This window comes from Helianthus annuus, chromosome 3 (assembly GCF_002127325.2).
Source record: "Helianthus annuus cultivar XRQ/B chromosome 3, HanXRQr2.0-SUNRISE, whole genome shotgun sequence".
NCBI classification, from domain to species: domain Eukaryota; kingdom Viridiplantae; phylum Streptophyta; class Magnoliopsida; order Asterales; family Asteraceae; genus Helianthus; species Helianthus annuus.
Genome location: NC_035435.2, coordinates 20,601,558 through 20,673,646, shown reverse-complemented (window position 1 = coordinate 20,673,646; position 72,089 = coordinate 20,601,558). Strand labels below are relative to the sequence as shown.

The window sequence follows — 72,089 nt, the reverse complement described above, 5'->3', positions numbered from 1 at the left end:
TGGCACCCTCACACCGTACCGGGGAGGACGGGCGTGAACTAATTTCCTTAAAGCATGACCAATGTTTTGATAGAGACATTGGGGTTGGGCAAACACATCTTGTAGCCATTTCGGTAATCGAGTTAATAACAACATCAAATCAAATTGTTTAACTGTTTTATACATGTAACTGGCAACTCAACTCGTTAACAAAACTTTGAACTCACCAGCTTTGTCTGACACACTTGTTTGCATGCTTGTAGGTCGTTAGATGTCTTGCATTGGAACTTGCTGTCTGGAGTAGCTGGAGTGGTCATGGGTCGACTGGAGGGATTCATGTTATTGATTTCTTGATATTATACATTGGTTTTGAAACTGTTTCACTTTGCTTCCGCTGAGCACTTGGGTTTTCACTTAAACTTGTTGATGGTATTTTTATTAATAGTTGAGGACTTTATTTTGAAACATGTATGGGTTCAATGTTCAATGTAATTAGTGGCTCGTTGTTGGTACGTCACACGCCTAACAGGGACATTCCCTAGGTGGTATTTTAGGGGTGTGACAGTTTGGTATCAGAGCCACTGGTTATAGTGAACTTGGTTTTAAAACGTTTTTATAAAACCAGACTATAACCGAACAGTTCTGAATACGTAAATACGACCATGACACTCAGCTCGAGATTGCAAGGTTCATCTTACTCACTTGTTGCATACATTACATGACTAGTACACATTTGTTTATGATGTAACATACAAACTGTCACACCCCCAAAATCCACACGCGGAGTATCACCGCTTGGGAGCGTGACTGACCAGGATCAAGCCATCAATCATATTGAACATAATAACATAAATAAAGTAGTTCGTAAAACCTCATTCAATACAATTGATGTTTCAAAACAATCATAGTATCAGTAGCGGAAGCATAAGTAAATAACCCAAGTAAACCATAAGTTCAATTATTCGTAATGTTTAAACATAGCGTTCATAATCCACTGCCCACAACGTCCCGCTCCTCCAGTGCAAGCTCCATAAGTACCTAAGGTCCTGCAAGGCATGCAGCAGATAATCAACAAACTAGTTGAGCGAGTTCACAGTTTAAAGTTCAATATCGTATAGTGTGAGTAATGGTTTAATCGTTACGTTCCATATGATTAGTTCCATCGCGGCCTCCCAGGCAGGTGTGCGAAGATTGGGTTCGTATAGTTCGCGACCATAGTCTTTACCGACCAGGGTGTGTGCGAAGGCGGTTAATCAATTCGCGACCATAGTCTTTACCGACCAGGGTGTGTGCGAAGGCAGTTGAGTAGTTCGTTCGCGACCATAGTCTTTACCGACCAGGGTGTGTGCGAAGGCAGTTCGTAAGCATCAACAGTTTAATCGTTCGTTATAATATCAAAGTATGCACAAATAATCATCCAACCCATTCCCACCCTGGGAACCCATGCCTTGGCTGTGTGAACTCACCTTGGTTTGCTCGGTATGCTAGGTTATGCACTCACAAGTAATTAATCACGTCCTATTGTATGCACGTATAACGAATCAGTTCATGTTCACAATGATACGCATGCAATTCGGGTGTCACACAAATACAAATGTAAACATTCATCATCTAGCATGGCATGTCAAATAAATCAAGCATATAATTCCATCTTTCAAAGTAGGTTCATAAGTCCCTAGTATCTTTCGAATCCAGCTATTATCTTTCGACAACAGTTATCACAATTATCCTTCAGACCGAATGTTATGTTCCGGACCAATGTCATCTTTCGGTCAAAGCTATCTTTCGGTCAAAGCTATGGTTCGGTCAAAGCTATCCTTCGGTCAAAGCTATCCTTCGAAGGACATATATCTTTCGGTCTCAACTATGTTTCGACTAACAAGTATCTTTCGACAATCAACTATGTTTCGAGTAGCAAGTATCTTTCGATACACATCAGTTACGTTTGATCACAATCAGTTACGGATATCACGCAGTCAATTACAGAAACAGAAACCCTAATCATCTACAGCCGTCATCATCATTAACAAGCACATTTCATCAGTTACATTTCACAGAAGGCACAAGATCATCTACGACAGTTACTATCATTCCCAGAAATCATTTAACGGTAACAGAATCAATCATCAACCAATCCGAATCGTCATCTATGTGTCATGTAAACATAATCATCATTCGGTTCAACTATCTAACATACATATCCGGTTCTCATAACCGATCCATAAAATATTATCATTGAACATCCTCAAAACAAACCCGATAATCATACATATCCGATTAACATACAACAATATATTGCAAGACAATAGATTAGTCATGAAATCAAAACATCGTGAAATCAAAGCATCGTAAACAACATCACACACTAACCGGAAATCTGGATTACGGAATGAAATCCTTCGAACAGAGGATGGGTCTGCTTTGCCGTCACACACACACAATAGAACTAGGTTTTCCGAAAACTAACTGTTGACTTACATGCATCACGTATTTAAACGTATTACAGAAATGGGCCAAGCCCATTAGAAAGGCTGGGCCGAAAGATGTCGAAGGATGGAGTCTTTGGTCGAAGGATATGTTTCGAGATCCTTCGAACCGGAAGCTGATCCTTCGAGTCGAAGGATATGTTTCGAGATCCTTCGAACTGTGTGCCATGCTTCGTGATCTAGACTAAGTGTATTAAATAATAATTCTAATATTATCTTTTACAACTACAATGCACAATGACAACACGTTTCATTAAAACACAACGCGTACAATTACAAGTCCAACAAGTCAACTACTAAACAGTCAAAGTCAACGCGCATTTAATGCGAAAGCAAAAGTCAGAAACTCGAGTTGTCACATTATCCCCAACTTAAAAGAAATTTCGTCCCGAAATTTGGTACGCACTCACTGAGGAAGCTAGGTAAGTTACATCGTTCACTGGTTTTCCTGGGGTGTCACATCATCCCCCCGTTGATTTGGAATTTCGTCCCGAAATTCAGTAGTAGTAGCTTCAGCCTCAGAAGTGGATGCATTGGTTTCGAATAACTGGGGATACTTTTCTTTCATCTGATCTTCGCGTTCCCAGGTATACTCTGGGCCACGCTGGGAGTTCCAACGAACTCGAACAAGAGGGATTCTCTTGTGTTTGAGGACCTTAACATCCCGGTCCGTGATTTCAACTGGTTCCTCGACGAACTGCAACCGCTCGTCGATAGTGAGTTCCTTAAAAGGAACTATAAGGGTCTCATCTGATAGGCATTTCTTCAGATTCGACACGTGAAATACATTGTGAACTGCACCGAGTTCAGCTGGTAGTTTTAATCTGTAGGCTACTTTACCAATCTTTTCTAAGATTTCGAATGGTCCGACGTACCGCGGATTCAGTTTGCCTCGTTTACCAAATCGAACCACACCCTTCCAGGGTGAAACTTTCAATAAAACCCGGTCCCCGACCTCAAATTCCAATGGCTTTCTACGCTTGTCCGCGTAGGCTTTCTGACGGTCGCGTGCTGCCGCCATGCGTTGCCGTATCTGTGCTATCTTTTCTGTGGCGTCCACTACAATGTCTGGACCCGTAATCTGACTATCCCCCACCTCTGCCCAACAGAGAGGTGACCGGCATTTACGTCCGTACAATGCCTCGAATGGAGCGGCTTGAATGCTGGTATGATAGCTGTTATTGTACGAGAACTCCACCAAAGGGAGGTGCTTTTCCCAGCCGTTGCCGAAATCGATAACACACGCTCGAAGCATGTCTTCTAGAGTTTGAATAGTTCGCTCAGACTGCCCATCCGTCTGAGGATGATATGCTGTGCTCATGTCTAATCGTGAGCCGAAGGATTTGTGCATCGCTTGCCAAAGCTCTGACGTGAATCGTGCATCGCGATCCGAAATAATAGAGGTGGGCACTCCGTGCCTCGAAACAACTTCTTTCAAGTAAATGTCTGCTAGGGTAGAAAACTTATCCGTTTCTTTGATCGGCAGGAAGTGTGCAGACTTGGTGAGTCGATCAACTATGACCCATATTGTATCGTTTCCACGCTGAGATCTAGGTAGGCCTGTAACAAAATCCATGGAAATTTCTTCCCATTTCCATTGAGGTATCTTGGGCTGTTGAAGTAGGCCTGATGGTTTCTGATATTCAACCTTGACTCTCGCACAGGTCAAGCATTTGCCAACATAGGTGGCGATGTGGGCCTTCATACTAGCCCACCAATAAGTAGTACTGATGTCGTGGTACATTTTATCCGACCCTGGGTGTACCGAATAGCGAGACTTGTGAGCTTCATCCATTACAAGTTCGCGTAAACCGCCATAAAGTGGGACCCAAATACGCCCCGTTACATAGTAGGCGCCGTCTTCCCTTTGTTCCATGCGTTGCCTTGAGCCGCGTAAGGCTTCAGCTTTGACGTTTTCGGGTTTCAGTGCTTCTAACTGAGCAGCTCGTATCTGTGCAGGAAGACTGGACTGAATAGTAAGCTGTAGCGCTCGCACGCGCTTAGGTAGAGTGTCTTTCCGACTGAGGGCATCAGCCACAACATTGGCCTTGCCTGGATGATACTTGATGGCGCATTCGTAGTCGTTCAGAAGTTCAACCCATCTCCGTTGACGCATATTCAAATCCTTTTGCTTAAGAATATGCTCGAGACTCCTGTGATCGGTGTAAATCGTGCACCTGGTACCGTACAGGTAGTGTCGCCATATCTTAAGCGCGAAAACAACAGCTCCCAGCTCTAAATCGTGCGTCGTATAATTCCGTTCATGAACCTTGAGTTGCCGCGAAGCGTAGGCAATAACTTTATCCCGCTGCATCAATACACAACCAAGCCCCTGTATCGATGCGTCACAGTAAACAACGAAGTCATCCGTGCCCTCTGGCAATGAGAGAATAGGTGCGCTGCAAAGCCTATCCTTTAAGTACTGAAAAGCGGTCTCTTGCGTATTACCCCATCTGTAAACGACACCTTTCTGTGTTAGCATAGTAAGTGGTTGCGCGATCTTGGAGAAGTCTTTAATAAATCGCCTGTAGTAACCCGCCAAACCCAGGAATTGGCGTATTTCAGTCGGTGTACGTGGTGCTGGCCAGTTTCTGATCGAATCAACCTTGGATGGATCGACATGAATCCCATCCTTGTTCACCACATGGCCTAAGAAGTGGACTTCACGAAGCCAGAAGTCGCATTTTGAAAACTTTGCGTACAGTTGCTCCTTGCGAAGAAGTTCCAAAATAAGACGTAAGTGCTGCTCGTGCTCCTCCTGACTCTTGGAGTAGATCAGAATGTCGTCGATGAAAACGATAACAAACTTGTCGAGATAGGGTTTGCACACCCTGTTCATAAGATCCATGAAGACTGCAGGCGCGTTCGTAAGCCCGAATGGCATGACAAGAAACTCGTAGTGTCCGTAACGAGTTCTGAAAGCGGTTTTGGAGACGTCCTCATCCCGGACTCTCAGCTGATGATACCCTGACCTTAAATCAATCTTGGAATAGTAACACGACCCTTGCAACTGGTCGAATAGGTCATCTATGCGCGGAAGAGGATAACGGTTCTTCACCGTCACCTTATTGAGTTCACGGTAGTCGATGCACATCCTGAACGTACCGTCTTTCTTCTTTACAAATAACACTGGAGCTCCCCAAGGCGAAGAGCTTGGACGAATAAAGCCCTTTTCCAAGAGCTCTTGCAGTTGCTTCGACAGTTCTTCCAGTTCGGTTGGAGCTAAACGATACGGTGCGCGGGCTATTGGTGCTGCTCCAGGAGCTAACTCAATCTGAAACTCGACTTGACGATGAGGAGGTAAACCAGGTAAATCTTCAGGAAACACTTGAGGAAAATCACGCACAACTGGTATATCCTCCAGCTTCCTTTCCTTTGCTGATGCATTAGTGACAAGTGCCAAAATGGCAGTATGTCCCTTTCGTAAACATTTCTGCGCCTTTAAGTAAGAGATGATGCCAACCACAGCACCACTCTTGTCACCTTGTACTTCGAGAGGTTCCTGACTGGAGCGAGGAATACGAATAACTTTTTCTTTGCATAAGATCTCCGCATGATGTTGGGATAACCAATCCATACCAATGACGACGTCGAAACTACCCAAAACTATGGGTATGAGATCAATCGAGAAAGTCTGACCCGCTAGAACAATACTACAACCCTTGACTACCTGTGTGGCTTCTACACTTTTACCATTGGCTAGTTCTACAACGTGTTTGGTGTCTAGAGGTGTTGGTGTACGTTTTAATAATTTACCCATTTTCAATGACATATAGCTTGTATCAGCACCCGAATCAAATAAGACAGTAACATAAATATCGTCAAGAAGAAACTTACCCATAACCACATTGGGATCATTCACTGCATCTCCTCGACCCAACACAAAAGCACGACCACGAGCTTCATTGCCGTTGTTGTTGTTGTTTCCCCCGTTGTTGTTGTTACCATTACCCTGATTGTTGTTATTTCCGTTGCCCTGGTTGTTGTTGTTATTGCGATTCTGGTTCAACTGAGGACAATCGCGTTTGTAGTGACCTTCAGCCCCACACTGGAAACACCCCCGGTTTCCTCGCTGTGGCTGCTGCTGCTGATTCTGTGGAGCTGGCGGTGGAAGTTGCTGGTGCTGGTTTGCTGGACGCGAGCTTCTACAATCTTTAGCCTCATGACCCGGCTTGTGACATCTTTGACATTGACTCCTGCGACATCTTCCACTGTGGTGTTTGTTGCACCTGTTACACCACGGGTGATTTCCCTTATAACCACTATGTCCCTGACTGCCCGATGATTGCTGACTCGGACTCTGGTAATCGTTGGTGCGACGTTGCTGAGTTTGGGACTGAACAGACGCTGATCCCCTGCTGGAATCCCCGTCCCACTTTCTTTTATTCTCGCTGGGTGTGGCAGAAGTAGCAGCAGTTGGAGTGACTGAAGTAGCAGCTGTAGCAGTAGCGCCGACACGCTTTGGCAGTTTATTCTGATCCACTGCCTGATCAGTGATGCGATGAGCGAGACGCTGTATTTCCTGGATATTGTTGAGGTTAGCCGAGGTAACGTGGCTCTGTATTTCTGGCACCAAACCCTTGAGATACAACTCAATACGCTTGTATGGAGGGTCCACCATAGTTGGACATAACACAGCCAACTCATTCGATCTCTTGGTGTAAGCTTCGATTTCCGAACCAACCATCTTCAAGTTATACAACTCGTCCTCCAACTTGTGGATGTCTTCTCTAGTGCAGTATTCCCTCTTGATCAATTCCTTGAATTCATTCCAGGGTGTGGCGTTAGCTGCTGCCAACCCTAAGATCTGCACTTGTGCGTTCCACCAAGTGAGCGCAATCCCTTCAAGTGTGCCAGTGGCGAACTTCACCCTGCGAGCCTCAGGGCATTCACACATTTCGAAAACCGACTCGAGCTTTTCAAACCAGTGGAGGAGTCCAACTGCTCCCTCCGTGCCACTGAACGAGCTAGGACGACAGTCCATGAAATTCTTGAAGGTGCACCCAGGTTGTTGCTGAGCGGGTTGACCTATTGTGTACGAATAGGGCAAAGTTAAGTACGAGAATTAATGTAGGATCTAAAGATCCCAGTGTCTATACTGCAGGGTATACTACCTGCTTGGGCGGCTGCAACTGCCGCAGCAACGAGAGCCTCTAGCTGGGCTTGAGTCATGGTAATTCGTGCGGCCATTGATCTTCACATCAAAGGCAACATAAGTGAGAAAGGTTCGCGAATAGTGCGATGACAGAAGAGTGTAAGCACATAAGTATTCTCATGCAGTGACAAGTTGTGAGCAAGGTAATGTAAGCATACTACGAGCAAAGTTCTATGCAAATTCTAGCATGTAGGCAATAAACATAAACCTTATTACCTAAGAAGTTGAGTCTTGCACGTGGAGCGAAGCGTCGTTGTGGATCGTTGAGAGCACTGTTCTGGTTATAGTCTGGTTTTAATAAAAACGTTTTTCCATATTAAAACCAAGTTCTCTATAACCAATGGCTCTGATACCAATCTGTCACACCCACAAAATCCACACGCGGAGTATCACCGCTTGGGAGCGTGACTGACCAGGATCAAGCCATCAATCATATTGAACATAATAACATAAATAAAGTAGTTCGTAAAACCTCATTCAATACAATTGATGTTTCAAAACAATCATAGTATCAGTAGCGGAAGCATAAGTAAATAACCCAAGTAAACCATAAGTTCAATTATTCGTAATGTTTAAACATAGCGTTCATAATCCACTGCCCACAACGTCCCGCTCCTCCAGTGCAAGCTCCATAAGTACCTAAGGTCCTGCAAGGCATGCAGCAGATAATCAACAAACTAGTTGAGCGAGTTCACAGTTTAAAGTTCAATATCGTATAGTGTGAGTAATGGTTTAATCGTTACGTTCCATATGATTAGTTCCATCGCGGCCTCCCAGGCAGGTGTGCGAAGATTGGGTTCGTATAGTTCGCGACCATAGTCTTTACCGACCAGGGTGTGTGCGAAGGCGGTTAATCAATTCGCGACCATAGTCTTTACCGACCAGGGTGTGTGCGAAGGCAGTTGAGTAGTTCGTTCGCGACCATAGTCTTTACCGACCAGGGTGTGTGCGAAGGCAGTTCGTAAGCATCAACAGTTTAATCGTTCGTTATAATATCAAAGTATGCACAAATAATCATCCAACCCATTCCCACCCTGGGAACCCATGCCTTGGCTGTGTGAACTCACCTTGGTTTGCTCGGTATGCTAGGTTATGCACTCACAAGTAATTAATCACGTCCTATTGTATGCACGTATAACGAATCAGTTCATGTTCACAATGATACGCATGCAATTCGGGTGTCACACAAATACAAATGTAAACATTCATCATCTAGCATGGCATGTCAAATAAATCAAGCATATAATTCCATCTTTCAAAGTAGGTTCATAAGTCCCTAGTATCTTTCGAATCCAGCTATTATCTTTCGACAACAGTTATCACAATTATCCTTCGGACCGAATGTTATGTTCCGGACCAATGTCATCTTTCGGTCAAAGCTATCTTTCGGTCAAAGCTATGGTTCGGTCAAAGCTATCCTTCGGTCAAAGCTATCCTTCGAAGGACATATATCTTTCGGTCTCAACTATGTTTCGACTAACAAGTATCTTTCGACAATCAACTATGTTTCGAGTAGCAAGTATCTTTCGATACACATCAGTTACGTTTGATCACAATCAGTTACGGATATCACGCAGTCAATTACAGAAACAGAAACCCTAATCATCTACAGCCGTCATCATCATTAACAAGCACATTTCATCAGTTACATTTCACAGAAGGCACAAGATCATCTACGACAGTTACTATCATTCCCAGAAATCATTTAACGGTAACAGAATCAATCATCAACCAATCCGAATCGTCATCTATGTGTCATGTAAACATAATCATCATTCGGTTCAACTATCTAACATACATATCCGGTTCTCATAACCGATCCATAAAATATTATCATTGAACATCCTCAAAACAAACCCGATAATCATACATATCCGATTAACATACAACAATATATTGCAAGACAATAGATTAGTCATGAAATCAAAACATCGTGAAATCAAAGCATCGTAAACAACATCACACACTAACCGGAAATCTGGATTACGGAATGAAATCCTTCGAACAGAGGATGGGTCTGCTTTGCCGTCACACACACACAATAGAACTAGGTTTTCCGAAAACTAACTGTTGACTTACATGCATCACGTATTTAAACGTATTACAGAAATGGGCCAAGCCCATTAGAAAGGCTGGGCCGAAAGATGTCGAAGGATGGAGTCTTTGGTCGAAGGATATGTTTCGAGATCCTTCGAACCGGAAGCTGATCCTTCGAGTCGAAGGATATGTTTCGAGATCCTTCGAACTGTGTGCCATGCTTCGTGATCTAGACTAAGTGTATTAAATAATAATTCTAATATTATCTTTTACAACTACAATGCACAATGACAACACGTTTCATTAAAACACAACGCGTACAATTACAAGTCCAACAAGTCAACTACTAAACAGTCAAAGTCAACGCGCATTTAATGCGAAAGCAAAAGTCAGAAACTCGAGTTGTCACACAAACACACACTCGTCGCTATAGCATGATTACCTGAACTACTTGCTTACATTATGATGCATTGATAGTTTGTCATTGTCCTTGGATTTCTATGTTTTTATCGTTTTGATAACCTCTGATTGGCATTCGAGTTTGAGGAACCATTTGACATGAGTTAAGAGGAACTGAGATAAGCATGCAAATCGCAATATTATTATGGGTGCACACACAATAATAAAGTGGGGTGCATGTGAGTCCCAGTGAGGCTTAACATGTGGAAAAGGGGTTCTACTCTGTTATTCGGTTAATGTGAAACGTAACAAATCTATAGGAGTCATAGCAGTAATTGTCTCCTACTCGAACGTGATCTTTCACCCCTCTCTGAGCCCTTTCGAATCTCGATGCTATTGAGTATTACCTGGGCACCCATCTGAATGCCTAGCGAACTGTGTAGAATGCTAGGTGCTAGTACGAATGTCCCTGAGTTGGATGTCTCAGTGTCGAACGACTGGTCGATACCTTTTTTCACTACTCTTCGTTTGCTGGAACTTAATGTATTGACGTCTTAGATCCCGAAGTATGATCCCTTCTGCAACACTCTGGAAACATACTGTGTATTACTCAGTCAACTTGCAACATCGATGGACAAGAGGATGAGCGCAGTACTTTACCGACCTCAGTATTTGGACGACACTGTCTACCGGCAGCAATCACCAGCAAATTGACTTCGATCGAATCCTTAACCCTAGTCAGCAACTTATGGGAGTCAACTCTTTCGAATCAATCAGGACATAAGCGATGACAACTGATCATAGTGTGCAATGTGTAACTGTCAGCAGAATGAGTAGCGCCTTAGGACATGGCACGGAAGGTGAAAGGATGGACCCTGTTGGTGAAAGATCGTAGGGCTCCGTTTCAAGCAACAACTTTAGAGGCAATGGTCAGGGAGACATCAAGGTACTTGTAAGTGTAGCCAGCAGTATGGAAGCGAAGGTGACATCGGCAAAGGTTGACCGTGTTAAATCAACAACCAAGGGAACAATGACAGTATTGGGAAATCCACGTGACTGTAACAACAACAGTAGGAATGATGCTCATGGAAGGGCATTTAGGATTGGCATGGACGACGCCAGGCATTATAGCAACATGGTAGCTTGTATGGTAGCTAATCGCTTCGTCTCTGTTCTGCTTGACACTGATGCTTCTTGAAACCAAACCTGTTGTGGAACCGACCGATGGGAAGCCAAAGGAAACCTCCTGTGTTCATTGGGATGCAAACTCGACCTTGTGGGATAAGTGATCGACATCGACCTTCCTTCTTCTATTCTTGATAGTTTCGATGCAGTAGATAGTATGGATTGGTTATCCAGGTATTGTGCAGATATACCTTGTGAGGAGAAGATTTTGCGTATCCCTCTCCTTAGTGGAGAATCATTATCTGTTCTAAAGCATCAGTGGGGTGTAAAGGATAGTATCATTTCAGCAATGAAAGCCAGGAGCGTCTACGGAGGGACTACTCCGCTATGTTAACAACCGTTACCAATGTTAAGGCTAGGAAAAAGGAGGATCGAGGATCCGCCAAATTGTTCGTGATTCCTCTCGGTGTGCTACAAGAGGAACTTTCAGGTTTACTTCCACAACTGTTAGGCAGAATCTCAGTTTGATCTCACGACAGGGGCAGCCCTGATTACTCGTGCTACATACCGTCTTTCACAAGGAGGGTTGCAAGGACTATCTACAGGAACTGTTGGACATGAGTTTTATTGGACATAGTTTTTGTTCGCTTTGGGGAGTCCCAGCTATATTCGGGAAGATAAAGCCTCTTCGTGTGTGTACTGATTATCCAGAACTCAGCAAGGTGACAATCAAGAACTGTTTGCCTCGGCCATGTATTGATGGAAGACCAAGAGGAGAATGTTCCTGAAACGGCATATCGAACGCAATACGGCCATTGCGACTTTGTACACCATGACCACTGAGTTAACCAACACACCAGCAACTTTATGGACCACATGAATCGACCGTGTTTAGTGATAACGTTTCCAATCATTTCCAGGAGAAAGGAACATCATGGACAGCGTGTGTAACTTATCTTAGGGCTTCTAGGGGAGGAGCAACTCTACACGAAGTCTACCAAGTTGTGACCTCGGGAGTACACTTTCTTGGTCACATAGTCAACGAATTGGGAATACACGTGGATCTCGCTAAGGATCCATTTTATTAGATATTGATCAGCACCAAAGAATCCATCAAGGATACGATAACTTCTTGGTCTAGTTAGATACTATCGTAGATACATCGTGGAATTTTCGAAGATTGTGCAACTTTAACCTCTTTAGCACAGCAGGGTGTTGTGTACTTGTGAGTGATAGAACAGACGGGCATCTTTTCCACTTTTGGAAACCTAACTCTGCAATGCATTGAATATCGCTTCTACCCGAGAGTACTAATGATCTAGTGGTGTACCATTATGGTATGAATCAGAGTTCCAGTTACCCGCCGACGCAACATGAAATGGTGATGGCTTACATAGTGAAGTCACAAGAAAAATGGCATGAGTCACAACCTGCGACGAAAACCGTAGTCTTTCGATTTAAATTGGAGGCATTACTTGGACGGTACCGAATGCACCACTTAGACCGATCACAAGGGCCTCCCGTGTACCCTTGTTCAAAAGAGCTAAACATGTGATGGCAACGCTGGGTGGAACTTTTGAATTAATACGATCGTGAAACCTGGACGTGCACGAGCTTTGCAGCTCGCTATCGATTTTAACATACCTGATCAGACTCGCCTTGTTCAAATTGAAGAATTGAAGGAAGAGAGTTCTCAAGATTGACCCATGCGGGGCATGGGGAAGCAACCTTTGGCAGGTCGGACGATATTTGCTACTTCATGGAACGAATATGGACCTCACTATACAGCAACCTTAGGGAACTGGTGCAGGCGAAGCACACGAGCCTCGATATTGGAAACCAGAAACACATATATGGAAATGAGAACAGACTGCCGTGGTTTTGTCACTGGTCTACTTACAACTCGAAACGGAAACATTATCACTTGGGTAATCGTTGATGGACTCACGTTACCAGCACACTTTCTTGCAATCAAGAAAACTGACGAGTTTTCACAGTTGTGAATGTTCCTCTGGGAGAGGCGGTTTTTAGGCATGAGGTGCCAACTCCTGTTACCTCTGAGTTTGATCTACGCATGGCTCACGTCAGGACCAGAACGTTGCTTATCGCCGTGGGGCAAACGATCAGAGAAAACAAACTCTCCTTACATTCGAAGACATGCTGCGAGCATGTGTGGGATTAACTTAGTGTAAATTGGAAGGACGTATACTTTTGGCTGAATTCTACCGTAGTTGTTACCTTTCTAATATTCAGACAACTCTGTGTGGGGCATCGCATGGATGATAAGGCCAACCTCTTCGTGGATTGAGGTGGATGACCACCTAAGCACGGGTCCAGGACTTATACTTGAAACTCTTGGGAAGATTGCTGGGATCGGAAATTGTTTGGCGGCATCGAGTGACCGTTAGGAAAGATGATAAGCTTAGCAAACACTGGGAGTAAGTGTAGATGGTCGTATCATGTTAAAAATCTCACCCTGGGAGGGTGTGGTACGCTTGGGAAGCGTGGCAAGCTTAATTTACGTTACGTTGGGTTATTCGGAATTCTGGAAAGAATTGGTCACGTCGCCTAAAACTCGAGTTACCCGACAAATTGGGTAACGTTCATGATGTCATATATGTCGCGAGTCTAAAGCAGTGTTTGTCCGACAAAACGCTTGTGATACCTTCTTAGAGTCTGAGTCTAACGTCTAGTTGCAGTTGTCAAGGTGCCTATTGAAATCATGCCCCCAGGAGGTTAAGGTTTGCAAGCACTGTCAAATTCCAATTATGAGAGTTTGTTGGAACTCGAGACTAAGTATCCGCAATCGTACGAATCTGCTGAAACAATTCCGATGCAACTGGTGAATTTCGGGGGACGAAATTCCATTTCAAGTTGGGGATGATGTGGCGCCTGAGGAAAATCCACAACAATCTTGATTTCTCACTTCATTTCTCTGTGCTTACTTGTCAAATTTCGGGACGAAATATCTTTCAAGTTGGGGATGATGTGACAACCCTAACTTTCAAGGTCAATATCTCTTCATCACGTGATCTTGTTTCTAGTTATTTCTCTTTCGTATTTTCCCTGGGACGATAAAATTTGTAAACGCTTGTGACTGCAATATAATTGCTAAATATATTATGTGTTTGAGTAAATGTGTGTAAGTGTGTAAATTGGGCCGAATCCTGTGTGGTGTATATAATTGGGCTACGTCCTCGTGTTTTCATTTAAAATGGTGATTTTAATTGGGCCGCATCCCAAATCTTTGAAGCACAAAGAAAACCCAACTAGATTAGAGCCCAACCCATCACTTTTACCTTTGGTTGCGGAAGCCCAAGTGTGTGGGCTTAGGCCCAATTAACTTTCATGCAATCAATTAGGGAGGCAGGCTATTTTTATTTCGAACAGTAGGCAACAAGCAACGAATTATATTTAAAGGGAGGCTGGGTCGATCAGAAGCATATTGGACGAAGTTTGAGAGCATCTTTCACAAAGTTTCTAAGGGCTTAGGCCCAGTTCGGTCCAAAGGAACAACCGCCCCAAGTTGTTGATATTTATGGGCACGTAACATGTTATTATTGATATCAAAAACACAAATTAAAAACCCTACTGCTTCCAACGTATGTGCGACAGGAGACCCCTTTCCCTTTGTCGAAGCCTCTTTCCTTAGAGATCAATCTTGTGTCTAGCAAATATTAATATTCTGGTTAGTTCAGTTATGCTCATTCAATCCTTGATTATTGTGTTCCATTAACTGGATAAGCATATGGTTATTACATGTTAATATTCTTAAAAATCGAAGATAAGGGTTGTTAATTTGGATGATTGAAGTATCACTGCATGCATGATGTTGTTATCATTGTATGATTAATGTTGCTTGGTTGTTTCTGTTTACGTCCAATGTGTGGCTAATCGGTACAATAATTGATGGTATGCTTAATGATTAATAATGATCATAATATTCCATGAACATGTGTTTCTTGTCACAATAGGATAGAACTGTTAAACGAGTTAGGGTTCGTGTGCACGAAAGTGATCCGTTATGAATGTGTAGTGAGTAGCTAAATTGCTGTTTTGAGATCCATGTTAATAAATGGTGTTGTGTGAATGTTGGGCCATTACACTTATCGATTTATTAAATCAGTAATGTATAGGATAGGATTTAGTTCAACTTAACTCGGTTTGCATTCGTAATTTCGGTATGATTAATATATAAGAAAAACACTAAGGTTACATGATGTTTGGGTTATGCGTGTTAGTTGTGGAAGGAAAACGGCCTAAGGATTGGGCCTCATATCAGAGTTCGGGCCTTGGGGTAATCTTGAAAACTGGGCCACGTTTGAACATTGGGCCAGCCAGTGGCTGTATGCGGACCATATAGCTTATCGAGTGGGCTCAATTTTATTCCTTGGGTTGCACCCAACTGATCACCCTATGCGTTAGGTCTGAATCAAACGGGACAACATATCGCTATGAATGCTGGGTTGGGTTGTGAGTCCATTAGGCTGATACAAGTCCAAAAAGGAAGCTAGGAATTAATATTGAATTATGAAGCTGGGCCGGTTATGTAATTCAAGTAAACATCAGAAGTTCACATTTAAATCGGCCAGTACTTGTTATATTTTACATGTTTGAATTTAAGAAGTATTAAACTTAAAGCATCCGAATTTAGTAGTGAACCGAAAATTGATTTATAGAAGAATGTGTTGTTCTGGCATATATATTAAGTTATTGCATGAATGTTATAATTGTAGTCCTTTCAGAAGGCTATATTTAATATGTGGTTCTTGTGCATTATTTTGACAGTTTGCATATATTGAATTATTTGGGTGTCCACACTTAGGGTATTGCATAACCCAACTCGATACGTACTTACATTCATTATACCTTAGGTCGCGTGTAACGGACCTAGCATTTATTAAACACTAGAAGTACATTAACATACCGAGCACTCTAAGGTGAGTTCACTGCTCTTTTTCCAAGAATGCATCCCGGGGAGGGATATCGGGTAACGTTCCGGGGAGGAACGCTTGTTTATTGGGATGTTTGTTATTATACTCAGTTTCTATCACATAAGACCCCTTACATCTACCGACTGTTGCCGGGGAGGCAACGAGGTTATTAGTTCATAGCGCTATTAGGTTTGGCACCCTCACACCGTACCGTGGAGGACGGGCGTGAACTAATTTCCTTAAAGCATGACCAATGTTTTGATAGAGACATTTGGGTTGGGCAAACACATCTTGTAGCCATTTCGGTAATCGAGTTAATAACGACATCAAATCAAATTGTTAAACTGTTTTATACATGTAACTGGCAACTCAGCTCGTTAACAAAACTTTGAACTCACTAGCGTTGTCTGACACACTTGTTTACATGCTTGTAGGTCGTTAGATGTCTTGCATTGGAACTTGCTGTCTGGAGTAGCTGGAGTGGTCATGGGTCGACTGGAGGGATTCATGTTATTGATTTCTTGATATTATGCATTGGTTTTGAAACTGTTTCACTTTGCTTCCGCTGAGCACTTGGGTTTTCACTTAAACTTGTTCATGGTATTTTTATTAATAATTGAGAACTTTATTTTGAAACATGTATGGGTTCAATGTTCAATGTAATTAGTGGCTCGTTGTTGGTACGTCACACGCCTAACAGGGACATTCCCTAGGTGGTATTTTAGGGGTGTGACAATGTTACCCTCAACCTAGTTGTTTGAATCAACGAGGATACAATCGCACTAGCTCGGAATATTGAAAGATAATTAAGTAAGTTATTAATGCAAAATGTGGCGGCCCCCCTTCTAGGCAGCGGTCACCCTCAACCCGTTGGTCTGAGTCAGCTGGGATACAGTCCTCGCAGGGTTGGTTTAAAGTTTTAATAGTTGTTTATGAATAAGGGGTTCAAGCGGTTTCTTACTCTCAGTCGGGCCAGTCATTCCCGGCCAATCCATGGAGTAGTACTAACCCCCTTCCAAGTAGTTAACGAGACATGGAATTACCCAACCACCCTTCTAACCCACTTCCAAGTAGTTAACATGCTTTATGTAGACCGTAAAGACATTAATATGTGAATAAACGACATATGAAGAATGGTTGAATACATTCGCCTTCAATATAAAAAACTAATTATTAAAGTCATTAATAATACATACCCAATTAAAAAGTTTCCAAAGATTGGAAATCCTAAAAGAAATACATAAGTGATATGTCTTCACCAAGTGATGTAAGGATTTAGCCGAGCATAGCCTTTGTTTGACAAAGATTCTTACTATCAATGGTGGTGGATGATGGTGTTGTAGTGGTGGTGGAGTGGTGGCAAGTGAGAGAGAAGTGGTTTGCCAAGGGATGGTTTGAAGTGGAACCAAACACTTCTATTTATACCTAAAATCAGAAGCTCCACCACAGCCCGTGCCCGCCTGGCACGGGCCCATGGTCCTCTCTCTTTCTTCCTCGTTAACTGCTTGTCAGTTCTTGTACTAACACGGCCCCATGTGTCAACGGCACGACCCGTGGCCAAAGTACTTGTTGTACTATCGTAGATTCTAAAAATCTTTGAGTTGATCACGCCCCGTGTTGGCTTACCACGGCCCCGTGTTGGCTTACCACGGCCCCGTGTTGGCTGCTAGTTTTGTCTTTTGTAGTTGTCTTTTCCTCTTCACAGCATCCATCTTCGGAAACGGCCTGTGTCTGGTGGACACGGCTCCATGTCAAGTCTTCTGTTCTTGCTATTTTTTGGTTTGGATGTAAATCGGGGCTTGGCGAGTTGCGGCAATTCCCTCTTCTTTGTATTTATGTTCGTTTTTGTTGTCTTTTTGCTCCTTTTGCACATTTAAGCCCTTTTAACCCTCAAAATTAAAAAGGAACGAAAACACAAGTTTTTCCAACATCAGTACTAAAAAAGGTTCTTTTTACGCCGTATTTCATATAATTTATACGTTTTAATCACATCAACTATCGCAGATTCTAAAAATCTTTAAGTTGACCACGCCCCGTGTTGGCTTAGAACGGCCCCGTGTTGGCTGCCAGTTTTGTCCTTTGTTGTTGTCATTTATTCTGCATAGCATCCACCTTTGGACACGGCCCGTGTCTGGTGGACATGGCCCCGTGTCAAGTCTTCTGATCTTGCTTTTTTTTATTTGGATGTGATTTGGGGCTCGTCAAGTTGTGTCAATTCCTACTTCTTTGCATTTATGTTGGTTTTTGCTGTCTTTTTACTCCTTTTGCACATTTAAGCCCTTTTGACCCTGAAAATTTAAAAGGAACAGAAACACAAGCTTTTTCCAACATCAGAACAGAACTGAAAAAGGGTTGATTTTACGTCGTATTTGATATAATTTATATGTTGTATTTTAAGCGCATCAACAATAAAAGAGAAAATACGGACCAAACACTTACATAAGTTCGGACAATACCTTTTTCAGATCAAACCTCAGATCTGAAACACCTTGGAAAACAAGAAAACATCTCAGTCGACGACGAACAACTTCAAATTCTTCAAGTTTTCTGTAGAATCTTCACATCTCCATGATGTTTGGCGGAAACAAACATTAAATCAAGAGCAATGGTGATTTGGAAGGCGGTAAGACCATTCCGCATTGGTAACCATGCCCTGATACCACAATGAAAGCACCTCGAACACACGAACCTGGACCGCTCGACACACACGCGATGTGCGAAAACCACCCCGTGACTCGTACCGCTCCATAGATCTCGTACAGAACGAGTAGAAGATGAGAGAACCGATCAATCTGTGAATACATTGAGTATTCACGGATCACAATCACATATAGTGCATAACACACACAAAGTTAGGGTTTGTTTCTCTATCTAGAACAAGTCTTGCACAAAAAGTTTTCTCACATAGATGAATATCCCATTCTAACCTATACACCCATATATATAGGCTAGGGCAAATCCACAAGTCCTGACACCTTATCCTAGTCTGAATATGCATAAGTTCGGACCACTCAAACTGTAAGTACTGACAAGCTTAAATCACAAATTCGGACAAGCTATGAACATATTATAATGTCCGAATTTGTCACTCATAAGTACTGACAAATCAAACTCATAAATTAAGAAATTTGAAGTGAGAACTGAATTTCAGTGCAAGAAATGCACCGAACCTTGCAGTTTTGTGCTGAAAAAGAGGAATTTTTAAAACAAAAATGCACAGAACTTATTGAAAATGAAGAATTTTTAAAACAAAAATTCACAGTGATAGCTGAAAAAGATGAAGTTTTAAAATGAAAGTGCATGGAAAAATGCACTTCATGTATTGAAAAAGATAAAGAGCTTAAAGAATTGAAAAAACAAAATGATTATTTGGTATATGATTACAATCAAATGAAAGAAGCATATGATAAAATGAGCAAATTAACTAAACAATTTGTTGATCTTAGTCCAGAAAATGTACTACAATAATGTTGCTTAAAGCTATTATGATAGATAAGAAAAGAGCAATTAACGTTCATATTAACAAAATTATAGAGCTTAAGCAAGAATTATAAAAATCAAGCATTGAAACAGAACGAGTTAACAAGAAATTGATCAGTAATTAAACTTCTTCATATGTGTTAGATCATATCTTTCCAAAACAGACAGAATAGAATGAATCTGGGGAAGAAAGTGACGGGAATGGGAACAAAGGGTCAGGTTATCATCGTGTTCCACCTACTATGAGGGAAGGTTACTACCGGAAAAAAACTAGAGGGGTGGAAAAGGCGCTGAATATTAAGCTAAAATCTGTTCAAAACCAATCTGATTAGCTGCCTGATGATATAAACGTGACCTATATTAACTCTGTCGAGGATTGTGAGTCAGAGTTAGTTAAAAATTTGGTTGAAAAAGTTTATGAAGAAGAGATTCAAAGTGATTCCACCAAGTACGAAAGTTCAAAGTCACATTTGGAAGATGAAGAAAGTTTCTACAAAAATTATAATCCAAAATCTGAATCTAAGTTGAATGATGATCCGAATATGATTATGTACAAAATGAACGGATCTGACAAATTATATTTAGATGAGGAATCCGTTTCAAAATGTGAATTTGTAAAAGCTCAAAAAAGTTTTTAAGTTGGTGGAAATTGAAAATCTTGCAACAACTGCAAGATGTTTGAATTTCAAGAAAGATAAATCTTACTATACCAAGCCGAAAAACTCATATTATTAAAAGAAAAATTACAGCAATGAAAGAGTTGGTTTGGGATATAATAAGAAAAATCATAAAAAGAATTTTCAAAAAACCAAGTTTTGTGAAGAAGATGAACTTTGTTTGTGGAAGTTCAGAAAGTGACAAAGAATCCCAATTTAGTAGACAGACTAATGAGGGATTCTTTGCACAAAAGAAACAACGTGAACAGGCTGAAGGTTCCACTGTTGAAAAAGACAGTCGGATATGTTTTATATGCAATCAAGTTGGACACATCATTAGACGATGTCCACAACAAAATCCTAAGCATGTTCATGTTGAGACAAAGAACAAATCAGAAGATTTTAAACGGAAATGACCAATGTTTGCACCGAAACAGAGTTCAAAAAGAAACAATGAATCTTTAAAAAGAAATGATCAAAAAGATTCAAAATTTTATGTAAAGGTGGTGAAAAAGAAAGAAACTTCTGATGTTGAGAAACAAGCTTGTTTAATTGATAAATTTGAAAAACAAGATGTTTTGTTTGAGAAAGTTGAAAAAGATTTTCCAAGTTTGTATGAACCAATACATGTAACTCTACCCAAGACCAAGAAGGCTTAGGTTTCTCTATTCAAGTGATGGAGCTTGTGCATGTGTAGGTGTTTCCGAGATCAATCAAAGTAAATCATGGACAACGGAGTAGCCTGGCACATGAAGAGAAAGTAGCTTGTGTTCAGAAAAAGGCTATGATTAGTTTGACTGAACAATTTATCATAATTTTGAAAATATTTTTTGAAAAAGATTGAAAAATCATCACAAAACCCTCACTGTTGAACAGACATAACAAATTGATAAAATAGATTTGAAAATGTTTTTAAAATCAATAGTATCAATGTTCTTGTCATCATGAGGGGTAAAGGATAAACAAAGAATGTGAAGCAGAAATGGATGACGAGATAAAGTTGTCCACATCAGTTTGTCAAATTTTCTTTAAAATGTTTTGAATTTTAGGTGGAGAAAAATGTGATGAAAAATTCAAAAACATTTAAAATTTTGAAAAGGTACAAAAACATGAAAAAAGACAAAAGAGTTTTCATGTAAAAAAGAGGAAATGATAGTACATAAGTAGACTATCACAACATGGTAGAGAAATGCAAAGCTAAAAAGTTGTTAAACGGTCTCACTGATGATGTGCCAGTAGGTTTCGCACATTTAGTAAATTGTTTTCGAGATATAAATATAACAAAACTCCTTAATTAGTGCGTTAACATCTCTCGGATATATGGACTTAGTACTCCGAAATTTCGTTTCAGAGGTTGCCTGATTTTGAGATATTAGGTCTTTATAACTGGTTGATATCTGGGGTATTATACAAGTTCTTCTAATTTTGCGTCAGCAATGGCCTAGAACTTGTAGAATACTTTTGCTTTAAATTCGAAAAACTGCACAAAAATTGAAAGTATCAAAAGATATTACAATTGAAGTCAAAAGATTCCAAAATGGAACACCACTTTAAGTCGAGCCTTCATCTCTTTGTCTGTACGGGTGTACTAACATGAGCTCTCAAGGCCTCGCACTAACCCAGAGACAGATATGGATTAGGTATATTCACCTATAAGACTGAATCTAGGGAATCTTGATACAGGAGTATATTCTGAGGTGGGAAACACTATTAAGTAAGTTCTAAGACACTTAATCTCGTATCTTGAAACAATTGAAGTTTGTGTAGAAATTTAAGTGGACAAACATACTGACAATCTAGGTGAACTTGTTTAAAGCTTATAGTTTAAATAGAACAATGGTGTTAGTGATGTGTTTCAAAAACTGATATGGTCCTCTTACACACTCACAAAAATATGTCTGTAAATAGGTTTGTACAGATTTATTTCATTTCATGATAAAACCAAAAAGATTTTAGGTGTGTTTTAGCATAAAGTTTGAAAAGCCAAAAAAATTGTTTCTATCTTATGTTATGTTTTGATGAAATGCTGAATTTCAAAATCTGAATATGCTGAACATAATTTGAAATAATCACAAGTTCATTAAATTGAAACTTGAAATTGATAGAAAATTTTCAATTTGTTCACAAAATGGTCAACCAAGGTCATTAACTTGGACTTGGTAGACAAATCAGGTGACCAAGGTTATTAACTTGGACTTAGTTATCTGAGAGGGTTATTAATTTGAAATTATAAAATATTGATAAAGAGTTTGATTTGAATATTTCAAAGTTTGAATCTAATACATTTATTTGAATGATAATGAGATTGAACAGGAAGTTGCTAGATAGGGGGAGCAGAACAAGAAGCTAAATGAAAGGGGGAGCTTGATAAACTGTTGAAAAGAGAAAAGGAAGCTCAAGTTAAAGGGAAGACTGTTGAGCTGAATTGTCAAGATTTAAGAAGAATTTCTTCAAGCAAAGCGGAGATTGTTGATACACGGAAATGTTAAAGTTATTAAAGTGTTGAAAAGAATGAAGACCGATCATGACTCCAGCAACATCCAAGAGGGAGATTGTTGATGCACGATGTCTATTGCCTACGTTAGCGTATCGTGTCATGTTTGTATGTATAGATTAGAGTATCAGAGAATTAGAAATAACATGTAAAAGTCCCTTCATGCGAAGGAGTGCTTCGCACGAAGGGAGCCAAGTCACTCGCACAAAGGGAGTTAGGCCCACACGCACGAGTCATCTCAGTCGTCCAGACCCACTTCGCCCGAAGGTGATTGCCTATAAATAGGTGAGTGGGTGTTGGCATTTGAGAACTTTTGGAAACTTGTTGCAAAGCTCTGCCAAATTGATTTCAGACTTTGCAACTTCAATCTTTTAATGAAATCAGTGATTATAAGTGATATCTTGTGTATGTCATCTTTCCAATTGTATTCCGCACAATACGGAGAGCTAATTTAAGTCAGTCAGAGCATTTACATGATCAAAACGGTCCTCACATCTGGTATCAGAGCTACGGTACTAATTCAATCGATCTAACAATTAATTGAATCACCTACGCTCATGAATTATGTGTTTTAGGGGGTTTTAGATATAAAACATCAAATTGAAGGTCAATTCACAGATGGAATTGGAAATTGAAGACAATATTACATTCATAATTGATTTTCGAACATATCTATGCAAGAATCATCATGAAATTCGTAGAAATAAATATTTTGAATCGAAAAATGTGATCAATAGTGTGCGAATGAGCCCTACGCACGAAGAGAATGAGCCCTTCGCACGAAGAGGATCAGTCCAGTCGCACGAAGGAATCATATTCAGTCACGTGAAGACACCTTACTCGTTCTAAAATTATCTCATTCGCACGAATTGACGTACTTCTTTCGCACGAACGAGTCAAATTCCTAAAAAAGAAAAAAAAAACATTCTTTGATCTTAGTGATGAGAGTGTCTAGAAAAAATTTGGTGATTGAAAATTTTTTCAAGTTTTTACCCACAAATACGGGTTGTTTGGGGACACCGTCGGGGGCTTTAGAGAACAGATATGATGATACGATCACAGAAAGTTGAAGATAGTGGGGTAGTCATGATACCTATGTAGAATGATTATCATCTGGGTTAAGTGACTATTAATGGGCCAAATCGAAAAATCAACAATGAAGAAAAACTGACTTTTGTGGACCATTGAAAATGAGGGGGAATAAAAATTCCATTGAAATTCCGGCATATTTGAAATTCGTGACATGCAATAGCATTCTAGTGGTTTCAACTTTAGGTTGTCCAGAGATGCATAAGATCTGGTTTTGTTAGTTGGTGATCATAGGAAGTTTAGATTCTACAGATCATGGTCAGATTGATGTCTTAGGGTTTGAGTCTCGGGTCTTCGTCAAGCCGTTTAGCAGGATTAGCGTCAGGAGATGCAATAGTATTGTCGATACTTATAAGATATCACAACTTTGTGATAGTCTAAAGTGTCAGAATGGTTAATCTTTGAGCAGGTGAATTTTTTTCAGACAAACCACCGGGGAATGATGTTTTGTTTGTTGATTAATTTGCTGCCAGAACTAACGGAGAAGACTATACATCTGTTATGGTGACTGAAGAGGAAGAATGTGAATCTGATCGTGGAAGAATGTTTCTAAGATCTGAATGTGTTAGCAGATGATTTGCTATCTGATGAAGATTTGCTGAGTGTGGAAATTACCGTTTACACTAATCAATCATTCAGAAGTGTGAAGATGATTACGGAAAACGGAATTTCAGATTTTCATGAGTATTCATAGACTTGAAGTTTACCGGTGTGGGTATTCGAAGTTTCTATCAATTGTCGGTTGGGTTCTTGAAGATCAAGAAGGGGAATGCGCTAAAACCGAACGCCGATGTGGTTAAAGTTGAAATGGAGAAGTCACATTGTGTTATTTCTAGTTGATGATTATTCGTGAAGATTACGATATAGCAAATCAAAAGAGGTTGGAAACCATGCAAACAAAGACCTGAAGATTCATCTCAGGGGGAACACAAGCCCGAATCATCAATCAAGGGGGAATTATCTGAAGATATCAAATGCTTTATTGAAGTTGCAGAATATTCAAACACGGCTTTATTTTTCAAAGATCAAGCTTCGACAATATGTATATAAGGGGGAATTTGTTGGTGCATATTCCGTGTGTCCGTCACTGTGCGAATAGACTAGATAGAGCGTGTGTTGAATATCGTATAGGTGTTATATATATATATAGCTTTGTCTGCACCGCGAAAGCCTCAACATGCTTTGGGCTCGAAAGCAATATATTAAATTCATGGCCATATTATTCTAAGATCACTCTCTTTTGGATTTTTGATATTAGCCAGATAACCAACAACAAAGCGGAAGAGCTTGATTTGACCCATGAGGATAGCGGTTTTGTCAAACGTTGACCCAACCCAACCTTGTTTCAACCAGCATAGGTTTGGGCCCAGGACCCGATTCGTGCACCACTAACTAAAATGCACTTAGTCTTGCTAACATTATTTACAAACAAAGAGAAAATGCTCAGAGTTTGCAGCCCACAGCTTCGCTTATGGATATTGATATCCTTTTATGGCAGTACGATTGCTACTTTATGTCGTCTTCAGGACGTCTATGACATGGAGCTCTATGAGACACTTTGGTCTGGGCACATGTAATGTCTGCATGACGATTACCCCATCAATAACTTTTCAGGTCCAGTTGTGTAACTATGTAACAAGTTTCCATCCTAAAAAAACTATGTAGCAAGTTAACACTATCTATAACCATTTATCAACTCTATATATCGTACAATCATCCAAATTAATTTGCATTGTTTTATTTTATACCGAAAAAAGAGACTCAACCCTTGTGGCAGAGCTACAGTATAAGGAGGAGTATCACGGGCTACAGCTCAATACCGTCTTCATAGTGTTTATTATATATATAAAGGATACCTCTGAAAAGATATAGGGATACCCTGAATAAAATAGGATTCTTTAATTTATTAAAATTCCAAATTTTTTTTTATTTATTTATTTATTTATTTTTTTTTTTGACCAGCAATTGCAAACTTTTATAAGCCAAACCTTTTACAACGCTAAAGTTATATAATAATTAAGATCAAATTAAGTATGATATAATCGAAAGAGGCACAATTGACTAGCCCCAAAACAAATTTTGTTTATTATCATTTTTTTATTGTATAATTGCACTCTAAAAAAATTGGGATACTCTTAAATTAATGGGCTAGCTCCGCCACTACTCAAACCTAAAACCTACTATTGAAAGAAGGCACTACTTTTCTAAAAAGGTGGAGAAAAATAGAGTAATTTTTTTTTTTTTTTTTGTAATTAAACAATCAAAATTGAAAAATATATTTTCAAACATCTATTATTAAAAACCTATTGTCATGCGTTGATAAAAACCAGAAATGTATTTGGAAAACAGCTAGCTGTACGGGATTTCAATTTAGAGGAATCTTCGATTGTATAAATAAGTTGACGATTTCTATGTAACTTCACTATAAAATCTTATATTTCTCAAACAAGAAAGGAGATAACTTTATGCTTATTTATATTTCTTGTCAACATGTTTCCATTGTGTTCTCCGGCTATACTGATGAAATGTTTGATACGATTGTTTATTCTCCGGCAATATAGTGGAAATGACAATGACTTTTTATGCTTTATATACTCCACTCTACATTCATATCAAATCAAACCACGGTCTCATTAATTTTAATGGCTTCTCCTTCGACCTCTACAAGCATGGGTCCTTCCGACCGAAATCGTGCCAGGTTTAAAGTTTTCTTAAGCTTTAGAGGTGAAGATACTCGTCATTCTTTTACCGATCATCTCTATGCAGCATTAACACGAACAGCAATCCATACGTTTAGGGATGATGATGAAATCAAAACGGGTCAGTATTTGGAGCCCAAAATTGTTGAAGCAATAGAAAGTTCAAGAGCCTCTATCGTTGTATTGTCAGAAACTTATGCCAAATCTAGATGGTGCCTTGAGGAGCTTTCCTTGATCCTCGAACAAAAGAGGAAGGGCAATCATTTCGTGTTGCCAGTCTTTTATAAGGTTGATCCCTCACATGTGAGGCACCAGCGACACAGTTTTGCTATTGAAGAGACAAAGTGGACAGAAGTCGATGTAAATAGGTGGAAGTCAGCCCTAACGGAGGTTGCTAATTTGAAAGGAATGGTTGCTTCGGGGTATGTATTTTAATAATGCAACTAGGATCGCATGCTATTTAACTTTGATGACAAGTGTTGAATTTTTATATTGAAAAGGAATTTGTGCTTATAATTTGTTTCAATTTCTGCTTCATTTGATCTAGGTCCGAAACGAAATTCATTGCAAATATTGTTGATACCATTAGCTATGAATTAGATATGAAACTTATTAGTACTCTAGCCAATCTAACTGGAGTGGAGACTCGAGCTAAACATATCAATTCGTGGTTGAAAGATGAGCACTCCAAAACCAATGTTCTAGCAATTTGTGGAATGGGAGGTAGTGGCAAGACTACATTGGCCCGATATATATACAACTTGCACAAGCACGACTTTGAAAGCAGCTCTTTTCTAGAAGAGATTGGAAATCGCTGCCAAGAAAATTGTGGAATGCTTGGGCTACAGAGACAATTCCTAACTGACATATTAGGAGGTCAGAATACAATGATATCTTGTGTTCCTGAAGGTACTACTAAGATAAAGGAGGCCTTGCATATGAAGAAAATGCTTATAGTTCTTGATGACATAGATGATCATGACAGATTAGGTGCTCTACTAGGAACAAGTGTCGTCCAAACACAAAGCAAGATTATTATTACAACTAGGCTTCTAGATATACGTTCATGGTTTGAGTCCATATCATGGAGGTGTCTTGTACACCAACTAAAATTGTTAGATGATCATGAATCATTAAAGTTGTTAAGCTGGCATGCATTTGGATCCAAACTTCCCTTGGAAGGTTTTAGCGGCCTTGCAGTAGAGTTGGCAAATGTTGGCCCGAACTTGGATCTTGATCTCTAATGAACGTGATAACAAACTTGAATAATAAACAATAATCGAACTTGTATATAACCGAAATGTATGAATGTGAGTATATACAAATCGAATAACTAGAATCGAATTGACAAATGAAACAAATTTCAGCCCTATTTATAGACTTGAATGGATGCGAATGAAAGGACACGTCTCTTCGTGAATAGTCGCGTCTTTTGGATCTTGTGGATGAGATTGCTTGTGAAGAGTTGTGTCGATTTATATCCATTTATCCGAACAGTTGCGTCTCCTTTGGTGGTGTCTCTTGGCCGATCGGTATGAGGAGAAGGGAGGAGGACACACCCCTTCGGTGGTGGTGGTGGTTATAATCTTCCATCTTGTCAATTTCGGCCCCTATACTTTGTAACCGCTAATTAACTAACTTTAAACTATCTATCTAACTAATCATGGTGTTAAGAGATTAACCGGTTTTCATTCACCCCCTTAATCTCGAACATCCATGAATTGCTTTAAGTCTTGAATTCCGAGCAGTTCTCTCATTGTAGCAAACTTGATCCTTGCTAGTGCCTTTGTTAGTATATCTGCCCGTTGTAGTTCTCCACTTATATGCTCCACACTGATATCTTCGTTTTCCACGCATTCTCTTATGAAGTGATAGCGTGTGTCAATGTGCTTGCTTCTTCCGTGAAAGACTGGGTTTCTCATGAGTGCTATTGCTGAAACATTATCTACTCTGAGTGTTATCTTCTCTTCCTTCCAGCCTGTGATTTCACTTAACAATCTTTTAAGCCATAGTGCTTGACATGCTGCTGCAGTGGCTGCCATGAATTCTGATTCGCATGATGATAGTGCCACTGTTTGTTTTTTTTGTGTACACCAGGTTATAGGTGATTCTCCAAAGTAGAATACCAGACCAGTTGTTCCTTTTCCTTTGTCTGTATTAACTCCAAAACTACTGTCGCTATAACCCGTGATCTTACATCCTCCTTGTCTTTTGTAAATGATTCCATGCTCTTTAGTTCCTTTGATGTAACGTAGTATTTGCTTTACTGCTTTCAGGTGTTGCTCTTTTGGTTCTTGCATGAATCTACTAAGTAGCCTGACTGGGTAACATAGATCTGGTCTTGTATGCAATAAGTACCTGAGAGAACCTATCAGGCTTCTGTAATGTGTTGCATCTACTAGATCTCCTTCTTCAGTCTTTGTTAATTGAGTTCCTGGAGTCATGGGTGTCTTCGTGTCATTGCAGGATAACATATCAGCGTCTTTGAGTATCTTGTTGATATATCCTGTCTGCTTGATGCCTATCTCACCCCCTGTTTGAATTACTTCTATTCCCAGATAATATGCTAGCAATCCTAGATCGCTCATATCAAATTTGTTCTTCATCTGAGATTTGAAGATGTCTATTTCCTTCTTTGATGTTCCAGTGACTATCAAGTCATCAACATAGACTCCAACTATTAGTGTAGAGGCTTCACTTGTTCTTGTATAGATTGCGTTCTCTAAAGTACACTTCTTGAAGTTAAGTGACTTTAGGGTTTGATCTAACTTCGTATTCCAAGCTCTTGGTGCTTGTCTCAATCCATACAGTGCTTTTGATAGTCTGTAAACCTTTCCTTCATTTCCTGGCTTTATAAATCCTTCTGGTTGTGATACATAGACTTCCTCCTTGAGGTCTCCGTGTAAGAATGCAGATTTCACATCTAGATGATGTACCTCCCAACCTTGATATGCTGCTAAAGCCAACATTAGTCGTACTGTTTCCATACGTGCTACTGGTGCAAAGACTTCGTCAAAGTCTATTCCGTGTTGCTGAACATATCCCTTTGCAACTAGCCTTGCTTTGTGTCTGACAATATTTCCGTTTGCATCTTTCTTAGTCTTGAATACCCACTTTAAACCTATTGCTTTGTGACCACTTGGCAGTTCCGTCAACTTCCAAGTGTTATTCTTGTTTATTGAGTCTAACTCAGCCTTCATTGCTTCAATCCACTTTCTGTCACTAGATGCTTCCTTGTAATTCCTTGGTTCTTCTTCTGCAAGTAATAATTCATGTGGATCTAGTTGTATTTCTTCTGTCTCTTCATACAGGTCTTCGAGACTTCTTAGTCTTACTGGAGTGTCACTAATACTCTCCGTTGTACTTTCAGAGGTAGATGGACCTCCACTTGATAAACTGCTTGAGCTTCCTGCTGAGTTCTGATTGTTTGACTGTGCTGGCGGGGTTACATAGGAGTCTTGTTCCTCTGTCTGATCTACTCATGAGTCGTCATGATGTGGCCCGCTACTGTCTGGACTACTTGGTTCATTTTCTTCTAACTCTGGTGGTATGTCATCTTCTTGAATGACAAAGTTAGTCCATTCGGGATTCCCTGAATCTACCGTTTCCATATAACTATTCCAGTTCCATGGTTGACCTTCCATGAACTTTACATCTCTACTGACACATATCTTATTCTTTGCTGGATCATATAATCTGTACGCCTTTGATCCTTCTTCTATTCCAAGGTATACCATAGGTGCGCTTCTATCATCTAACTTCTTTTGTTGAAGTGGTAGTACCTTAGCGTAAGCAGTGCAGCCAAAAATCTTCAAGTGTTCTAAATTTGGCTTCCTTCCTTTTAGTGCTTCATATGGTGTCTTGTTCACCAGGGCTTTTGTCGGAACCCTGTTTAGTACGTATATCGCGTGTCGTGTTGCTTCACCCCAAAAGTTCTGTGGCATGTTCATTGCTTTTAGCATACTGCGAGTAGTTGACAACATCGTCCTGTTTCTTCTTTCCACTACTCCATTTTGCTGTGGGGAATATGGTGCTGTAAGCTGTCTTGCTATGCCGTTGGTTTTGCAATACTTGTTGAATTCAGCCGATGTGAATTCACCTCCTCTATCCGTCCTTAGCATCTTTAACTTGGTCTGCGCTTCCTTTTCAACCTTTTCTTTGAACTCCTTAAATGTTTCGAATGCTTGATCCTTGGAAGTTAGTAAATATGCCCACATGTAGCGAGTACAGTCGTCTACAAGTAAGAATATATACTTCTTCCCAGCATGTGTTGGTGGAGTTATAGGACCACACAAATCTCCATAGACTAAGTCCAGAGGTTTTAAAGATCTGAACTTTGCCTGATTTGGAAATGGTGCCCTACTATGTTTTCCTAATAAGCATGCGTCACAGACTTGACTAGCATGACTTATTTGTGGAACTCCATGTACCAAGTTCTTACGAGTCATTTCCTTAATAGCGTCGAAGTGTAAAGTGTAAATGGCCTAACCTTGCGTGCCATAACCATGCTGTATCTTCGGTCTTTGATAGCAAGCAGATTGGTTTTCCCGTTTTCAGTTTGACTTTGTACAGCCTGTTCTTCATTCTCTTGACTCGCATTAGTAGCTTTCTATTTCGATCTCGGATAGTAAGTAGATCTCCGTCCATAACCACTTTGCAACCGATTTCTGTAAGTTGTCCGAGGCTCAATATATTGGTCTTCAGACTTGGAATGTAGTAGACTTGTGAAACAATCTTTTGTTCTTGGTTTAGACATTCCAGTAGTATTGAACCTTTGCCTTTAATTTCTACGTGTGACCCATCACCGAATCGTACTTGCCCTGTCACCGTTTCATCTAACTCCTTGAAGTGACTTCGCACTCCTGTCATGTGGTTGCTCGCCCCGTTGTCTAAGTACCATAGATTTTCATTTTCTGAGGCATAACTTGTCGGTTTTATATGTTCCTCGTTTAGCAGAGCCCTTTCTTGAACATTTTCTTCTTGTATTGTCATTAACAATACGGGTGCTTCGTCTTCCTCGACGAGGTTTGAATGTTCTTGCACTTCGTCTTTCTCAGAACAGTCCTTCTTGTAGTGTCCAAACTTTTGACACTTAAAGCATTGGATCTTACTTAAGTCGGTTCTTGCAAACTTCCTCCAGTTTCTTGAATTTCCATTTCTAGATCTAGATGTAGATCCTTCGTTTCTGGGACTTTGCCTATTTCCGTTGTTTCGCCCATTTCCACGCGTCTGGTTAAATCTACCACGACCGCGGTTTCCAGATTGCCTTCCTCTGTTGTTATCCTGATGTGTAAACATAAGCCTATCTTGGCTTTCTCCTTGGTTTCCTTTCTTTAACTTGAGACGTTCTTCATACGTCTTTAGTCTTCCGACCGCTTCTTGTAGCGTCATAGTTTCTAGATCGGAGTATTGTTCCATAGAGGCAACGATTTGAGTAAACCTATCTGGTACGCCATTTAAGAGTTTGCGTACTAGAGTCGATTGACTCATAGTCGATCCTACTTCTGTTGCTCGGGTAACGATACTATTAATCTTTGCGGTGAACGAATCAATAGTGTCGTCATCCCTCATTTGCAACATTTCAAATTCTGACATTAGCGTGTGCATACGCGCCTTTTGTACCCGATCTACGCCAACGTGTCTAATCTTTAGATTTTCCCAAATCTCTTTTGCGGTTTTACAACTTGCAACTTGCAATACAACGTCTTCTGGTATTGCTTGAAACAGATATGCAATTGTAGACTTATCTTTCTTAGCGTCTACCGTTGCATTTTCTGCCGGTTCAATCGTTTCCCACAAACCATTCGCTTCAAGAATCGTCTTGATACGAATAGCCCAAACCGTATAGTTTGTTGGTTTCAGAATCGGACACTGAAACTGGGAAAGAGAATTTCCATTTATCGGATTTTTCCCGGTTGCTCCTGACATTTCTTCTTGTCGAATAATCTTCACTTTTACTAAATCTTCCTTTTGGTTTCAATATATCTTAACAACCCCGATTACCCGAATCGTGTAATAACCAAAACAACCAAATCAATCTAATTCGCACTATAACCCCGGAATCAAAGCAAACGAACCCTAGATTCCTAACCGTTCGGTTCAACCGACTTCCTAGAACCGAAAATAAATTCTGAAATTGAAACTTTGCGAATTTAAACGAAATTGAAACCTGATCGCGAATTCCCTGCGATGCCTTGCGATTCCCACGCCTAGAGCCTGATGCTCTGATACCAATTTGTTGGCCCGAACTTGGATCTTGATCTCTAATGAGCGTGATAACAAACTTGAATAATAAACAATAATCAAACTTGTATATAACCGAAATGTATGAATGTGAGTATATACAAATCGAATAACTAGAATCGAATTGACAAATGAAACAAATTTCAGCCCTATTTATAGACTTGAATGGATGCGAATGAAAGGACACGTCTCTTCGTGAATAGTCGCGTCTTTTGGATCTTGTGGATGAGATTGCTTGTGAAGAGTTGTGTCGATTTATATCCATTTATCCGAACAGTTGCGTCTCCTTTGGTGGTGTCTCTTGGCCGATCGGTATGAGGAGAAGGGAGGAGGACACACCCCTTCGGTGGTGGTGGTGGTTATAATCTTCCATCTTGTCAATTTCGGCCCCTATACTTTGTAACCGCTAATTAACTAACTTTAAACTATCTATCTAACTAATCATGGTGTTAAGAGATTAACCGGTTTTCAGCAAAATATTGTGGAGGAAATCCACTTGCTCTTAAAGTTTTGGGTTCTTCACTTTATGTTTGTGTCGAAGACCTAGAGGAAAGAAGAAGCATAATCGAAATTTGGAGAAGTAGATTGAACTCACTGAGTTCATTGAAAGGGGACCTTGATTCTAAAATCCATGGTGTGCTAAAAAAGAGCTTTGACTCCTAGCCACTAGGTAGTTACAGAGACTTGTTTCTAGATATTGTTATTTTCTTTGTTGGGAAAGATGAGGATTATGTGGTTAAGATATTGGAGCAAGACTGGCCGCATGCGAAAGTTGGCATCATGACCCTCATCAACAGGTGCCTTTTAACCGTCTCATCAAATAAGAAATTGATTATGCATCAGTTGCTTCAAGATATGGGGAAAAGTATAGTTCTTGAAGAGTCTAAAGATCCCGCAAAACGTACTAGAGTATGGTGTAGTGATGAAGCTTATCGTGTTTTAACCCAAGTAGACGTAAGATCTTTCTTATTTTGCATTTCACAACAACCTATTTCAACTACCTTAATCTCTTTTTGTGTCTTTCTTTACAGGGTTTAGAGACAATTGAAGGTCTAACACTTGACGCGCGGAAGCTAAAGAAAGAGACAAAGGTAAGCCAAATGAGTAGGGGTGTGCACTATTCAATTATTAGCCTTAACTGAAACCGAAACAGAAGTCATCGGTTACACTATTTTATTAACCAAATGGTTTTTAGTTATTGGTTTGGTGGTTTATTTGGTTAGTTTATGGTTTTCGGTTTGATTTGGTAAATTTCGGCTAATAACCAAAACCATACTTGAGCTATATATATGCTTAGAAATACTAAACGTATAAATACATGAAATAGATGTAAAAATTCATGAAATGGATCTATACAGTGCCGATCCTGAGAATTCTTGTACCCTGTTCGAGCTCGAAAAAACATGCCCTCACCTTAACGAAATAAATAATTTAAACTAGTTTTTCATACAATCGTGAACCGTTGGCAAAAATATAGCATTCGATAAACAATGCAGTTAACAAAATACTCTCCCGCTATACGACGTTTCAATATCCATAGGGCACTAGTTGCCGCCCAACATGGACTAATTGTTTTTTGTTAGTTTTTAAAATGATTTGGGTATTGGGCTCACTAATCAAATCCCAATGGGCTAACAAATCTAAACCATATGATTTTTTTTTGTAAGTGAGCCTATGTTATCTTAGTATTTGTTTGGTTATACCTAATTAAATTTTTTTTACATATATAATATCGAATTTTTTTAAAAAAATTACGTGTCCTACGAAATCACGGGCCTTGTCTGGTGGTTCCTCCCCGCCCACCTCCAGGGCCGGCCCTGGATGTATAAATACATTAAATGGAAGTATAAAAATACATGAAGTGTAGGTGTAAACCATGATATACATGATAGATGTATAAAATCTTGATTTGGTTAATTTTGGTTAATTTTGGTTTATTGTGGGTACAAAAAAAAAATGATAACCAGTTTTAAGTTAATTCAGTTTTCTCGGTTAATTTTGGTTCGTTTTTCATTGTTTTCGGTTCGGTATGTTGGCTTCCAGTTCGGTATAGGTTATTGCTCACCCCAACAAATGAGTGAACTAATTTGGGAGGTATATGGTTTCTTTTGGGAGGTAGTCTCTCTTCAAGTTGACATTCCATTCCACTGCACTCTAACTTAACATATATAGACTCTCGTAACCAAGTAAACACCACAATTCCCATTTTGGCTAGCAAAAGAGTATAACTTCCAAATTATATTTGATGTACATAAGTTTTGTTGCATTCAATCCAAGATGTCAAATTCGATAATTCTATCACTTCACACTAATATTTCAGGCATTACCCATTAAAACAAGCTCACTTGCAAAGATTCACAAACTGAAATTGCTCCAACTCAGTTATGTAAAACTCAGTGGAGACTACAAGAATTTTCAAGAATTGAGATCCTTGTGCTGGCATGGATGTCATTTGAGAACAGTACCCTCTGGCTTATTGATGAGCAAGTTCCTAGTGGCTATAGATATGACTAGAGGAAACTTCGAAATGTTTGAGCCGCCGACGGTACGAATTAAGGCTAATGTTTATCAACCAACATTTTAACTACTCATCTATATTAACCATCGTTTGTTTTTTTTTCTTGGAATAGGTTATTAACTCGCTAAAGATTCTAAATCTTACTAATTGTACGAAACTTATTAGTATTCACAAGCTCAACCGGCTGCCTAATCTTGAGACTTTGATTCTTTGGTTTTGTATAAATCTAACTCATGTTAGTAAAACCATAGGAGGCCTTGAGAGTCTTGCTCAATTAAACTTGGCAGGGTGTAAAAAGTTGTGGAAGGCTTCGTTGAATAAGAAGATTGTAAATCTATTTGAATGGCCAAAAGCTTTGCGTATTGGTGGAGGAAGTCAAAAACAACCGATGTTTTCTTTACCACGGTCGTTAAAGTTCTTGTTTCTCGATGACTGCAATCTTGAGCATAGCGGTGACCTCGGTGTTGCATTCAGTGACCTGTTATTTGGCATTAGTTTAGTTGGTAATCTATTTGAGTCCATGCCCAATAACATCAATCTTACAATGCTTCGGGTACTCAACTTGAATTATTGTAAAAATCTCAAGTCCATATTGTGTCTCCCGAGTATGCTAGAGGAGTTGTATATATGTCATTGTAAATCACTAGAGAAAGTTGCATTCCAACCTGCTCGTTTTAGACTGCGAAAGTTTGAATATAAAGGTTGTTCCAAACTATGTGAAGTTGAAGGCCTTTTTAGATTGGCGGCTATAAATGAACTTGATGAAGCAGATCTTGGACATATGAGATGTTACAAGGCATATCAAGAACATCATCTGCATAAGGTTGGTGATGAGATCACTAATTAAATGAAGAATTTGGCATCCTTTCGTCTAATTTTTCCCAAAAGCAGGAAAAAATACACAAAAAAATAGATGTATGTCTCACCTGCAAATTGATTGATATACGACTAACTGGTTTTTTTTTTTTTTTTATAATTTGTTTGTCATAGATGTTGTTTGAATATGGTATAAGGAGCATCTATTTGAAAGGCAAAAACGATCATATCATGATGGCATTTGAGCATAAATCAACACGCGGATCCTTATCCTTTCATGTACCTTTGCATCCGGATAAGTATAGGATCCAAGGATTGAAAGTAAGTTGCTTATACAGATTCTTAGGATCCAAGGATAAAGATAAGTGGCCTTTTTTCATTAGAATATGCAACAAAACCAAGGGTGTTACTTGGATATACAATCCTTTGGTGTACCGCATACCCAAAGTTGATGAAGATTCTATGTGGATAAGTTATTGGCCAATAGGAAACATATTGGACATTGGTGATAAAGTAAAAGTGTCTACCCATGCGGAGAAAGGAATAATGGTAAGCAAATGTGGTGCCAGCCTTGTGTATATGGGTGATGGTGAAGTAGAACATGAAGAAAACTTGGAAAATATGACGATGAAAATGAAAGAAGTGATTGGAGGAGATTTGTCTGACTTTGAGGTGAGCAGAGGAGTTTACTATCTTTGTCGCCGTGATTTTTTCAAGTCGACAACCCTTAGTATGATAAAGAGATGGTTTGGTGATAGCATTCCCTATATAGGTAAGTCCCCCTAACAAGTTTTTCTTTTCCTTGTTATGCTTCAAATATTAAAAACACCCATTGTCGTAGAGCTACAAGGATGGAGAAAATCTATCCAGTCAGAGTACTTGGACGCATCATTTATGCATCTGGAATATATTGAGGAGCTTCATGAAGACACCCTTCATAAGGTATGTCTAAACGTTTATCATTTACATTTAAATCAAAATTTATTTACAATCTTCAATTCCAGGACCACATCTCGTCCTTAGGTTTTAGTTTTTTTTGTCACCATCACCCCTTTACCAATTTGAAGAGCAAAAGTTTGGAAGCTAGTGATCAATAATTGATCGATTGATGAATTTAATATAGTGGTTCATTATATATACACCATATTACATATAATATATATTGGACATGTGAAATATATCGTTGCACATGTACAATATATGTTACACATGTGTCTAACGGTATACTACGTATGTGTAATGTATGAAATATTAAACATATACAATATATATTGCATATGACATATTACACATATGCAATAATAATATATTACACATATATATGTAATATACAAATATGATATATTACACACATATAATATATAGTTTTCGAGTTTTTTCACTAACTATGAATTTTTAATTGAACTCTTCCATATATATATATATATATTTGTGCTACATTTTTTGTGCTAGATTTTTTTGTACTTGATTTTTTTGTGTTGGGTTTTTTTTTTGCTAAATTTTTTGTACTATATTTTTTGTGTTAAAATTTTTATTTTCTGGAATTTTTATGCTAAATTTTTTTGTACCAAATTTCTTTAATGTATTTTTTAAGAAATCGAAATGGTGAAAGTTTGTGTTTTAGGACCACAGTGCTCTTTTAGGCTATCTCCATCCACAACCAACTCCAACCCAACCTTTTATTAAAAAACTAATTTCTCTCTCTTCCACCTACACAACTCAACCTAATTCAACCTTTTACTCACATTCACAACCCAACCTTTAAAACATTTTGTATTAAATATATATTTTTATGCTTATTATTTATCCATAAATGCGTTAAAAATAATTACAATTAATATTTTCATTTGAAACCGATTTGTTTTAAAATCAAAATAAATAACAACAAAATAATATTATGTTTTCTTTAATCATATAATGTTAGATTTTTTTAGATAATAAAGTTATCGGAAAAATCTAACGAACCAATAAGATCAGAACATGTGGAAAACAAAGATATATGCATTTTTCATAAAAAAAATAATTAAAAAATATATTTTTTTGAATGAACTCGGTTTTTGATAAAATTTATATCGATGTGTTTACAAAAAAAAAGTTAAACAACACTGTGTTTTCAGATTTTTTTAATAATTAAATACTAAAAAGTAATTAAAGAAAATCATGTTTTAGCTAGAATTAATTGTTATAAAACTAAAATGAAAAACATAATTATAAAAGAACCAATCATAAGCCACCATGTGGCATTGATTAAATAATAAAAAATCAATAACCAATTAAGGTTGTTGGCACAACTTGGTCGTGAGCTGAATATGTTTTTTTTTATTTCTTTTTTCACTTTTTGGCAACCAACCTTTCTTAAAGGTCACTGATGGCTGTAGCCTTATCCTACTTATAAGGAGTGACACATGTCATATCCACAATCCTTCTTATATGCATATGTATATGTATATAAGGGATTTAGCTTTTAGGGTTAAGGTTTAACTTTTAGGATTTAGAGTTTAGCTTTTAATGTTTTGCTTTAAGGTTTATCCTTAAAAATTGGGCAAATAGAACGCACGCGGCAAAGTTTTATAAAAATAAAAGGATTATTACATGTATTTAAAAGAGGGACATAGCCCCCGGAGCTGCCTAAACCACACAACACCCAAAACATGCTTTGGGGCGTGACACAAAAAAGCCATATAAAATCCGACTAAGAATACAAACAATTATACAACAAACAAAAGAATATTAAACTAAACAACAACACAAATGGGCTTTTTCCACTACTGCTACTGCTACTGTTGTTGCCGCCGCCTTCCACCAATTTTTGTAAATAAATGTCTACAATAGGTTTGTGGCGTTGGAGTGTTGAATGCATAAGGTTCACGATTGTTTAAAAGACGAAATTCACTATCATCTCCATCCTCATCGATCAACAAAAACATAACTATTTTTGTTTCCTACTACATAAAATAAGAAGTTTTAGTTATCAGCGGGGAGTTAAAAACTAAAAAAAAATTGAATATGGGTATAAACCGGTTCATTGGTATGCGCCAGCACTACCGGTTTTTTGGCGCTTTGAAAGCTAAATTGTTACCCTAAATAAACAAAACTCTATCGTACCGGTGATGTCTTCTATAGCCGGTTCAACCGGTAATACCGGCCAGTTTGGACTGATTTTAAAACATTTTTTTCCCTCAAATGGAATGAAGTGGGCTTAACATTTCCCAAAACTCCATACTGAGATAAGGGAATAAAGAATTACAGTATTTTAGAAAGTTTGGTTGTAAATATTGTATGCATGATACGCCTTTCTTTTAATTCCATTTCAGAACTATAGGTTGGTGTTATATGTATTTTTTGTGTATTTTAGGAAATTTTGCTGGGATTATTTAATAGCAAAAGTGACATCTGCAAGATAGAAATGATGGTATCTAGGCTCGTGGGAGTTGAAGATGTTCACTACTTTGTAGACAAAAATATGTTGTCTGTATCGGGTTGTGTTGATTCTATGGCGGTGGAAACCTGCGTAAGGGAATTCGAAAGGACGGTAAAGATCATAACCGTTAATTACAATGTAAAGCATACTCGAAAGCGGTACCACATGAACAATATTATGTGGGGAACAAACTTCATAACGCGTTAAATGAATGTAATGATAGCCTCTAATCAGATCGATGAACAACAATAACTGAAGTCTAAATTGTATAAACCAACAGTTGATAAGGAAACGAGTTGTATTAATGATTTCTGAACGGGCGAGTGTGATTTGTAAATGACCATTGACACCTATTTATACATAGCCGGAGGATCCACATGACGGTTCACAAAGAAGGCATCGATTTATTTGTTTTACGATACTTATAATAATTACACTTTATCAACTAACTTTACTGAAGTGATTTCTAACTAAGTTCTAACTAAACTTGATAAACTAACTAGATCAGTATTAGATAATTACATTTATATTATAATCTAGTGACATGTATCATATTTATTTATTTATAACCTAAAGTTTGTAGCGGTTATACCCTCGGCCGCTCGTATATGTATTAATCACTCTGTACGAACTTCATTTTTATCAATTCATATTTCTGTATGAAAAATTCGTCCAAGATAAACCCTAGAAATCCTTACAAAGTGGTATCAGAGCCACACGCGTCGATCAATTTCCATCAAAAAACGAACTCCAGATCTCGTTTCTTTCTTCCAAATTACTCTCTGTTTCAAAATGATTCCAGCGACCGGATATCAGACTCAAATCCCTAAATTAACAGGGCAAAATTATTATCACTGGAATATTCAGATGAGGGTTTTATTGGAATCTCAGGAATTATGGAATATAGTAGAAGACGGATATCAAGAACTCGGAACAAATCCTTCGGAAGAAGCCACTGCCGCATACAGGGATTCTACAAAAAAGGATAGAAGAGCTTTGCATATTATCTTCCAGTCAGTAAACGAAACAGTCTTCGAACGTATAGCAATGGCGAAAACGTCTAAGGAAGCATGGGTCACACTACACAAATCCTACAGAGGAGAGAATCGTGTAAAAACGGTAAAATTACAAACTCTTAGATGTAGTTTTGATTCTTTAAAGATGAAAGAGGGCGAAACTGTTGAAGATTATTTCAACAGAACGACCCAAACTGTGAATCAATTAAGGATGAATGAAGAAAAAATCAGTGAACAACGAGTAGCAGAAAAAATTCTAAGAAGTCTGACTCGAAATTTCGAGTCCGTAGTTATTACTGTAGAAGAAACAAAAGACTTGGAGAATCTGTCCACCAAAGAACTCATGGGTATACTTCAATCTCATGAACTACGGATGAAATTATATGATGATGTTCCTATGGACATGCATTTCAAATGCAGAATTCGAATACGGACAAGCAAGGGGACGGGGTAAGAATAAAGGCAGAACTTGGGGCTCAATTAGATGTTTTAATTGTCAGAAACTCGGACACACGGCAAAGTTTTGTCCGAAGAAAGACGTAGATGATAATTTGTCCGAAGAAAGACGTAGATGATAAGTCTGACAATGTTTTAATTCATAAGGAAGATGAATTAGATGAGCACCAAGAAGATACCATGTTTATGATTTTTAACATGGAAGAAATGATTATGGAAGATTGCTAGTACTTGGATAGGGGGTGTAGCAATCATATGACAGGCAATAAAGGTTTGTTTGTCAAGTTAGATGAATCACTTCAAAAGGAAGTGAGAACGGGCGATGATAAAAGATTAGAAGTTCAAGGGATCGGGGAAGTAATGATCTCAATAAAAGGTCAAAAAAGGAAGGTTCAAAACGTGTTTTATGTAAAAGGTTTAAAACACAACTTATTAAGTGTAGGTCAACTGCTACAAAAGGGTTACAAAGTAGAATTTATTAAGGAACGATGTATTATTAAAGATACAAGCGACAGGATTGTAGGGACCATCAAAATGACAAATAACAAGATGTTTCCTTTGAACCCCGGGAATGACATATCACTTGCACTGTCCATGACAACAACTGATATTTCTACCCTTTGGCATGAACGATTTGGGCATGTGAATTATGACACATTGCTTGAAATGGGAAATAAAGAATTAGTCCGAGGAATGCCTAGAATCACAAAAAATCCAAATATTTGTGAAGGATGCATCTCGGGTAAGCATGCTAGTAAACCATTTCCAAAGAAATCGATGTGGCAAACTAATGAACCTTTACAAATAATTCATTCGGATATTTGTGGCCCCATGAAGACAGAGTCTATTGGTGGATGTAGATACTTCATCACATTTATTGACGATTTCACGCGAAAAACATGGGTATATTTTCTCAAGCTCAAATCAGAAGCTCTAAGTTACTTTAAACAGTTTAGAGCGCTTGTAGAAAAACAGTCGGATCATAAAATAAAGACACTAAGATCTGATCGTGGAGGTGAATACTGTAGCAAAGCATTTCAAGACTATTTAATGAGAAATAGAATACACCACCAATTAACAAATAGCTACACTCCTCAACAAAATGGGGTGGCAGAACGGAAAAATAGAACTTTGATGGAACTCAGTCGAAGTATGATGAATATGAAGAATTTACAATATAGGTATTGGGCCGAAGCAGTGGCCTGCACTACGTACATATTGAACCGAACAGTTACAAAAACAAGGCCCAGTATGACGCCATATGAAGCTTGGAATGGACGAAAACCAAGTGTAGAGCATTTCAGAGTATTCGGATGTTTGGCATATGTACATGTTCCAAAACAGCTTCGTAGTAAGCTTGATGTAAAAACGGAGAAAGCCGTGTTTGTAGGGTACAGTACAACCACAAAAGGGTATAAGTTATACAGTCCTCTCACAAATAAAATCATAATCAGTAGAGATGTCATATTCGATGAAAGTAAGACATGGATACCTGAATCTAACACCACATCGATACCGTTTATAATGGATGATGAAAGTAGTTCAGTCACTAGATCTCAGTTGAATCAAGAACCAGCACATGATGTCTCTAATGAAATTAGAGATACTGCCGAAAGTTCAAATATCAATAACAGAAACAGTTCGGGTGGGGTTGAAGTAACAGGAACTACCGAAAACACAGATTCAACTAATCATCACGTTCCTGCAGAAGATTCTAACTCCATAGTTCAAAACAGTGATAGTTCATCTACTGATTCCGAAAATGAGATCATCAAAACTCGAAGCATTGGAAGCGTATACAGGGACACACGGGAACTCACAAATGAAGAGATATCTCAAAAATATGGTAACAGCCAATCAGTCAACTTTGTTTTCTATGCCAACACCGATCCTTTATCATATGAAGAAGCATGCAAAGATATGAAATGGCGAGATGCTATGGACAAAGAAATAGAGTCCATACACAGAAATCAAACATGGGAATTAGTAAATCCTCCAATGAATCAGAAACCGATTGGAGTAAAATGGATTTACAAGACGAAGTTCGATGAGCATGGGAATGTAGACAAGTATAAAGCAAGATTAGTAGTAAAAGGATATAAACAAAAGTATGGGATAGATTATCAAGAAGTTTCACTCCTGTAATTCAATTTGAAACGGTTAGGCTAGTTCTAGCACTCGCAGCAAGGAACGACTGGTATCTACATCAAATGGATGTAAAGACGGCCTTTCTAAATGGAAACTTAAACGAACAAGTATATGTGGAGCAACCTGAAGGATACGTCAAGAAAGGACATGAAGAAAAGGTATGTCTTCTTAGACGTGCTCTATATGGATTAAAACAAGCTCCTAGAGCCTGGTACAGTCGAATAGACAACTATTTCAAGTCAAATGGGTTTAAGAAGTGCACGTATGAACACACGTTATTTATCAAGGATACCAACGAAGGAAAGTTGGTGATATGTTTATATGTTGATGATTTAATCATAGCAAGCAACTCTATGAATTTGATCAATAATTTCAAAAGCATGATGAAGGAAGAATTTGAGATGACAGATATGGGGAAACTACACTATTTTCTTGGAATGGAAGTTTCATATGAAAATGGAAATATAACTCTTTCTCAAAGAAAATATATGCGAAGTTTATTAGAAAAATATAAGATGACGCAGTGTAACTCAGTCTCTACTCCTATGGAATATGGAGTAAAATTGTCAAAAGAGGATTCGGATACATTTGCAGATGAAGGAATATATCGAAGTCTAGTTGGAAGTCTCATGTACCTTACCAACACCAGGCCAGATATCACGTATGCAGTAACTAAGATCAGCAGGTACATGGAACATCCAAAGAAAAATCACTAGGAAGCAGGCAAGCGAATATTCAGATACATTAAAGGAACGTTAAATCAAGGTGTCATATTCTCGAAAGGTGGACAAGGAAAGCTGATGGGGTTCAGTGATAGTGATTACGCAGGAAATATAGATGACAGCAAAAGCACATCAGGTCATGTATTTCTTCTAGGGTCAAGTCCTATTTCCTGGCAATCCAAGAAACAGAAGGTTGTGGCATTATCATCTACAGAAGCAGAGTATGTGACCTTATCTTTAGCCGGATGCCAAGCGATTTGGCTCAAAGGCATATTAGACGAAATTCAAGGTAAGATAGAATATCCAATGCCAATTTATTGTGATAACAAGTCAACCATCTGCCTAGCAAAAGATCCAGGCTATCATGGCAAGAGCAAACACATTCGTGTAAAGTACCATTTTATCCGAGACCTAATCAAGAAGGGAGAAGTAGAAGTATTATTCTGTGCAACTAAGGATCAAACAGCAGACATCATGACCAAGGCACTACAAAACAAGGACTTCTCAAGACTAAAGATTCGTCTAAACATGGAGACTATCTAGCTTACGGGAGGGTATTAGATAATTACATTTATATTATAATCTAGATAGTGTGACATGTATCATATTTATTTATTTATAACCTAAAGTTTGTAGCGGTTACACCCTCGGCCGCTCGTATATGTATTAATCACCCTGTACGAACTTCATTTTTATCAATTCATATTTCTGTATGAACAATTCGTCCAAGATAAACCCTAGAAATCCTTACAATCAGAATACTAATCAACAATCATAACCTCAATCTTGCTTGATCTTGTAACACTACTTGGCAATCTTTAAAATAACAGATAATAATCCAAGTGTTGGGTTAGGTTAGTTTCCTCCTTAAACTTTAAACATTCATTTATCTAGGTCATCTTCCTTCAATGAACACACGAACCAGACCGATCGAACACACATGCGATGTGCGGAAACCAACGCGTGCCTCGTACCGCAACGTAGAGCTCGCACAAAAGGTGTAGAAGATGAGAGAGCAGTGAATACACCGAGTATTCACAATCAACAATCACACAGATTGAATAAAGAACACACAAAGCTAGGGTTTGTTTGCACAAGAACTTTTCTCCAAAAGTTACAGTTTCATTGAATTCCTTCACTACTTATCTGCGTACAATCACTTAGAATAAATACACATACAAGTTCGGACACAAAGAAACCCTAACCTCTAAATACGGACAATACATATAGAAACAATTGTTAGTAGTTATTTCACCCCAAGAATTACAAATTCGGACAAAGCCCTAAGAACTTACAAGTTCGGACAAGATACCCTCTAAACTTATAAGTACTGACACTTCAATTTCCACAAATTTGGACAAGCCTCTAAACTAATAAGTACTGACACCTCAAAAATAACAAATTCGGACATCATTATAACCCCTTGGTCCGAATTTGTGAAACATCTTTCAACTAATTGCAATATCAGACCTTGAAGATTCATTCCTCGGTAGAATCCAACATTTACCATACTTAGGTGTACTTACAAGCTCCCCCTTGATACATGCAGGATCTGCAAATCTTCAGCAAATATCTTCGAGTAACAGCATCCAGCATTTATCATCCCGAGGTGTGCATTTACAGACTCCCCCTTGATATATGCGTGATCTGCACATCTTCAGCAAGTCTTTGAGAAGCCGCTTCCCGCTCCAGCCTTGATCTTCACACAGCATCAAACAACTCGAGCACACCGAAAAGCAAGCTTCCTGTCTTCTTTCAGTTAATCTAAAATAGCTTGTCAAACTCAAAACTTCATTAGAAACCTTTAAAGCCCAAATGAATTTCAAAACCAACAATGTTAACATATTTAGGCTCAAAAATTTTTAAGTACCACATACTTAAAAATATTTCTACCAACTTGGAACACGGTTTCCCACATGGACAACACACTTAGACCAACTTAGCAAGACCGATTGTCTTTATTAAAAGACTTATTTTAAATTACCTCACCGGATTGTTTTTAACTCGTTTTCAAAATTGTAAAACCCCTTTTGAGTATCGTTAAAAATATAAAGCCCAAACATGGAAACAAGAAATAAAATATTTTTGTATCATCATCTCCCGCATCTCAGCCCATGGAAGAGCATAGGCTTCTTCATTAGATCGAATGTTTCTCTCGTTCGACCACCACTCCAACGCTCTGCCCTGAAACATTCCAGTTGCACTCCTAGTTTTCAGATGATCTGGGCACTCGCTGTTAATGAAGGTAACTTCGATGCTGTCAAACCACTCGAGCATAGCAGTCACCCCATCACTGCCCGTGAAAGACTTAGGGTTGCAAGAGATGAAATGTTTGTAGTTGAACTTTGTAGGCTTCTGCTTCTCAGCCTTGGAGTCCACAGATGATGGAGGAGTGTTTGATCCTTGGAATTCGGAGACGATCTTTGGCACGACTCGAGCAATATGGTCGGCCATGAATGACATCATCTTTTACTGAGACTTCTCCATGGATTTCCAGAGAGTGTCGGATAGCTTTCGAGAAGACATCCTAAAGATCCAACAAGAGGATCGTATGAGTCTAGATTCACGAGGTCTATCACACCCCCAAAATCCACAAGCGGAGTATCACCGCAGGAGGCGTGACTGACCAGGATCAAGCCACCAATCATATTGAACAATGTATAATAATAAAGATAAAACCAACCACAATATAATCGGTGTCCACAACAAATTTAACCAAGTTCAAGTTATCAGCGGAAGCATAAAGTGTAAAACCAAAACATAGTTTAAAAGTTCAAAAGTTTAACATGGAACTCAACCGTCCATGTCCCACAACGACCTCTCCTTCCTGTGCAAGCTCCATCTATCAACCTAGCGACCTGCAAGGCATATAGTAACGAATAAACAACAAAGTTGAGCAAGTTCACAGTTGGTTGTCCATTTTAAGGTTGTTCCCAAAAATTATAAGTTCATTCGAAAACCATGAGTTAACCAATTCCTTGTTTCCCAATCCATAACCAGTGGGGGCTACCCCACGTTAACCACTAGACCCGTTACCATACTGACTAAAGTAAGTTGGTGCCCTAACGTCAATGTCTATCATCATTGACTAGTGCCCAGATCCATTAGTTCACGCCCGTCCTCTGCGACACGGAGTGAGGCTTGTCAAACCTAAATAGCACTATCTAACTAATGACCCGCTCGCCATTGGCCCGGCGATTAATTCGATATAAAAATAAAGAAGAACCACAAACAAATAAAGAAGAACCCAATATACTTTGACGCAAACTGCAATACAAGCTACTCAAAGTCTTCCATGGCAATTCTATGGACATTATATTAATGTTACCCCAAAAAATGTTTGTGAGAAGTACTTTATTATGAAAATTAGAAGGTTGTTTATGTTATTACCTATAACACTCTAACCCATTTTATGTATTATTTTAGAAAAATGTGGAAAATTAGGTCTTGGATTTTTTAACTTAGAACTTACACGTTTAGGTTAATCGATAACCCAGATAAACCGACATAACGGATTTTTACACTTGATTTACAATTTACAAATAATAGAGTTTAAATCTCTAAATCTACGCCGCGCATGATCATGCTTCGTCTTTTGCGAAAGGATGATCCCACGAAAAGGCGGTTTAGGAAGGTTCGGTTCTTCACATACTTGGTCATCCTTCCATTCAGTTCCTTCCCTAGAGAATGCCTATCATAAACACTAAAAACAATTAGTTTTAAGTTTAACTAATATCGCGAATCAAAACAACGAAAGAAAAGATGTTTGCTCGAACAGGGTGCCCTCGCGTCACGCAATGGGGCACCCCTTTCCCCTCGCATGACATGAGGGGGACCCTTTTCCAATTAGTTTGATGGCAGTTTTTACCTTGCACGGAATTTTCTAGATTTTCACAATTTTAACACTTAACTTGACCTAAATTCAAGTTTATCATGTTTAGAACTTTCCCCTATAACTATAGGTTCAAACCCATGACCCAAATCCAGGCCCTTTAGTCTTTTAAATCAATCTTTCAGTTTGAAGTTAATTACCCAACCGACCTGTTAGGGGGCGTTATGCAATCTAATTCATACCTCCAATTTTCTCATTCAGATATTCATTATATCATCCATGACAACTTCATTTGTGGTGGTTATTCAAGGAAAACCTTTACATTCCGATTTTACCCTCCGGTATGACATTTTACCAACATGACCCGTTATCAGACTTCAAACCCCTTTCCCTTTGAGTACAAGTCTCTCGTACATAAGTACCGGGAGAATCATATGAACATAGTGTAACATTTTGGATTTTTCATTCTTTTTACTTTATTTTAATTCGTATCCTATCTTCAATCCTTTGTAATTCAAGATTTGATCATAATGGAAATTGTTTTATATCATTTTTATTTAATCATACTTGCATAATACGTAAACAATCACGAAATACGCATTTTGATTCAAAAACGATCGAGATTATATTTTCACGGAATGATATTCATACATGTTTTATTATTATTCATGCTTGCATACACTTAAAATACTTAAAAACATGCAAAACAATAAGTTTTTAGCATAAAATAACAACCAACTCCTTCTAACCCCCAACCAACTCCTTTAATGCTCCAACCAACTCCTTCTAACCCCAACCAACTCCTTTAATGCCCCCAACCAACTCATTTAAAACCCTAACCACTTATAAATACCAACCCTTAACATCTCCTAAACATTTGCACCACCTCTAAATCTCTCTCAGGCACTCTAATCGTCCACTTTTTAAACTTTGGGTAGAAATTTCAAGGACAAAAACCGGTGACTTTGGTGATTCCATTCGTCAAACTCGCTTACTCGCACTATGTGGAAATTATCTTCGCAAAACATGAGTTCATACCTGACCAATTTTATGCTTTAAATACTATTTGGGTTTTAACATGTATCCATACAAAATACACAATCACATATACAATCAATCTTATACAATAAATCAATCACTCAATCCTTAAACAGGCTGTTTGTTATGCTACTTATTTATACATACTAGGACACTCGTATGCATGTGATCCTTCGTTAACTTCGCAAGCTTCTCTTAACATGTATAGCGCAATAGGAGTAGCACACTGCCCTGTTTGTTGAGTCATTGTTAAGTACTCAATCAATAAGATCTTATCCACTTCGGTGATAAGATTACGCTACTGGACACTTTGGTTTGATTTATAGTTATTGCAAGCTAGTATGATTATATAACTTAGTATACAATTAACATGTGGATTTGAGACTTTATTCATACATATGCTACATAGACAAACTAGTATGCTCACCAACATAATTTGTGTTGACGGATATTTTATACATGTTGCAGGCAATTTTGATGATGCAAATACAAGAAATCTATCTAGGGTGGACTAGAAACTCGTGTATTTTATGAGTTAGTATGGAATTCCAATTGTTGTAATTTCCACTTTCATGAATAATGTAATACTTGATTTAGTGATATGAAATGAAATTTTGAAGTTTAATTTATTGTCGTAAATTTAGTGTTAGGTTGTCTTTGAATAATCTATTACGTCTCACCTCAATGTTTCCGCCATCGGTTGGGGGTGTGACACATAGGACCCCTTATCTAATCCATTCTTGGGGTAGTTTACTCAATCCCGTTATCCAAAGGCGTTTTAATCAATTTTAAGCCATCTTTCCAATCGGCTAACTTTTAAAGTTTAGATGAAAACTATCAGGTACGTTCAACTCGTAATCCCATCAAGACTAATTATGTCCCTAAGGACATAAACATTTCCAACGATTTAGTGTTTAAACTCTTTAAAGCATATTTCACATCGTAGACGTGTCCTTGGCTCTTAAGGCCGTTTTACCCAAATATTAGTTATACCTCACTTAAGGTGGTCTATTACCCACCTTTGACTCAACCATACACATACCTGGTGAGGTCAAAGTAATGACCCGTTTTCGATACCTTGCAAATTCTTTTCTCTAGTCATGGCAATACTTTCCCGTATAATAAGCTTACCTGTAAGCATGACACTTAACAAGAACAAGCGTTAAATACCATGCTCAAATGGTAATATCATCGCCATTTGACCTGTATGACCCTTTTGGCATTTTAACATTATCACCTTATAGACTTTTATACCATTTTTCTCATTCAAATCTTTAAAAGGTCAGTTTAACTTTGAAAAGTCAAACTGCAAATTGACATATGCAAATGCACTAACAAATTCAATAAACTCATTTAGGCATTTTATCAATCACTTGGTGGGTATCATTTTAGGCTATCATATTAGCTAAGTTCCTTAACCAAAATCACCATATTTCTTTCAATCTCAACAAGTTCATACACTTAATAGCATCAAGTTAACATGACTTTCACTTATCATTGCTAATTCCTCAATCTATCATACTAGAACTAGGGGTTTCATCTCTTATGCAAAAACCTATTTCATGATGTAATTGGACATTTATCTCAACATCCAAATTATTTAAGTTTCTCACACAAACTAGTAAACATGATGATTATATCACCATTACAACATCAATTTCATTATATCATCAAAACTCACTTTATAACACGTATGAACACCTAGATCAAATCATTAAATTGCTCAAGTACTTTACACATACAAGTAATTATGATGATCATAAACATAAATACATCATCACTTTCATCATACTATCTATAATATCCCAATCAAGACTATCACATTCAAGTTCTTTTTCACATAACATCTTTCAAAATGTGAAATTGCAACATACCTTGTGACTATCAAGCATGGATGATCAATAATCAAGGTTTATGCACAAGATTTAGCCACAATTCACCCTTGAATTTGCTAGAAATTGTGTTTGATAGTTTTTAGGGGTTTTCTTCCTTATTTCTCTCTGAATCACAAAACACACACCTTTGTGTGTGTGTGTGTGTGTTTTATCATATTTTAGTACCCACATGTTTTGTTAATAACCCAATTCAGCCCCTATAGTTTGGTTTTATGATAATTAAGCCATAATTTACCCACTTTACTAATACACAACATATTTTTAACTAGGTTAATATTCCTAGTTGTCTACTTCTCGTTAATTAATCATACGAACGTGATAATTCAATATATTAAGTTCAGGGATGCTACCACCCGACTCCAATTAAATCTGAATAACCCGAGCCTTTTAAAACTTTATCTTATAAAATATTTATTCACTTTTTATTTAACTTTAGGTTTATTATTTATATCCTAATATATATCGGGTTAACTTTTACCACTAAAGGTATTTTACCCTATCATCCCCGGTTAATATGGTTGAATTAACAAATCCATTTTTTTGGGATTTTACAAGGAATTGTTTAATCAAACTGGAGAATGATATTATCAATCAAAGTAGCTTTAATAGTGACATTATTGTTTGTTTTGTGTGAGGTGGCGAGCTTAGTTATAGTCATATGTTTTAGCGCAAGGGCGGCTTTCTTGGAGGACAAGGCTCAGAGTCTATAAATAGGGCATTAGACATCATTTGTATGTGTGCATTTTGAAGCCACCACCCAAGGGGAGCTCACCTGGGTTGGATAATTTTGTGTTTGTTTATTTATTTCAGTGAAATTTTATTATTCAATTAATTGTTCATTATCATTCCTATTTATGTTTGTTTGTTTATGGCTCGTATTCACATGTCTCCATACATACAATTTGGTATGAGAGTCTCGTTGGCTCGTGTCAGTTTTGGTTTGATTAGATCTTCACCAGAAAACCGTCAGAGACAGTGATAGATGGCAGATCTGAAGTTTTTTAGTTGTTCCATTCCAACGACTTTATTTGTATTTATGTTCTTCGAGGGACTTTGTTCTTCGAGTATATAGAGAGAAACAAAGATTTTATGGTATGTTATCTTTGCTCATTAGCGACTTTGATCATTCTAGAAATTTTGCTCATCATTATGTTGTTCAAGAAACACACCAGTTTGTGTGTTTTTGTAATGATAGAAACATGGAATAAAAAGCTAGTTAGAGAGAACGATAGGAGATGATGGTTAACGAGGGGAATTGAAAATGGTAATGCTTGAAGGTGTGGTGACTACTTGGTTTTGTTTAAATTTTGGCTTAGTTTGATGATGATTGTAGTTTGTTGCAATTGCTCGAAATTCATTGATCATTGATCGTAGTAGAAGCTCAGGTCATAGGTGGTTCACTAGTTAACCAGGAGGTGATAATGGTAGAAGAAGGTGGGTAACAGTGAGGTGAATGGTACGCTGTTGACTCGGATTTATGACGGCTTATGGTGAAGGAAAAAGATAGCTTATGGTGAAGGAAAGGGATGGCTCGCGGTGGTTAACGATTTGGAGTGGTTGTAAAAGGTGGTGACGCCTGGAGCTGATTGTGTATGCTTTTTTCGGTCTGGTGACATTTTCCCGATGATGAGGGAGGAGGTCTAAAGTGGTAGCTGATTTTTGTGAGATTACTAGTCGGGGTTCTTATAATCCGACGACACTTTGTTTGTCGGAGAGGATTGTTTTTGGGTGATGTTGGTTGAAATTACTGTTTGCAACTAGAGTTAGATTAATTAGGCCATGATTGAATTTATTAGACCTCACATACCAAGTTTGTGGATTGTGATGTCACACGTGATGGGCCCTTATTGATATCCTATTACAAAACTCCTTGTGATGGTCACATGTCAGAAATTGAATTTGGGTTTGATGTAGTTTGGGCCCACATGATTGTTGATTAAGGTATAATTATAGAATTATTTAAATGTTTTGTTATCTTATAACATGGGTCCACTCGAAAACCAGGTATTTTTTGGACGAGATATATTGTCTGCAGTGGGCTTAGGCCATTGATCGCCATAGGTTTATATGTTCTAGGTATTCCTATTTAGATAATATTGTGGCTTGGGCTGGAGTGGGCCTTCTCATATTGGAGATTGTTGAGCTATATTTTTGGTTGACAAGAAAAAATATTTGCCCACAAAATATGATAGATGATTGTTTTTAAATGATTAATGGTACTTTGAGACTTTGCGGTAGGATAGTTTGTTCATTTTTTTTTTTTTTGATTCCATCCCAAGGTTGTGGGGTCCTTGTGGAGATATTTGTGGTTGATCTTGTAACATGATTAGGTTTATAGTTCAGGATCCGGCAGGATTAGACGGAGTTTTGGCCCCGATAGAACTAATTCGGTAGAATATTATTACTAAGAACGGAGTAGAAGCAGAAATATATGTCATAAGTTGAAGGCTTCATTCATACCGAAAGAGTTTGCATCCTTTACAAGCTGGCGAAATTTTGGGAACTCCAAAACTTGGAAATGAGAGAACCCAAGTCCCATATATATAGGCAAGCCCATTCGTCCGAAACCTTTGGAACGAATGGTGCCATTCGCACGAATACACCAGGGACGAGAGGACTCTCTCGTACGAAAGGGAAATTGGCTCCTTTCGCACGAAAGGCTCTTTGGTGCAAAAGGGCTTCAAAACATACGGTCCGACCCGTTTTCACACTAATCTATACAATATTCAACGCACGCTCTATCTAGCCTATTCGCACACTGACGGACATACAAAATATGCTCCAACAGATTCCCCCTTGGCCGTCACTATTGAATCTTGATCTTTGAAAATGAGAGTTGTGTTTTGAATATTCTGCAACTTCGATCAGGCATCTTGAAATCTTTAATCGATTCCCCCTTGATTGATGATTCGAGCTTGCATTATCTTCGTTATGCACAAATTCCCCCTGAAATGAATCTTCAGGTCTTTGTACGCACAATTCCTGACCTCCTCTGATTAGTTGTACTTCAATCTTCATTAATAATCATCAACTTGAAACTAATTAATGTCGCTTATCTGTTTCGGCATTAACCACCTCCGCGTTCGGTTTTTTGTTTACCATTTCAGATCCATCGCATTCCGCCTGCTTGATCCGCTGATCTTCAAAAACCCACTCGGTAATTAATAGAAACATCGAATCACCACATTGGCAAACTTCAAGTTTATGACTACCCATGAATATCCGAAATCCCATTTTCCGTAATCATCTTTAAGCACACTCTTGAATGATTAATCAGTGTAAACGGTAATCTCCACAATCAACAAATCTTCATCGGATAAAAACCGTCCGGTAACGCATTCAGATCTCAGAAACATTCATCCACAATCAGATTTATATTCTTTCTCTTTAGTCACGATAGCATGCATAGTCTTCTTCGTTAGTTCCGGCAGCAAGTTAATCAACAAACATCGTCATTTCCCGGTTGTTAGTCTGAAAAACAATTCCTCTGCTCGAATATTAACCATTCTGACACTTTAGACTATCATAAAGCTGTGATATCTTATAAGTATCCACAATACAGCTGCATCTTCTGATGCTAATCCTGCTAACCGGCTTGACGGAGACCCGGGACTCAAACCCTAAGACGTCAATCTGACCCTGATCTGTAGAGTCTGAACTTCCTATGATCACGAACTCATGAATCCAGATCCTATGCATCCCCGGACAATCTGAACTCAGAAGCACCCGAATACAGTTGCATGTCACGAATTTCAAAAATGCCAGAATTTCAATATATTCTATGGAATTTTTATTACCCCTCATTTTTTCAAATTCTGACCTCTCCAATCTTGATCATTGAATTCCCCCTCAAAATAGGCAATTCAATCCTCTCTATTTGTCACACCCCAACCGATGGCGGAAACATCGGGGTGCGAGCACTAAGCGTTCAGATTGCTGATGAGATTCCATAACACTATTCGTTTCAATAGAAATTAATCAAATTTATCATAACATTGTCTAAGAGTACCAACCAAACACAACCAGTAAAAAACATAACAAATATTGTTCAAATTGTTCAAAAGTTTCTAAGTTAGCTAGGCGACGTTTCTAAGCATCTCCTAGCTGGATTCCATGCATTCCAAAGCATCCTATCAGCCTGCAACATGTATTAAAATATCAATACGAAATTATTGGCAAGTATACAAGTTTGATAATAGAATAATAGATTAAAATAACTCATATCCATAGTGTAAGCAATAAAGTAGTTTCAGCCGTGCTAGTGTCGCAGTCCACGCAGTGATAACCCAAGTTTCCAATGCGTTAAGTGCCTTTCCCAAAGTTTAACGGGAGGTTATATGACTCCTCCTAACAATACCCCCCAAGACTAACGGAGAGGTGCATTACTCCTATAGCGCTACTATTGTTAAGGCGGAACTACACACTCTGGATTAAACGTCACACAGCACAAAGAATCAAGAATCACAAGTTTCACGGTCACATAGGATAGAGTATAAGTCTCAAAAGATTCAAGTTTAAGTTTCATAGAATACATGTTACACCCCAAAAGTTTAAAGTGAAAAGGGGATGGAGTATACTCACAGTGATTGCTTAAATGTCGCAACTGTTATTGGATCAAAGGGATCTCTTTTTAGAATTAGCCTGATTAGATTACAGAGGATAAGAGTCGAGGTTGAATAAAGAGATTTCTCAAAGTGTCAACTTGGTCACTGGATCGGATGGTTGTCCGATCGGATGACTATCCGATCGGATTGTCGGTCGATCTGATGACACATATTTGTGAAGATGCAGATGGTTGCCCGATCGGATGGTCATCCGATCGGGTTGCCACTTGAGTGAAGTCTATAAATAAGGGGAATAAGGTGGTTGTCCGATCGGATGGTAATCCGATCGGATTGCCACTCGATTCGAGTGTAGGTATCCTAATCGTCCCAACCGGATGGTTGTTCGATCGGACGGCTGTCCGATCGGGTTGCCACTCGATCAGACTTCCAAGTTTTGATTGATTACCAAGTGTTAGAAAGTTCAAGACAAAAGGCAAGTGTCACCTGATAGGGTGGCTGTCCGATCGGGTTGCCGCTCGATCGGGCGACCCTCGTTCTTGTTTATCATTTGTAAGATTTCTATGGTTCTTGCTTAGTGGTGACGGTACGACACGTATTGAGACAACGGTAAAACCCCTCAGTTCACAGAAACTCCGATCGGGTGGGAATCACCCCTTTTCGATCAGTCGTCTGTTTCTAACGAGTTTATGTCGGAATCTGTAGTCATGCTCGTCCTTACCGTTAATAACTCAGATCCAAGCCGACCTTAAACTATTTATCAAGTCCACAGTCCACTTAGACCCGGATCTCACCGAATAAAGTGAAAGTTTGAGAAAAAGATGAAGATACTCAAGTTTTATACAAAAAAGTTTAGTTTTAGCTTAGATTTATGTGAAAACGCATGAAATAGCTTAGATCTGAGCTAGATCTTGCTCAGAATGACATCACATGGCAGTTTGCACAATTCCCCATGATGACATCACCCTCAAGAACTCAATCCGAGAGATTTCACAGTGAAAAGTGTGATTTCAAGTGAGAATCACGTAAAGGATGATGTGTAGAGCGAGAAAGTACAAAGATCTAGTGCAAAACGTACCGAAATCAGCAAGAAAATGAAGAAAGAAGGAGAATGGCGTATCTGGTCGAGCAGAGCTGTCACATCACTGAAAATGGTGATGTGACAGGGCTATTTATAGGGTGAGAGTGTGTGTAGGAGTTAAGTGCGTACGGGTCGGATGGCAGTCTGATCGGACGGTTGTCCGATCGAGTGGTCATCCGATAGGGTGACAATCCGAACGAATGACAATCCGATTGGATGGCTGTCCGATCGGATTGCCATTCTGGCCAATCCAATCTTTCCGCGCTCCCTTTTTTTATTCGATTAGCGAGTCAGATTAAGCGTTGCGTTGCGTGTAGTTTAGGTAAAGTATCTAGATTACATCACAAGCCAAAAGTTTCCAAGTTTCATAGATTCTGCCAGGGACAAGACTCTAGTCTCTCGTTCAACCAAGGATCAAGTCTTACGAGTCTAAGGAGTCAAGCACCAAGATAAGTTTCAAGATTCAAGAATCATAGTATCTCAAGTTTCAAGAATCAAGAGTCCAAGTATCAAGTATCAAGAATCAACAATAAGAATCTAGCTTTCATAGTATAAAGAATCAAGTATCTGGTTAAATCATAAGGATCAAGTATCTAGATTAAGCATCAAGATTAAGTATCAAAAGTCAATTTCTAGATTAAGTATCAAGTCTCATAGTTTATGTACCAAGAATCAAGCATCTAGATTGAAGAATCATGTATCATAGTGCTACGCATCAAGTATCAATAAGATTCACACCAAAGTTTCCAAAGTATCAACATCACATAACCACAAGCACCAAAGGTGACAATAGACTAAACTTCAGGGACTAATCTTGACAAGATCCTAAAGTTTAGGGACGGTGGGCGTTACAGTCTCCCCTCATTTAGGAGATTTCGTCCCCGAAATCTTAGAAGAAAACTGCTCGAAGAGATGCGGGTACTTGGCCTTCATATCACTTTTCAACTCCTAAGTGAATTCGGCACCACGCTTTCCTTCCCATCGAACCTTAACAATGGGAATTTTGCTGCGCCTCAGACGCTTGACAGCTTGATCCATGACTTCGATCGGTTTCTCCAGAAATTGAACAACTTCGTTTATTTGCAAGTCTTCCAGAGGAATTCGCAGTTCCTCGTCGGCTAGACATTTTCATAGGTTAGATACGTGGAATACTGGGTGTACGCTGTTTAGTTCCTGTGGCAAATCGAGTTTGTACGCCACCTTGCCAATCCTCTCAAGTATCACGAAGGGACCCACATAGCGCGGAGCGAGCTTTCCCTTTTTACCAAAGCGAACTACTCCCTTCCAGGGAGACACCTTGAGAAGAACTCGGCAAATTCCAGAGGCTTGCGCCTTTTATCAGCATAGCTCTTTTGTCTGCTCCTAGCCTTGATCAAGTTATCACGGATTTGAAGGATCTTATCCGTTGTCTCTTGAATAATCTCAGGGCCAGTGAACTGCTTTTCCCCAACCTCATGCCAGCTGAGAGGAGATCGGCATTTCCGTCCATACAAAGCTTCGAAAGGAGCCATCTGAATACTGGAATGATAGCTACTGTTGTACGAGAATTCTATCAATGGTAAATGTACATCCCGGTTACCACCAAAGTCGATGACACAAGAACGAAGCATGTTCTCTAGGGTTTGAATAGTACGCTTAGTCTGTCCATCCGTCTGAGGATGAAAGGCCGTGCTAAAATTCAAGTGTAAACCCATAGCGGACTGAAATGTTTGCCAAAGACGTGAAGTAAAGTGACCATCACGATCAGAGATTATGTCTAAAGGTACGCCATGACGGCTTATAATCTCGTCAGTATAGATTCTAGCAAGTTTCTCCACTTTATAATCTTCACGAATAGGAAGAAAGTGGGCTGATTTAGTCAAACGGTCAATGATCACCCAAATACTGTCATGACCGGCAGTTGTACGAGGTAATTTAGTAATAAAGTCCATAGCAAGACTATCCCACTTCCAAATGGGGATTTTAGGTTGTTCTAAGAGTCCAGAGGGACGCTGATGTTCAGCTTTCACCTTCAAACAGGTGAGGCATTTTGAAACATACACAGCAATGTCCCTTTTCATGCCAGGGCACCAATAAGTCATACGCAGGTCCTGGTACATCTTATCGGCGCCTGGATGGATAGAGTAACGAGATTTTTGAGATTCATTCATGATGAGCTCACGGAGGTTATCGTGATCTAGCACCCAGATGCGATTTAGATACTACTGAAGACCATTAGATTTAGTTTCGAGTTGATTAACGTTAGCGCCAAGAACTTCCACATATAGACTTCCTTCATTAGCAGACGAATACTGAGCTTCACGGATACAAGTATGCAAATCACTAGATATACGAATAGCCTTGACATGAGTCTTACGACTAAGAGCGTCGGCCACTACGTTCGCTTTTCCAGGGTGATAGTGAATTTCGCAGTCGTAGTCGTTAAGTAATTCCACCCAATGCCTCTGTCGCATGTTCAGTTCTTTTTGGTCAAAGATATGTTGAAGACTCCTGTGGTTAGTGAAAACCCCACACTTCGTACCATACAGGTAGTGTCGCCAGATCTTTAACACAAAAATAACCGCACCAAGCTCCAGATCGTGGGTAGTGTAGTTCTTCTCATGCACTTTGAGTTGACGAGAGGCGTATGTAATGACCTTGTCCCGCTGCATAAGCACACAGCCCAATCCACGGTTTGAGGCATCACAATATACCACAAAGTCGTCGTTACCATCAGGAAGAGTCAAAATAGGAGCATTACACAGAAGATTCTTAAGAGTCAGAAAGGACTCCTCTTGTTCGAGACCCCAAACAAAAGGTTTTACCTTTTGGGTTAGAGTAGTAAGAGGAACAGCGATTTTTGAAAAATCCGCGATGAATTGGCAGTAATAACCCGCAAATCCTAGAAAAGAACGAATCTCAGACACGGATTTAGGCATGCACCAATTCTTCACTGCCTCGATTTTCGAAGGAACAACATGAATACCCTGCCTACTAACAATATGACCAAGAAACTGCACTTCATCAATCCAGAACTCACACTTAGAAAATTTAGCATACAGACGTTCAACACGTAAAAGTTCAAGCATAAGACGTAGGTGGCGAGCTTGATCAGCTTTAGACTTAGAATAAATAAGAATATCATCGATAAAGACTATAACAAAATGATCCAAGTAAGGTTTACAAACACGATTCATAAGGTCCATGAACACTGCAGGTGCGTTGGTCAAGCCAAAAGGCATGACTACGAACTCGTAGTGCCCATATCGAGTACGAAACGCCGTTTTAGGAATATCATCTTCGAGGACACGCAGTTAATGATATCCAGAACGTAGGTCAATCTTCGAGAAAGACGACGCACCTTGTAGTTGGTCAAACAAATCATCAATACGAGGTAAAGGATAACGATTCTTAATAACTTATTAAGCTCACGATAGTCGATACATATACGAAACGAACCATCCTTCTTCTTGACGAATAAAACAGGAGCACCCCACGGAGAGGTACTTGGACGAATAAAACCCTTATCGAGAAATTCTTGTAGCTGGCTGGATAATTCTTGCATCTCGGAAGGTGCAAGACGGTAAGGAGCCCTGTCGACAGGAGTCGCACCAGGTACGAGATCAATACGAAAATCAACAGATCTAGGAGGAGGAAGACCGGGTAGATCCTCAGGAAAATCACACACAACCGAAACATCGTTTATGTTCTTCCCCTTGCCCTTTTGTTCCACTATGTGGGCCAAGAAGGCAGGGTTCTGTTTACGTAAACTTCTGCTCGCTTGTGTGCATGACATTAGCCTTAGTCCTTTCGAAGGTCGGTCTCCATAAACATGCAAAAGATCACCAGACGGAAGAGGAAGGCGAACAAGCTTCTCGTGACAAACAATTTCGGCATGGTTCTTACGCAACCAATCCATGCCGATGATAACATCAAAACTACCCAACCGCATGGGTATAAGATCAATAGAGAATACGTGATCGTTAAGAATCAAGGAACAATCACGCACAATCAAATTCACAAGAATCGACTTACCATTGGTGACCTCAACAGAGAACGACTCAGGTAACTTAGTGCGTGTACATTTTATCAAAGACTCAAATTCCATGGACACAAAACTTTTATCGGCACCAGTATCAAATAGAATCGAAGCATAAAGGTTATTAACGAGAAACATACCATTCACCACATCATTGTTGTTGCGAGCCTGGTTAGCATTGAGATTAAACGCTCGTCCTCGAGCTGCTGCCTGTTGATCTTGGTTCGGCTGGGGCCAACGATTGCGAAGATGAGTGGTATCCCCACACTGAAAGCATGCACGAACGGCATTGGCTGGTCCTGGGTTCTGCGGACGAGCTGGAAGGGCTGCTTGAGTTGCTTGAACTGGGACTTGCTGACTGGAGCAGGGTTAGCTTGACGGCAATACGGGGTCGTGTGACCATAGCGGTTGCAGTTGGTGCACAAACGACATGCAGAGTTTGTCAGATGATGATAGTTGCAAGTGGTACACTTCGGGTGAGACCCAGTGTATTGCTTCTTTGCTTCAGGGGCAGCAGGGTTAGTAGCAGCAGGAGTAGGAGCAGGTTTAGCAGCAGGGATAGTAGCAGGGACAATAACATTACATCCCGAACCCTGAGACTTCCTTTTATTGTTCTTGCAGCCACTAGGCTGCTGGGTCACTTGGTTAGCAGACCTTGAAGGTGCAGGGGTAGCAAACTGCTTATCACGCACACGATTGTTGTTCAAATTTGCTGCCAAATGATTGACTTCTTCAATAGTTTCCAACTGAGCTGCTTCAATAGAATCACGCATCGTAGACGGTAGGCCGTTGATGTACTTGGTTGTCATCCGCTTAGGAGTCGAAACCAAGTGAGGAACGATGAGACTCAGCTGCTTAAAATGAGTAGTATACGCCAGGTTGTCATCACCAACTTGCTTCAGATGCCAAAATTCTTCTTCAAGCGTCAATTGTTCATGGGGAGGGCAGAATTCAAGCATCATCATCTCCCGCACCTCAGCCCATGGAAGAGCATAGGCTTCTTCATTAGATCGAATGTTTCTCTCGTTCGACCACCACTCCAACGCTCTGCCCTGAAACATTCCAGTTGCACTCCTAGTTTTCAGATGATCTGGGCACTCGCTGTTAATGAAGGTAACTTCGATGCTGTCGAACCACTCGAGCATAGCAGTCACCCCATCACTGCCCGTGAAAGACTTAGGGTTGTAAGAGATGAAATGTTTGTAGTTGAACTTTGTAGGCTTCTGCTTCTCAGCCTTGGAGTCCACAGATGATGGAGGAGTGTTTGATCCTTGGAATTCGGAGACGATCTTTGGCACGACTCGAGCAATATGGTCGGCCATGAATGACATCATCTTTTACTGAGACTTCTCCATGGATTTCCAGAGAGTGTCGGATAGCTTTCGAGAAGACATCCTAAAGATCCAACAAGAGGATCGTATGAGTCTAGATTCACGAGGTCTGTCACACCCCCCAAAATCCACAAGCGGAGTATCACCGCAGGAAGCGTGACTGACCAGGATCAAGCCACCAATCATATTGAACAATGTATAATAATAAAGATAAAACCAACCACAATATAATCGGTGTCCACAACAAATTTAACTAAGTTCAAGTTATCAGCGGAAGCATAAAGTGTAAAACCAAAACATAGTTTAAAAGTTCAAAAGTTTAACATGGAACTCAACAGTCCATGTCCCACAACGACCTCTCCTTCCTGTGCAATCTCCATCTATCAACCTAGCGACCTGCAAGGCATATAGTAACGAATAAACAACAAAGTTGAGCAAGTTCACAGTTGGTTGTCCATTTTAAGGTTGTTCCCAAAAATTATAAGTTCATTCGAAAACCATGAGTTAACCAATTCCTTGTTTCCCAATCCATAACCAGTGGGGGCTACCCCATGTTAACCACTAGACCCGTTACCATATAGACCACTGACTAAAGTAAGTTGGTGCCCTAACGTCAATGTCTATCATCATTGACTAGTGCCCAGATCCATTAGTTCACGCCCATCCTCTGCGGCACGGTGTGAGGCTTGTCAAACCTAAATAGCACTATCTAACTAATGACCCGCTCGCCATTGGCCTGGCGATTAATTTGATATAAAAATGAGGGACTTCATGATAGAGTTTTTGGTCTATTATCAATGTTATTACCCTTCAATAAAGAGGATGTAGTACGTATCCCCAAACTAGGAGATCACGCAGGTTCCGATTAAATCCTTAGCACATGTTATCACCCTTCAATAAAGAGGATGTGGTACGTGTTCCAAACCAGGAGGTCACGCAGTTTCCGATTAAATCCTTTACCCATTCCCAACCACCGGGAATCCCATGCCTTGTAGAAAGTGTGAACTCACCTTAGGTTAGCTCGGCAGATACACGAAAAGGTCACTTGAGCTATATGTGGTCAACAACGTCCTAACATGGTCACCATACAAGTCAGGTCTGGGTTCAAGTAGTGCACATAAGTTTTACACATAAACTAACAGGTTACAACACGTAGTGATCATGGCAACATATTCAACACGTTACAGTCAAGTACATATCATATCTGAACTTGTGCGACTCAAATGATTGGGCTCGCACAAGTTTAATGGTCCAACAGCCTTGTGCGCTTCACTAGTTGAAGCCCAACGGTATTAGGCCCAACCTGTTATGCGTCCAAAACAACTTGTGTGACTCACAACGGGTTGTGCGACTGAAACAACCCGACCCAAATAACATAAGCAACCCAAATGTACACGGCCCAAACAATATAAACAGAAATCAACTTGTGCGGTCCATTTATCTCGTGCGATTGAGTATTAGGCTTTAAGGCCCAACAGCATAATAAGGTTCAACATATGTGTGTGGCCCAAGACTTGTGCGATCGACACCACCTTGTGCGATACACTTGTTTTGTGCGATCATGCAGTTCTAGGTTGTACACTGTGCTTTATTGGTTGTACTTAGCTTGTGCTATTCCCTTGTGCGACCAGAACTTGTGTGACTAGCTCTTGTGCGACTGAAGGGAACTTGTGCGATCAGTATTTGATTTCCATAAAATATGGAAATCGGTTACACTTTCCATTTACCCGATCCATTCTAACAATTTCCAACCTTGCCACAATTCGATCAAACCAATAGATTTACCAATTAATTTGTATGAACCCTAACTAATCATATAACAACTCATCATCATCTCATCGAATCAAATAGTATGATTGACATCAAGATCCATAATTCATCATTCAATAGTTCATGCCAAAACATATGAATCAATTGAACATCTAAACCCATCACAGCCGATTACATCTCCTCGGTTCTAAACCAAATTCATGCAAATCCAATTCATCTGAACACCATCATATAAACCCTAATTCTAGACCAATACAAATCCCATAATCATCACGTAGGTTCGGTTCAATTATTCAGAAAAAAAACAATCAAATATTCATTACTTAACAACTTCAAGAATCAACCATCACGCATATGAACAACCCTAACTATCATGTTCAATCATGGTAATCACAACATCGTCTAACACACAAATAATAGTGGAACACTAACCGTGATACCCGAATGAATGAATTGGTTGGATCGATGGGAAAGACTTCGAGGGGGGCTGCCGTCGGGTTTCCAAGAGAAGAGGGAGAGAGCTTAGGGTTTTGTGTGTGTTAAGTGTTTGTGAATTATGAGGTTTCCAAAACGAGCGAAGAATCAAGTTTAAAACCTCATAGATAAAACCACATTCATAAGAAATCGAGACAACATGAAAGCAAGATAGGCTTATAAAACACATGATTGTTCCGAGTAGAGAAACGGCGACTAACCAAAGTGATTCCAACCCCTTTCGAATTGAGGTAACGTGTCTTGACTTACTTAGACAAATACCTCATCGATGTTAGGCCTACGATATTCGTCCGTTTGGTCATTTCACATACTCAATTGATTGGTAGTCACGAGACTTTGGCGAGACGTAAAATCATTAAGGAGTGGGACTAGTTATCAAGGTCTGAGTTCCACCTCTAACTTGACAACATCGTACCCTAAATGTTGTGGGCACTTATCCACAGACAAGGCCTACTAGAATAATATGGAGATATCCCATCAAGGTTCGGATGTCACTCCTATCCTGTGGCAAATCTCGTGCAAAATATAAACACTGTATAACAGTGTTTTCAAAGTATAAAGTGTGTATTGTGTCAGCCTAAGGAAAGGCATGTAAGTTTAATAGGAACATGTGCTGCTAGGAAGCAGATACGGTAGAGTACACAAGTCTTAAACAAAAAATAAGAATCAAGTTCCTAGAACTATAGACTAGGGCAAGTATTCCTACTTATCCTAATTCCCAATAGTTATGGCTCTGATACCAATCTGTCACACCCCAACCGATGGCGGAAACATCAGGGTGCGAGCACTAAGCGTTCAGATTGCTCATGAGATTCCATAACACTATTCGTTTCAATAGAAATTAATCAAATTTATCATAACATTGTCTAAAGAGTACCAACCAAACACAACCAGTACAAAAAATAACAAATATTGTTCAAATTGTTCAAAAGTTTCTAAGTTAGCTAGGCGACGTTTCTAAGCATCTCCTAGCTGGATTCCATGCATTCCAAAGCATCCTATCAGCCTACAACATGTATTAAAATATCAATACGAAAGTATTGGCGAGTATACAAGTTTGATAATAGAATAATAGATTAAAATAACTCATATCCATAGTGTAAGCAATAAAGTAGTTTCAGCCGTGCTAGTGTCGCAGTCCACGCAGTGATAGCCCAAGTTTCCAATGCGTTAAGTGCCTTTCCCAAAGTTTAACGGGAGGTTATATGTCTCCTCCTAACAATACCCCAAAGACTAACGGGGAGGTGCATTACTCCTATAGCGCTACTATTGTTAAGGCGGAACTATACACTCTGGATTAAACGTCACATAGCACAAAGAATCAAGAATCAAGAATCACAAGTTTCACGTACACATAGGATAGAGTATAAGTCTCAAAAGATTCAAGTTTAAGTTTCATAGAATACATGTTACACCCCAAAAGTTTAAAGTGAAAAGGGGATCGAGTATACTCACAGTGATTGCTTAACAGTCGCAACTGTTATTGGATCAAAGGGAGCTCTTTTTAGAATTAGCTTGATTAGATTACAGGGATAAGAGTCGAGGTTGAATAAAGAGATTGCTCAAAGTGTCAACTTGGTCACTGGATCGGATGGCTGTCCGATCGGATGACTATCTGATCGGATTGCCGGTCGATCGGATGACACATATTTGTGAAGAGCCAGATGGCTGCCCGATCGGATGGCCATCCGATCGGGTTGCCACTTGAGTGAAGTCTATAAATAAGGGGAATAAGGTGGTTGTCCGATCGGACGGTGATCCGATCGGATTGCCACTCGATTCGAGTGTAGGTATCCTAATCGTCCCAATCGGATGGCTGTTCGATCGGACGGCTGTCCGATCGGGTTGCCACTCGATCAGACTTCCAAGTTTTGATTGTTTACCAAGTGTTTGAAAGTTCAAGACAAAAGGCAAGTGTCACCTGATAGGGTGGCTGTCCAATCGGACGGCTGTCCGATCGGGTTGCCGCTCGATCGGGCGACCCTTGTTCTTGTTTATCATTTGTAAAATTTCTAAGTTTCTAGCTTAGTGGTGACGGCACGACACATATTGAGACAACGGACCCCTCAGTTCACAGAAACTCCGATCAGGTGGGAATCACCCCTTTTCGATCAGTCGTCTGTCGGAATTCGTAGTCATGCTAGTCCTTACCGGTAATAACTCAGATCCAACCCGACCTTAAACTATTTATCAAGTCCACAGTCCACTTAGACCCGGTTCTCTCCGAATAAAGTGAAAGTTTGAGAAAAAGATGAAGATACTCAAGTTTTATAGGAAAAAGTTTAGTTTTAGCTTAGATTTAGTGTGAAAACGCATGAAATAGCTTAGATCTGAGCTATATCTTGCTCAGAATGACATCACATGGCAGTTTGCACAATTCCCCATGATGACATCACCCTCAAGAACTCAGATCTGAGAGATTTCACGGTGAAAAGTGTGATTTCAAGTGAGAATCACGTAAAGGATGATGTGTAGAGCGAGAAAGTACAAAGATCTAGTGCAAAACGTACCGAAATCAGCAAGAAAATGAAGAAAGAAGGAGAATGGCGTGTCTGGTCGAGCAGAGCTGTCACATCACTGAAAATGGTGATGTGACAGGGCTATTTATAGGGTGAGAGTGTTTGTAGGAGTTAAGTGCGTAAAGGGTTGGATGGCAGTCCGATCGGACGGCTGTCCGATCGAGTGGTCATTCGATAGGGTGACAATCAGATCGGATGACAATCCGATTGAATGGCTGTCTGATCGGATTGCCATTCTGGCAAATCCAATATTTATGCGCTCCTGTTTTTTTATTCGATTAGCGAGTTAGATTAAGCGTTGCGTTGCGTGTAGTTTAGGTAAAGTATCTAGATTACATCACAAGCCAAAAGTTTCCAAGTTTCATAGATTCTGCCAGGGACAAGACTCCAGTCTCTTGTTCAACCAAGGATCAAGTCTTACGAGTCTAAGGAGTCAAGCGCCAAGATAAGTTTCAAGAGTCAAGAATCATAGTTTCTCAAGTTTCAAGAATCAAGAGTCCAAGAATCAAGTATCAAGAATCAACAATAAGAATCTAGCTTTCATAGTATAAAGAATCCAGTATCTGGTTAAATCATAAGAATCAAGTATCTAGATTAAGCATCAAGAGTCAAGCATCAAGATTAAGTATCAAGAGTCAGTTTCTAGATTAAGTATCAAGTCTCATAGTTTATGTACCAAGAATCAAGCATCTAGATTGAAGAATCATGTATCATAGTGCTACGCATCAAGTATCAATAAGATTCACACCATAGTTTCCAAAGTATCAACATCACATAACCACAAGGACCAAAGGTGACAATAGACTAAACTTTAGGGACTAATCTTGACAAGATCCTAAAGTTTAGGGACACTGGGCTACACTATTCTTTGAAAAACTCGACTTGTGCCGAAAATGTGTCATTTTGGCCCACAAAATTTAGTTTTTCATCAATGCGGATTTTTCGTTAAGGCCCATTAATAGTCAGATAACCTAGATGATAATCATTCTGCATGGGTATCATGACTACCCCACTATCTTCAACAATCTGTTATGGCATCATCATATCTGTTTTCTGATGTTCCCGACGGTGTCCCCGAACAATCCGTATTGGTCGTTAAGATCTCGAAAAAATTTTCAATCACCAAATTTTTTCTGAAGACTCGTGACGTCATTGCGATCAAAAAATGCCCTTTTTTAGGCATTTGATCCTTTCGTGCGAAAGGGATTGGTCCTTTCATGCGAAAGGGACTATCCTTTCATGCGAAAGGTGTTTATCCATTCGTGCGAAAGGGACTATCCTTTCTCACGAACATTCCCGATCATTTTTTTCGATCCAGAATCTTTATTTCTGTGAATTTCATGATGATACTTCACAGATATGTGCGAAAATCAATTACTAATCTAATGATGTCTTCAATTTCAAAATCCATCCGTGAATTGACCTTCAATTTGATGTTTTACGTCTAAAACCCCCTGACAATCCAAAATTCATGAGTGTAGGTGATTCAATCAAGTGTTAGATCGATTGAATCGGTAACGTAGCTCTGATACCAAGTAATAGTCAAGGATCTGGCAGGATTAGACGGAGTTTTGGCCCCAATAGATCTAATTCGGTAGAATATTGTAACTAAGAACGGAGTAGAAGCAGAAATATATGTCATAAGTTGAAGGCTTCATTCATACCGAAAGAGTTTACATCTTTTACAAGCTGGCGAAATTCTGGAGAAATTTCGCCAGCATTTCCCCTCTGGGAACTCCAAAACTTAGAAATGAGAGAACCCAAGTCCCATATATATAGTCAAGCCCATTCGTTCGAAACAGTTGGAACGAATGGTGGCATTCGCACGAATGCACCAGGAACGAGAGGACTCTCCCGTACGAAAGGGCAATTGGTCCCTTTCGCACGAAAGGATCTTTCGTGCGAAAAGGCTTCAAAACATATGTTCCGACCCGTTTTTACACTAATCTATACAATATTCAACACATGCTCTATCTAACCTATTCGCACAGTGACGGACATACAAAATATGCACCAACGTAGGTTTATCCAATATATTGGTTTTAGATTGATTGGACTTTTATGGGACATGTTTATTGATTTTTCGGGCTTTGGATTCATTTTTTTGTTTTTTTGGAACATCTGTTTGTTGTTGGGTTGATGATATTGTTTAGGCCGCGTGGGCTTGTTTTGGGTCTACTTGTTCTGGGCCTTAATATTAGGATGGTTTAATGGGCTTATTTTGTTGGGCTTGTCTCATTTACAAGTTTGGGTTGTTTGGTTTAAGGGCCTAAGCGTTTATGTGACAACCGGTAATTAACGATTCCTAATTACGCGATAAACGGATGTTTAGGACGATAATAAATAGTGTTTACGACATAAATAAACTTAATTAGGCCTTTAGGATGCCTAGGAACGTCTATCCGACATTACAGTACGCGTATGATGATCTGCGGAAAACACTGCGAAACGTTAAACAGTAATGAACAGAAACCGAACAAAATACTGACAACGCTAATTTTCTACGAATATTCTATATTTATGAATTTAATTTTGTGAATTTATTGTGCTCTCGTACATCACAAAACGCAAACGTAAACGAAAAACGCGACTGCAGGAAACGCACCGACTGCAAAACGGAAGCATCGGACACGCGTACTAACTTTAAAAAACTTAAATTTTATGATATTTTTAGATCTGTAATTTAATATTAATAACCGTAGTCGAAATCGGATCAAAAAACGGTTTAAAAACGGCCAACGACGCAAAATTTCGCGCTTTTTACGAAACCGACGGTCAAACGCGACGATAACGACTACCATTACTATTTTTCCTATTTTTAAATCAAAAATTTTAGTTATGACGTTTCGCGAAGCTCGGTTTTGAAAATGGGTCTCGTAGAAATTACGGGCTACTTAATTACAAGATTGGGTTTGTGGGCGGGCCCAAGCCCACAAGAAAACCTCAAGTATAAATTTGTAGTGTAACCTTATCTTTGAGATTGAAACCTAAGAGCATTCACATTCAATCCACCATAATACCATATTTTCACCCTAAATTACACTAAAAAACACTACATTTTCTCTTTCCTTTTCAATTAAATAATATTTTTTATACATTTATCATTATCGTTTCTCTCTCCTCCACTCACACCACTTTCAAAATATATTAAAAAATTATAGGGGGTGAACAGTGTCCCCCCAAATATACAGATGAATAGTAATATTTTCTCTCTCCTCTACTCACAACCATGGTTGTAAAACAAGGTTTCCAAGGCCGAGTACTCCCCGAGTAGTCGCTACAAGGTAGGCTGCCGAGGCGACTTTCTTTGACTCCGCCTAATTACTCATATTCGGTCAAACACGGTCAACCTCGACCAAAATCGTGTCTAGTAGGTCAACTCGGGCCGAGTTTGACTTAGAAAATAATAAAACATAATTTCTATGCCTATTATATTAAAGAATGAATATCATTTTCACGTATTTTGTTATAGATATTAGTAAATTTATGTTATTTGACATATATTTAATTTCCAAAAACTAATTTTTTATAATTTAACATGTCCGAGTACTCCCCGAGTACTCTCCGCCTAGGCCGAGTACACTCAACTCCCTGGTCGACCGACTAGGGAGCGCCTAACGACTTTTACAACCATGCTCACAACCACTTTTTATACTCTTTATATTTTAAAAATACCACACACATAATTTAGTTATTTGGATGTGAATGCTCTAAGACCAAACACGCACACTTTCTCTGCTCCTTCTCCTTCAACCTTGAAAACCCTAACGCTCTGTTCCCGAGTTAACTTAACGAGGGATAAGAAAAGAAAGCAAAAGTGAGAAAGGAAAGGACGAGAAAGGAAAAAAAAGATGTCTTTCCCACCGTTTCCTCCTAAATCGGAAGGAAAGAAAAATTAAAGAATTTAGCCTAGTTTTCCTGTCACTTCCTTTCTTTTCCTTCCTTAAATGAAACTCGGGAACACGACATGTTTTATTTTCCCTTCTTTTCCTTCCTTAAATGAAACTCTGGAACACAAAATATTTTTACTTTCTCTTTGTTTCCTTTCCTTTCCTTCTGTTAGTAAACTCTGAAACACAGTGTAAATTCTCTAACTTCTTCATACTACTCTCACTCTCTCTCGATCATACCTGCAGACACAAGGAAAAGCCACACACCCTCTCACCAATCCACTCCCTCCCTCTGATTGCTTTCCGGCGACCAGAGTAACCGGAAGCTGAACCACCGGCGCTTCGGCGTCGGGTCCCCCGACGGCAAACAACACCCCCTGCTCATTTGTTTTCTCTGGTGGTTTCTCCTGAAGACGACACCCCCCCCCCCTTCCATAGACAACACGGAGCACCACCACCACCGTCCGGTGGTGGTGCGGCGATGAAGATAAGAAGACAGAGATGAGAGAGAGACTAGAGTGAGAGAGAGGAGAACTAGAAGCAGAGTGGAACGGCGACGAACCGCCGTCTGCGGGGAGCCGCGGCGGCGGTGGTAGTGTTTTGCCTGACGGATTTCACGGTAAACCCCATCCTCTGTTTCCTTTCATTTTTAGTTTATTTTATTTATTTTCTGAAGATTGATGACCGATAATGATGATTCTTGCTGCTGTTGTTGATATTGATGATGAGGTGGACGCCGGTGGTGGCCGACGGCGGCTATAGCCGCCGGTGATGATGATGGCAGAGGCTGGTAATGGCGGTGGTTTACTCGGTTCAGTTTAGATGTTTCAAGGTTTGGTTCGGTTTATGTTTGACTCGGATTTTCAGGTTCGGGACTGAGCGGATCAGATTTTGGTGTGGCTCGGTTCGGTTCAACAGTTTCGGGTTCGGTCAAAACAGGTCAAAACAGGTCAAAGCCGGTCAAACACCAGTTTTGGGTTCGGGTTCGGGTACGAGTCAAAGTTGGTCAACCTAGTCAGCCGATTTAGTTATGGTTCAACTCGTTCACCAGTCAACTCGGTTAACCGAGTCAACTCAGTCAACTCGGCGAGTCAACTCAGCCGGTCAACCCAGCTGACCCGGTCAACTCAGTCAACTTTTTTCGCGAAACAACACGAAAAATGGTAAAGGTTTAACGAAGAGTTTTACTATGTTATTTTTTATAGAGTAAATTACAAAAATCGACCTTTGAGATTTACTATGTTATTTTTTATAGAGTAAATTACAAAAATCGTCCTTTATGTATGTCACTTATTGCAAATTGTGTCCTTTGTCTTTAATAATTACAGAAACCGTACTCTATATTTACAAATCCTTACACGTTATTTCCTTTAGCCTTAACTCTGTTAATTTTCATGGTTAAGTCTGACCAGATAGATCCCACATGAGGGTATTTTAGACATTTTACTCTAAAAAAATAATTATGTTTAAAAAAATATTTTACACACACAGAGAACACACTTAGCCACCACCACCACCAGCACTCCCTTTACTCCCACCACCATTTCCACCCCAAGCATCGTCCACCGCCTGTTTTCTTCTATATATTTTCCACTTAAAAGCTTCTCTGTTTTCTTCTATATATTAATTCCATTTACTTTCTTCATTACAATTTCATGAATGTCAAATCCAAATCCATTTATATGTCTTGACCGTATGTACAACAATTGAATAAAGCAATAAAAGAATTGAAGCTATACGTATCTTTAGAAGCTGTATAAACAACGAAATAACCTTCCGGTTTAA

At 39.2% G+C, this 72,089-nt stretch overlaps 2 protein-coding genes across 3 annotated transcripts; both read left to right on the top strand.

Annotated features, from left to right (window-relative positions):
• The first annotated feature begins 26,435 nt into the window (after positions 1-26,435).
• Positions 26,436-28,014, top strand: LOC110931303 (disease resistance protein RUN1-like). The gene is made up of 2 exons (XM_022174702.2): positions 26,436-26,955; positions 27,081-28,014. The coding sequence occupies exons 1-2, from the start codon at positions 26,477-26,479 to the stop codon at positions 27,775-27,777; spliced, it is 1,176 nt and encodes a 391-aa protein (XP_022030394.2). The 5' UTR covers positions 26,436-26,476; the 3' UTR covers positions 27,778-28,014.
• An 8,298-nt stretch (positions 28,015-36,312) lies between these two features.
• On the top strand, positions 36,313-39,926 carry LOC110927584. 2 transcript variants are annotated; one of them, XM_035987447.1, is made up of 3 exons: positions 36,313-36,882; positions 36,961-37,052; positions 39,466-39,926. In XM_035987447.1, exons 1-3 carry the CDS (start codon positions 36,342-36,344, stop codon positions 39,736-39,738), a joined length of 906 nt encoding a protein of 301 aa, XP_035843340.1. In that variant the 5' UTR covers positions 36,313-36,341; the 3' UTR covers positions 39,739-39,926. The 2 variants fall into 2 exon arrangements, with proteins under 2 accessions (XP_035843340.1, XP_022026822.1); XM_022171130.2 differs by having other exon boundaries at positions 36,952-37,052.
• Positions 39,927-72,089: the final 32,163 nt, after the last annotated feature.

Excerpts from the sequence above, each read along its gene's own strand:
- LOC110931303 (XM_022174702.2), top strand. The coding sequence starts at position 26,477 with ATGGCTTCTCCTTCGACCTCTACAAGCATGGGTCCTTCCGACCGAAAT. Across the intron at positions 26,956-27,080 it reads AAAGGAATGGTTGCTTCGGG|GTCCGAAACGAAATTCATTG; the intron begins GTATGTATTTTA and ends CATTTGATCTAG.
- LOC110927584 (XM_022171130.2), top strand. The coding sequence starts at position 36,342 with ATGATGGCATTTGAGCATAAATCAACACGCGGATCCTTATCCTTTCAT. Across the intron at positions 36,883-36,951 it reads TGATAGCATTCCCTATATAG|AGCTACAAGGATGGAGAAAA; the intron begins GTAAGTCCCCCT and ends CCATTGTCGTAG. Across the intron at positions 37,053-39,465 it reads ATGAAGACACCCTTCATAAG|GAAATTTTGCTGGGATTATT; the intron begins GTATGTCTAAAC and ends TGTGTATTTTAG.